Consider the following 71,200-nt stretch of genomic DNA (forward strand, 5'->3'; position numbering starts at 1 on the left):
GAAAATGCTTAACCCAAAGCGTATTCATCCCGAGGTATGACTGTATAGTGGTACCTTGGTTCTCAAATTTAATCCATTCTGGGGGTCCATTCAACCCTAGAAACGGTTCGAAAACCAAGACGCGGCTTCTGATTGGCTGGAGCTTCCTGCACTCAAGCGGAAGCCGCGTCGGACGTTCGGCTTCTGAAAAACGTTTGCAAACCGGAACACTCACTTCCGGGTTTGCGGCATTCTGGAGCCGATTTCTTCACGAGCTAAGCCGTTTGACTATCAAGGTACCACTGTAATGCCCTATGTTGCTGTTGGCATCTGTCTGTCTTGAGAGACAATAGAGTGCACATCCAGGGACAAAGTCAGACCGGTGCAGAATCACAGCGCCTGCTGTGGCTGCAATAACTCATAACTACTGTTTCCCATGTTCATAGAATCATAGAATCATAGAGTTGGAAGAGACCACAAGGGCCATCGAGTCCAACCCCCTGCCAAGCAGGAAACACCACCAGAGCACTCCTGACATATGGTTGTCAAGCCTCTGCTTAAAGACCTCCAAAGAAGGAGACTCCACCACACTCCTTGGCAGCAAATTCCACTGTCCAACAGCTCTTACTGTCAGGAAGTTCTTCCTAATGTTTAGGTGGAATCTTTTTTCTTGTAGTTTGGAACCATTGCTCCGTGTCCGCTTCTCTGGAGCAGCAGAAAACAACCTTTCCCCCTCCTCTATGTGACATCCTTTTATATATTTGAACATGGCTATCATATCACCCCTTAACCTCCTCTTCTCCAGGCTAAACATGCCCAGCTCCCTTAGCCGTTCTTCATAAGGCATCGTTTCCAGGCCTTTGACCATTTTGGTTGCCCTCCTCTGGACACGTTCCAGTTTGTCAGTGTCCTTCTTGAACTGTGGTGCCCAGAACTGGACACAGTACTCCAGGTGAGGTCTGACCAGAGCAGAATACAGTGGCACTATTACTTCCCTTGATCTAGATGCTATACTCCTATTGATGCAGCCCAGAATTGCATTGGCTTTTTTAGCTGCCGCATCACACTGTTGGCTCATGTCAAGTTTGTGGTCAACCAAGACTCCTAGATCCTTTTCACATGTACTGCTCTCAAGCCAGGTGTCACCCATCTTGTATTTGTGCCTCTCATTTTTTTTGCCCAAGTGCAATACTTTACATTTCTCCCTATTAAAATTCATCTTGTTTGTTTTGGCCCAGTTCTCTAATCTGTCAAGGTCGTTTTGAAGTGTGATCCTGTCCTCTGGGGTGTTAGCCACCCCTCCCAGTTTGGTGTCATCTGCAAATTTGATCAGGATGCCCTTGAGTCCATCATCCAAGTCGTTGATAAAGATGTTGAATAAGACGGGGCCCAAGACAGAACCCTGTGGCACCCCACTAGTCACTCTTCTCCAGGATGAAGAGGAATCATTGATGAGCACCCTTTGGGTTCGGTCAGACAGCCAGTTACAAATCCACTGAGTGGTAGCATAGTCAAGTCCGCATTTTACCAGCTTCTTTACAAGAATATCATGGGGCACCTTGTCAAATGCCTTGCTGAAATCAAGGTAGGCTACATCCACTGCGTTCCCTTCATCTACCAGGCTTGTAATTCTGTCAAAAAACGAGATCAGGTTAGTCTGACATGACTTATTTTTCAGAAATCCATGCTGACTATTGGTGATCACAGTATTCCTTTCTAGGTGCTCACAGACTGTTTGCTTAATGATCTACTCCAGAATCTTCCCTGGTATTGATGTCAGACTGACTGGGCGGTAATTATTTGGGTCCTCTCTTTCCCCCTTTTTGAAAATAGGGACAACATTTGCCCTCCTCCAGCCTGCCGGGACTTCGCCTGTTCTCCAGGAATTCTCAAAGATGACTGCCAGTGGTTCTGAGATCACATCTGCCAGTTCTTTTAATACTCTTGGATGCAGTTCATCTGGTCCTGGAGACTTGAATACATCTAAACTAGCCAAGTATTCTTGTACTATCTCCTTAGTTATTCTGGGCTGTGTTTCCTCTGCTGAATCATTTGCTCCAATCATTTGTTGCTTGTGCTGCATTAGCAGCCCTGAAGTGACCTCCCTGGGGCGCAGAGTGTTTGGAGGTCCTGGGCTGCCCAAACGACAATACGCGCCCCCCTCCAGCCTCGCTGATGCAGTCCAAAGGAAAGCAGAGAAATATGTGTGGCACCGGCTTGGCTGCAGGAGTCGCCAGAAGGAGGCATACAAGGCACCATCCAACCGTCTTGAGGTCTCCACTCAGATGTCTATGATATATGATGATATTCATGAATGACTGAATTCAGGGTGTATGAGCAATGGTAGCTCTGGGAAGGGAATAGGGATCTCCTAACAACTATCAGCACCCTTAACAAACCTCAGCTCTCAGGATTACCTGTGGGGAAGGCATGGTATGATATTGACTTAAATATATGGCATGAATGTGGGCCTGTTTACTGAGCGCAAACCCTGTAACAAGTCAAATGGGCCTATGTATTCATAATTATACACTGGTACCTCAGGTTAAATACTTAATTTGCTCCGGAGGTCCATTCTTAACCTGAAACTGTTCTTAACCTGAAGCACCACTTTAGCTAATGGGGCCCCCTGCTGCTGCCATGCCACCGGAGCACGATTTCTGTTCTCATCCTGAAGCAAAGTTCTTAACCCGAGGTACTATTTCTGGGTTAGCAGAGTCTGTAACCTGAAGCGTATGTAACCCGAGGTACCACTGTATACTGTATTTTTCCATGTATAACACAACCTGTTTTTGGGACTCCAAATGAAGAAATCCCCCATATGCACTATCTGTGTATAAGACGACCCCCAATTTTAAACTTGAAAAAAAAACAGGGAAAATATATAGCTTTATACACGGAAAAATACGTTATTTTATTGTAGTAGCCTGACCTGGCACTTTGCAGTAAAGGATAAGGAGTAAAATAAAGTGTATGTGGAAAGAAAAATTGAAGCTCCTTTGTTTTAAAAAGTGGCATAAAAGGCTTAAAAACCCAACATTATTAACTATTATTATTTATTAATAATAATCAATTCAGCTTTTAGAATATGCAGCATAAAGGGATCTCCCCATCTTTAAACTGCACCTTCCCTACTAGGAAATTTCCTTCCCGCAAACCTGAAATCCCTAAATAAAATCCCTCCGACTCACTTTTTAAAAGAGGGAGCTCGTTTAGACAAAACTTTCCCAAATGCCTAGGTATAATCTATGATATAGATTAGTTTCCTTTTATCTGCTTGATTCCTGCCACCGTCACCACGCCTCGCCTGAGGACGGGCGTAAAGGGGGAGGTAAACCGATCTCAACGCCTTTACAAACGCAGCAACAGAACCAGTTTGAGGCCTAGAGGAAAGGCGGGAGCAGCCGACTCTACCGCAGCAGCCCAACCAACGTGCCTACAACGTTTCCCTCCTTCCCCAGCCTTTTATGAATGAACTTTGGGCGCTCTTGTGCTTCTTTTTTTATGAATGGGAGTTCCAGCCGTGAATGAATCTTAGAGCAGCTCGCGCGGATTGGCTCGGGGCGCTCAAGCCACGCCCCTCCCCGGCCGGATAAGGGCGACGCGGAGCCTTGATTGGTCGAGCGTGTCCCCCGCCCGAGGCGGGGGGGATCCCGCCCCTCCCGCTCCTCCATTCACAAAGTCAATGAAACAAAGAGAAACAGAAAAGAGTCTGTTTCTGTGAAAGAGGAAACGACTCCCGGGCTGGAGGCGGGAGCAACCTTACTCGGCGCCGTCCCACGAGAAGTAGCGTAGCTCTGTTATCGAGGATCAGCTGCCCTGCGGTGGGGGCCGACTGCAAAGACCTGGACTGACCCCCCCCGCTACTCTTTTTCCAATCTCAGGTGAGGGCAGTGCTTTTTTTTTGCTAAAAAAATATTAAGGGTTACTCTCATTTTGACTCCAGAAAATCACCATTTTATAGTTCAGATCGGGGAAAATAAATACAGCAAAAGTGCAAAGATTCACCACAGGTTTAGGGGTATGCTCCCCCCTGCGTCCCCCCCCCCAGAAAAAAAGCACTGGGTGAAGGCGCGGGGAAAATAACTTTTTAAGGCAAATTGGGGTGGCGATGTCGCCTCACATCGCAGAAGTTTTTTTTTTTTTTGGTAAATTATACCGGGGAGGAAAAGGACGTGGGAACTAGCTCTGTGGCCTAGTCCGGGAGGGAGCTGATTTTTGGATAGGGTGTCAGAATGTAGGAAAGATCCGGGGAGGGTGAGGGAGGGAGGCGGGTAGCCAAAGGAAAGGGAGACAAATAGAAAAGGGGATTGCGTGACCAGGGGCGGGAGACTTTCCCCACGCGACCCTGATGCGTGTCTACTCGGTCTCGCTGGGTCCTGTGGGGCTTACTCCCAGGTAAGCGGGCACAAGCGTGCAGTCTTAGGCTAAGAAAAGCGAAGGAAGCCGGTTTTGAGGAAAGCTGGGTTTTGAAGTGAGGGGGGCGAGCGGGTGTTGAAGTCAACATGGGGAGGGCGCATAGCAATCCCGCCCCCCCGGGGGTGGGAATAAAAGTCAGTAAAGTAAGCAAAGAGAATAGGCTAGGAAAGGGGTGCGGGGGGGGGGAAGAGATTAGGAAATGCCCATACTCCTCTCTGTTGAGCACCCTCTTCCTCTGAAAGGGGTCTTTCCTCTTCAATTTGTGGAATGTGGGGAGAGGACGTGCCCCACCTGGGTATTTCTGCTTGTAGCAGTAAAGAGAGGGTCACTGGAAGCGGCTGTAATCCCCCCCCCCCTTGTCATCACCACATTCGGAGCAACCACATAATATCACCTGTCTATAGGCAATTCTACGATCCTTGTGTTTTGCTCCGCATCTCCTGACTGCACGATTTTGGTACCTGTTTGTTTCTCCTACATTCAATTCTCCTTGCAGGGTTTGCTGCCGGCCCTCCATGTTGGCGAGGGATTCGCACCCATGACCGATGGGAGGATGAAAGGGTATTTGGACCAGCAGGTGCCTTACACTTCTGCACAGGTGAGCGATGGAGAATCGAACCGCCGGACCTCTTTCCTGGTCGGCCTTGCATTTTATTTTTGCAGCCTGTAGATTGGACTGGAGTTGAGTCCAGCATTGTCTTACGTCGTGTGCGTTGTTTTTCTTCTTCTTCAAATACAGAAACCGTCAGGAAATGGCATCCTGGAAGGCAGAGCTGTGATGGCTGCGCGGAAGAAATCCATGGATCCTGGGATGCCCCATGTCCCAGACCCTGAAGGTGTGTATGTGGGAGATCCTGGAGAGAGATGAATGTGGGTTATTTATGGGGAGCACTTGAATATAGCACCTGTGTGAAGCCTGTTGGCGTTGGAATAAAAGGATCCTGATGCAACATCATGACCTGAAATAATGATATTTTGGTACAGCTTTTGCTCCCGTTTTACAGACTGAGGAACTGAGGCTGAGCAGGAATCCCTTCTCGTGTGACCCCCTTAGCTTGTCATGGGTTGAGTTTTCCATGAGTTTTAATGCTCAGTGTTTGGCTTCTCTCTTTTTTTGACATTTCTGAAGCACTCCTGGTTTATCTTCAGTCAATGTTCTTAGGCTTCCCAATGCTGTCATTGCACAGCCTCTGGAACTGTCTGCAGCCCTGCCTGAGGGGGTTGCCTGATGCAATTGCTACATTCCTCCAACTAACAGCTTTAGGCAGGAGAAGGGAACTTGTAACCTCAGTACCATCTGGAGAGCTACAGCTTCTCCATGTGCCTTCTCCATAAGAGGTCCGGAGGGCAGCAACACAATAATGGGCTTTTTCCGCTCCCTGTTTGCAGAATACTCCCCCCAGGGAGGTTTGGCTGGTGCCTTCATTATACACCTTTAGGTGCCAGGCAAAAATGTTGTTCTGCAACCAGGCCTTTGGCTGATTTACATACGATGGTCTTTTAAATGTGTTGTGGGAGAGGGGATTATCGGTTTGTTTTCATTTCAATTTTCATTATGTCTTTTGCACTTCTTTTATGTTGAGAACTGCCCCTGAGATCAACGGATGAAGAGTGCATACAGATTTAATTGCTGTTTTTGTTTTAACTGTGCTGCATCACTAGTTGGGCCACGAGATCAGAAACTTGGGCTGCTTGGAGAAGTCAAGCAGGGTGCAAGCTTACCTGTAGCTAAGCTCTGCTGAATTCACCTGCGTTCTGGGCTCCTGTCACTTGTGTGCCTGGGAGCCTCGCCGCAAGATGGGTGATAGATAGCTCAGTCAGTAGAGCAGGAGACTCTGAATACCAGGGTTGTGGGTTCGAGCCCCATGTTAGGCAAAAGATTCCTGCCTTGCAGGGGGTGGGCTAGATGACCCTCTTGGTCCCTTCCAACTCTATGATAATATGATGATGGTGGTGATTAATTGAATTTATATACCACCCTATAACCGGGAGTCTCAGGGCGGTTCACAGAATAAAAGCAAGATATAAAACCACAAAATACCTAATGAAAATAAAAACAACAACCCGATAGCCCCTCCCCCCCCAAAGAAAATACATTTTAAAGGGGCATAGGATGTAAAATCGGATCAATCAAAGGCCTGGTTAAAAAGCACCGTTTTTGCCTGGTGCCTAAAGGTGTACAGTGGTACCTCAGGTTACATACACTTCAGGTTACAGAGTCAGCTAACCCAGAAATAGTACCTCGGGTTAAGAACTTTGCTTCAGGATGAGAACAGAAATTGTGCTCCGGTGGCACAGCAGCAGCAGGAGGCCCCATTAGCTAAAGTGGTGCTTCAGGTTAAGAACAGTTTCAGGTTAAGAACAGACCTCCAGAACGAATTAAGTACTTAACCTGAGGTATCACTGTATAATGAAGGTGCCAGGCGAATTTCCCTGGGGAGAGCATTCCAGAGACGGGGCGCCACTGCAGAAAGGGCCCTGTTTTCGTGTTGCCACCCTCTTGAGGAGAAGGCACACGAAGGAGGGCCACAGAAGATGATCTCAGGGTCCAGGTAGGTTTATATGGAAAGAGGCGGTCCTTGAGGCATTGCGGTCCTGAACCATTTAAGGCTTTATTGGTCAAAACCAGGACTTTGAATTGGGCCCGGAAATTAACTGGTAGCCAGGGCAGTTGGACCAGGATCAGTGTAATAGGCTCAAACTGTCTTGCTCCGGTGAGCAACCTGGCTGCTGAATTCTGCACCAGCTGAGGTTTCCGAACCGTCTTCAGAGGCAGTCCTATGTATCACGCATTGCTCTCGTTCTGCTGCAGCCGCTCCATGGCCATCATACCCTGTCCTGTTCTCTTGCAGATCTCTTCCACGACCTGAACCAATTTCAGGAAACCTGGCTGACTGAAGGTAAGGCTGAGCTGTTGGATTCCTTCCACTGGCCAACCCCTTCCTTCCCCTTCATCTTCTTTGGCCACCTCCCCCCTTCTGCTTCTGGAGACTTTTGCATATGTAGCTCAGGCTTGGGTAAACTCGGGAGTATGAATCACACCATTGTGTCCTTATTTGCTTATGAAAGGAACTTGGCAGCCCCCCCCCTCCAAAAAAAACTTCCTTTTCCAGAATGGGCCGGTCTGGGACCTAAGGTTTGTTTGCTTTAAACTTTCTCCTTCGCAGATCTGAAGATCTGCCACCTGCTTTTAAGCTTTTGAATGAGGCACACTTTGGAAAAAAATAAATTAAAGGCTTTGAGTTTCCTTTTCCCCTTGGCTTGTTAGGTTATGATATCTCCACTGTTTCTCTGCTTCTCGACTGACGTCGGCCTGGGAAGGGGAAACCTGTTGATTCCCTGAGAGCCCAATTAATGCTGATAGTAGTTAATTGCAGCTTTGAAGTGAGTTTTTGGCTTCTGTTCTCGGAGACGGTGGATCTAGGGACCTGGCATTTTGAGAAAGGTTAAAAAGGTTAAAAATTGTATTGTTTACTTCACTTGCCGTTGTTCTTGGGTAGTGGATCGACCTGGAACGTGTCTAAGATTAAGTCATAATTGCATACCATCGGCACTGATGACAAATTTTTCAAAAGAAAGAAGAAAGTGTGTGTTGTAAGGGGGAATTCCACCAAGATGACTCACGGATATGTTCATATCGCTGCAGGAGATTTATCAACTGGGTGCTACAGTGTAGCTTGGTGCTTATTTCTCAGATGCCCAATAATTGCAAGGAAAATAATTTCTCAGTGGAATTGAGCATCTTGAAACACGGCTTCTGTTTATAAATACCTAAAAAGCAAGCTACTGTATCTCATGGTTTTAGAGAGAATCTTCTCCAAAACTTTCCCCCTCTCTGCATTGGAATGATTTAGGAAACTATTTTCCAAAGGTTCCAAATTATTTGAGAGTCTGAATCCTAGAAATGAAATAGATTTTGCAAAGTTGGCCCAGTACACGCAGGAACAATCAATCTGCATGGTGTATTCTGCTTCTGGAATTTCACTTTTCATCCTCAATATTGCCTGAAGAATGTGCCAGTCCTATTGGTAGTATGATCCTTGGTGTATGGAATTGTGACACTGTGTTGTCAGCTCTATTGCAATAAACATAAGGACTGGAAGCTTGGGCATTGCATTTTCGCTTCTGCTTTTTTAATTTTTCTTAAAATGCTTAGTATGTCAGAAATTCAGTTCTTGTGCTGGAATTCTATGCTCTTAAGATCTGCTGATTGTGTTGACAGTGGTTTGAGGATATCTGAGAAGAAATGTAGTATCCTTGTTTTGTATTTGTGAAGGGGAGATCTTACAGCTTCGGGGAGGAAGGAAGCACAGAGTCGAAATAAGTTTCATATGGTGGGTCTTTGTCGAACATATATCTGACAAACAACGGGAGAGAGGGAATGGATCTGGGTGCTTTTACGGCAGCGTGTATTCCAAAAGTAGGGCCAAAGTTTCCCCATTCCTGACCTAAGGAATCACTTCCAGAGGATCACTTCCCTCCCTCCTCTTCAGTACTGCCAAAGTTCTCCCGACTCTTAATGTAGTTTACTCTGTATGAGCCTATCCAGCACTTGTTTAAATCAAACGAGGCTATTTTGGTTCCAGATTGACTAGACAGAAGCACATGATTGCCCATAACATTCTAGCAACAGAAGCAGAGCTTTGCAGCACCCAAAACGCCAGGCTGTGCCTTTGCTTGGTATCCTAAGGTCCATGCGTGTACATTTCACACATATGAACCCCATGCTTTTGGAACTGAAACTTCCAGGAATTTGAAAGAGGAAACTCAAACTTTCAAAGAGCTGCAACTCTTTGCAGCTCAGTCACATCAAACTTACAAAAAAAAAAAAAAAAAGCAATTGCCGGAACAAAATAGTGATGCAACAAGACACGTGGATTCATCAGATCTGGGGAAATTGTGCATGTCTCTGGGGAATAGGGACAATTGGAAAATACAGATTCTGGATGGTGGGTTAGGCCCTCAGAGGAGGCCTGCCCTCCCCACCTGGAAGTGGCAAGACATACAGACAGAGAAACCTTTAACCTGATCTTCCTTGATATGCTGTGCAAAGTGGGAGTAACAGCCCTCTACTAATTGTAGATCCTCTGCTAATTGTGGAGGGTAGCTCTTTGGAAGGGACATGGGTGGCGCTGTGGGTTAAACCACAGAGCCTAGGACTTGCCGATCAGAAGGTCGGCAGTTCGAATCCACGCGACAGGGTGAGCTCCCGTTGCTCGGTCCCTGCTCCTGCCAACCTAGCAGTTCGAAAGCACACCTGTGCAAGTAGATAAATAGGTACCACTCCAGCGGGAAAGTAAATGGCGTTTCCATGCGCTGCTCTGGTTCGCCAGAAGCGGCTTAGTCATGCTGGCCACATGACCCGGAAGCTGTACGCCGGCTCCCTCGGCCAGTAAAGCGAGATGAGCGCCGCAACCCCAGAGTCGGCCACGACTGGACCTAATGGTCAGGGGTCCCTTTACCTGTGGCTCTTTAGAAACAACTTGTGGAATGCAGCTGCCATCAATATCAGACTCTACAGGGGACTCAGAGAATCACAGAGTTGGAAGGGATGCTGAGTGCCATTTAGTCTGACCAGTGTTCAAAATTAGCCATGTGCATTTTGCACCTGACTATTAGCCACTTGCCATCAAGTGAAGATGCCTGGGCCACCAAGATGTCCCCTGACATCTCCACCATCTGGAAGTGCATGCCTGGGGATCCTTGGATTCAGACCGTTTTCACACATTAATACTGTAGAATTCTATCCGTGAGATTTTACCTGCGCGATCAGGATGAATTTCAGGAAGCAAAATGCTTCTCCTGTGCAGCCTGAGCAGGGGCAGTGAGCAATGTTACAGTGAATTGTTGCAGCTTCTCTTCACTTGCCCCACCCCACTGCTGTGAAAAATATTCTTAACGTTCTGAGTGGTCTGTGTCACCATTAAGCAAAAGAGGTCGGAACTGGCCAATATATACAGGGCTGGATTTAGGTTTGATGAGGCCTTAAGCTACTGAAGGTAATGGGACCCTTTATATGTTCAGCTGTCCTTTGTCAACAACAAATTGTCGCTGTTTTTTGTGTTGAATATATGCTATATGGAAATGAGCAAACCAGTGATATATTAGGGAGCAGGCTGGCAGACGGGGCCCATTACTTACATCATAGGAGCCTACACAACACAAAACACTGTTGCTGTATGTAGGTTTTATTTTCTTTTTTATCTTATATTTTGGAAATGTGCATCCAGTTTTTTCCCCTTTAATTTTTTGGGGGCCCCCCAAGAGAGTGGGGCCTTAAGCTTGTTTAGCTTATATGTAAATCCAGCACTGAATATATATGTGGACTGTCCCTGGATAAAAGTGACTTTTCTTCTTGAATTTCTCAGGGCTCTTAACCTAGCTCAAGGTTGTCATCTGAACTAGCCAGATATTTAACTGGTAATCCATCCCAGTCAGTCCACCATTTGAAAAATAAGACTTTTGAGTCGTCTTGCTCCAAAATGGCAGCTAGACATTCCCTTTCAGCGACTGCAACCTTGGTTTACGGAGCCATTTGGCCCCTAGCTTATATATCTTGAGTTTCAAACACATGAGTCCAACCCGCTATGATGCAGGAATCTCAATACATGGTCCCCCATCCAATTTGAACCCATACTGGACCTTGCTAAGCTGAGCTCTTTTGCCGCACCCCAGTGAGATTAAGACCCAGCCCAGCAATGTTGTGCCAGAGGACAGGCCCTGAGTCGAGGGCATGGGGAGGGCTGTGGGGCCAAGGCTTCGACCCCCAACCCCAACGCAATGGTTAAATTCTGCAATCTCAGGTTTCTTGATGTACATCGGAACTTCGGGGACAGGCGATGGCTACATCTCTTTTGACAGGCTTTGTTCTGGGATGGTGTCAATACGAGAGGATGCTGGGAGCTGGTTCGGGGAATGCAGCCGATCGAATGTTAGCTGGCGTTTGGCTAGTCTTGAACGTGCCTTTTCCACCTCCCATCTCGGCACACATGCTGAGCTCAGTTGGGGTCGTGTGGTCCAGCCTTACCTCCGTGATGGGCGGGGGAATTTTATCTGGGATCACAATGGCTTACAATCATAAAGGGCATCATCATCACACAGCCGATGTTGTGGTTTTTATTTGAGTGATGTGAGCGTGTTAACAGACTCTGAGAGATCCCTGCATGACAGCCTTGAAAATAACACGGTAACCACAGTCAATGGGACTCCTAAAGTGTACAGGAGCAGTAGCTTTGAAACAAATAACAGTGCAGCGTTTCACAAGAGTAGTACATAAAACACTTGTGAAATAGATATAGTATGTGCAATTTTTTTAAAAAAGTAGCCTGCATTTCCATGCTGGCTGTGGAAGAGGGAAAGCCCTTTCCAACACAGCCAGCAGGTTAGTTAAAAAAGAAAGGCCTTCTGCCAAGTGTACTGGCTGGAGGTGTGTGACAAGACGATCCGTTACGAGTGGCAAGGCTACGTTCAAACCAGCAGTTTTGATTTGTGAGAGATATTTATTGGCTCCTATATTTGTAATCCCAACATTGGTTTCAGGAGCTGTGGGTGGGACAGCGTACGGCACAGCACAGAGTTAACATATGGAACTCACTGCCACAAGGTGTGCCAACGGCTTTCAGAGAGACAAATTTACAGAAATATGCATGTCTGTCCCTCTGCTGCATTTCGACGCTGGTTGTGGAGAAGGGAAGTTCGGCAGTGGAATGGTCTCCCTCCCTCCCTCTCCTTCCTTGGAGGTTTTTAAGCAGAGGTTGGGTGGCCATCTGTCATGGATGGTTTAACTGAGATTCTTGCATTGCTGGGGGTTGGTCTGGATGACCGTCGGGGTCCCTTCCAATGCTATGATTTTCCGCTTGCCTGTGGTTACCAGGCGAGCTGTTAAATAAAGCCACTGTTTGAGAAAGAGGTCTGTTGCCTTATAGTGGGCGGCGGGCAAGATGGAAATGCATGACTATAATAACCTCTTTGTTGGATCAGAGCAAAGACTTGTCTAGTCCTGTGGCCGGTCATAAGCCTCTGGAAGCTTTCTTGCAAGGCAGAATGAGAGAGAATAATCCCCCATTGCTTGCCTCTAGATTTGGTGTTCTGTCTTGGATCATGAAGGTTCTATGTAGGTACTGGGGGCAACAGCCCTTGATTTAGGCTCCATGAATCTCTTTTTATTTATTTATTTATGATTTTCAGTTATATACTCGGTTGCAATTTAGCTGATTGTGTGTGTGTGTGTGTGTGTATACATGGGGCCAATTCTTCAGTGACCCCCCAGCTCAAAGGGAGCCTCAGACTGAGAAACTGGTTCTTTTTTGCCATTTCATTTCACAACTTGTGTGTGTGTGTGTGCCTTGGACCAAAATGCGTTGGCCTGTTTGAAAGCAGCTGCTTGCTTTTTTGAAACAAACCCTCTCCCTGCTTCTTAGGCAATGTAGTCTCTGCTTCTTGGGTATCCTGCTAATTTTTAGCCTGTTTCAGATGTGGATTCTCTCTCCCCCTACCCATCTTTTCCCGATTCATTATTTTGTGTTTTGGAGGTTTGCTGGTATCAAGAACACATCTGACGGAGTCCTATGCAGGGAAGGAACTATGGCTCAACGGTGGACCATTTTCTTTGTGTGCAGAAGGTCCTTTCAGAGCATCCCTAGTTGAGAAAGGGATTGGGTAGCGGGAGAAGGAAGAAGACCTCTGGGTGGAGAACCATTAGCAGCCTTGAAGTGCTTGATGCTGGGCTAAGTAGACAAAATCAGCCTGGCTCTGTATAAGGCAGCTCTCTGTGCTATTAAGGTAGATGTTCCATCTACCTTGGATGAGCTTTCTGGGCTTCTTGGTTCCTTGCCAGTCAACCCCAATGTCTACAAGAGAGGAATAAATTTGCCGTCTCTAGGAGGAAATGTTGAGCTCTCCTACTGTCTGGCCTCGTTCAAATGCTTTGGCCGGGACGAATGAAATCATGGCATGTTAGATTCCAGCTTTGGCTTGAGGATACGCAGAGGAGGTGAGTCCTTTTTTCACAAAACCAATCGATTATCTGTTTTTATGTAAAAGGCGGGCCACTTTGATCTGAAGTTGGGACCATAAGGCTGCAATCCTAGGCATGCTTGTTTTGTTAGTACCCTTGAATCTAGTGGTGTGTTGCTTCTAGGTAAGCGAGCTTGGTATTTCCCCAAAACTCTGGTTTTTAAGGAGAACCATACAGAATATGTGGTTGGGATGTGATTACCTGCTCTGAGACCCCATAGCTGATTCTCCCCTGGCCTCCTCGCTGGCCCAAGTAGGGCTAATTCAGCCAGCGAGCCCTGGTGATTATCTAATGCTTATTAGATGGATTTCCCGTAAATTGATTTCTGAACTTTGAATTTTATTGTTGTTCATGTTTTTACTGTATTTTATGCTGCTTTTACAATTAAGTGTTTTAAATTTGTTGTTAGCTGCCCTGAGCCTGGTTTTTGAACCGGGAAGGGTGGGGTATAAATAAATTTTTTTTATTATTATTATCATCTCCATAGCTCTGCATTTGGAAGGATTCCTATGGTAAATCAGGAAGAACTTTTTGACAGCAAAAGCTGTTTGACAGTGAAGCAGTCTTCCTTGGGGATACAGGGCCGTCTTTACCCCGGGGGTGCAAGGGGTGCGGGGCACCTGGGCGCCGAATTCGGGGGGGGGGCGCCTCTGAAGCCGCCTAAGCTCTTAACTATTTACCAGTTATGAAATAATAAATAGTTTTGATCAAGCTAGAAAAGCAAAATACATATACAGTGGTACCTCAGGTTAAGTACTTAATTCATTTCGGAGGTCTGTTCTTAACCTGAAACTGTTCTTAACCTGAAACACCACTTTAGCTAATGGGGCCTCCTGCTGCTGCCGCGCCGCCAGAGCCCAGTTTCTGTTCTCATCCTGAAGCAAAGTTCTTAACTTGAAGCACTATTTCTGGGTTAGCAGAGTCTGTAACCTGAAGCGTATGTAACCCAAGGTACCACTGTATACCTAGGTGTTACCGAAATGTATACCTACTGTTTCACTAAAGGACTTTCGACTTTGTGCGCTCCTTTACCAAAGACACGCTTGTCATTCGCAACGGCGCCGCACATGCGAAATTAACTCTTACATCAAAATATTATGTTACGTGTTGTATTGAACTGAACTTTCTCCTAAGTTGAATTGAACTTTCTCCTAAGTAGGTGCCTAAACAATACTGATAAGTTGAAGTGTGGTGGTGTTGTATACTTAAGTAGAAGTGCATTGTAAAGAAGTGAGAGAATAAAAAAGTTTGTTTCCTTTTCCTCTCTTTCATAAACAAGAGATTAAGGCGTAAGCGTGGTGTCTGACAAAAGCATAGTAAAAGTAAATTTGGGGGCTAAACTAAATTTGGAGGAGCTGGGCGGATCTTTGCACCCCGGCGGCGTATATGCTAAAGACAGCGCTGTTGGGGCATAGTGGACTTTCCTTCCTTGGAGGTGTTTAAGTAGAGGTTGGATGGCCATCTGTCATGGATGCTTTAGCTGAGATTCCTGCATTGTAGGGGGTTGGACTAGATGACCCTTGGGTCCCTCCCAACCCTTCAGTTCTGTGATTCTATATATTTGTGTCCAATGCTTGGGGGGGGAGGAGGTTCTGCTAATGCAATGGGACTCCCCCTTTTCCTGTGCACCCTCAGAAACTTTTCTGAGGACTCCAGAGGAGGTCAAAGCTCTGTTAAGCATGCCGATATCTGCTGTGCTCATGATGCAGCAATGTTGGGTAAGATGGTAAATATGCAAACTGCCCAAATTGAAAGCCTGTACCAATTTCTTCCAAAAGTTGGGGCCTGCTGAACCCTCCAAATCTCTGCTCTCAGATCCTGACAAATTTGGGTGAACTTTCAATGCCAACCTTCTCCGTTATTTGTTTCTGCCCAAGATTTCTTCCGAAAGCTGATTCCCACAGTGGAAAATATTGCATTCAGAGAAAGGGCCTAGGATTTGGCAGGTGTGTTTTTCCCTAGCTCCCGCTTCTTAAGCATGTCGTTTCAGGAGTCAGTCCTGAGATGTGTTAATTCAGAATCGTCGGTGGTGACAATAATAAACTCTGGGGAACATTATTCTGCAAGTGATCTTACATGGGGGATTTTTAACACCCCGTGTTTTGTAAATGATGTTAAAAATAAGAATGGTTAGAAAGCAGACCCTCAAGCTGAAAAGGGCTCCTTCCCAGAACGCATATTGCTTCTTTGCAACATTCAGGAATGACATACTGGGAGAGAAGGAAGGCATTTGTGAATATTGTAATTTTTTGTGGCGGGGTGGAGTCTTCCTTCAACTCAACTGCTTTGAGTGAGGCAGATTTCGCACCTGGGCCTCCTGTTTCTTTATTTTGTTTATTTAAAACCTTTTTTAAAAAAATAAAAAATCTGCATTTCATCCAAAGGACTTAAAAGTTTTCTGTGCGTTAGCCTAATTCGAATTTTCCGCTCCCATGGAATGGAAACAGGACTATCTCTTCCCATTTCTCCCCCCCCCAAAAAAAAACATCATTCCTTTGAGTTTGATTAGGCTGAGGGTGTGGCCCAAAAGTCAGCTAGTGAGCTTCACTGTGTGCGAAGATTTGAACCTCCCCAAACCAAATCCAGTACTGTGGTACCTCTGGTTGCGTACTTAATTCGTTCTGGAGGTCCATTCTTAACCTGAAACTGTTCTTAACCTGAAGCACCACTTTAGCTAATGGGGCCTCCCACTGCTGCTGTGCCGCCACCGCACGATTTCTGTTCTCATCCTGAAGCAAAGTTCTTAACCCAAAGTACTATTTCTGGGTTAGTGGAGTGTGTAACCTGAAGCGTATGTAACCCGAGGTACCACTGTATTTCAACTCCTCTGCTATGGGAGTCTGCCAGTTCTTACTTTAGATCCTTTCAGGCTTTTGGCTTGTGAAATCTACTGTGTATGTGTCTCTCTCTCTGTGTGTGTGTGTCTGTGTTGACTAGAACCTTGAGATCCACCAATCAGATCTTGATGCAAAATACTTGCACTTAGAATCAAGCTATTCTGATCCCAGGAATCTGCTCGGAGCGCCAGAACTGAACAGAGCTCACAATCCTTCAAATCTACTCCTACTATCATTCCTTGCTTCCTTCACTTCAGTAGTATAATGCGGCATGGGTGGGAATTATTTTGTTGGCGTTAAACATTTGGGAGTCAGAAATCGTTGCTTATCTACTTTAAATTAGCCAGAGATCTACAGCTAGATCAGGGTCTGTCTTCTGCCTCTCCCTGCTATAAGGTACATTCAGAGCTGTGATCTTGCTTCGTTTCTGTGTTTTTCGCTCACACCTGCTTTTTCCGGGAATGGCAGCTTATGCCTTGTATTTCTTTATTTTTAAATCATGCTTGATTGGCATGATACACTCAGTAGACGTCCATATGAAGTTATCACCTTCCATTCAAATAATACTGCTGCAGTTGCCCAAATGTAGCGTTAAAAATAAAAAAAGATAAAAGCTCTGATAATGGAAGATGAGGGGCTGAATAAAGGAGATTGCGGGAGCGGTTTTGCAATTGATTCTACTTCCCAGAAAAGTCCGGGAATGGTAGTTGCTTGAGGAATGGAGGTCCACAGTACAGTGGTACCTCGGGTTACAGATGCTTCAGGTTACAGACGCTTCAGGTTACAGACTCCGTTAACCCAGAAATAGTACCTCGGGTTAAAATCTTTGCTTCAGGATGAGAACAGAAATCCCGCAGCAGTGGCACGGACCTCCAGAACAAATTAAGTTCTTAACTTGAGGTACCACTGTATTACATGGGGGAAACCACGGCTGTGTAAAGTGGTATGATGCCACTTTAAATGTATAGGGTACAGAAACCGCTTAGAAGGGTGCCGTCTCATTTTGCTGTATAACTTTCCTTCTAGTGGGGCTACTGTAAACTGACCCTGTAATCCTCAGATGTAGGGTGGTATACATAAATTGAATAACTTACAATAATAATACCTACTACCAGACCCTTCAAGTGTTCCTGTTTTCCAGGAACAGTCCCGGATTTACAGAAGCCGTCCCGGTTTCTGAGTTGATCCCAGAATCACCACTTTTCCTTAGGACATCCCTATTTTCATCAGAGAAATGTTGGAGGGTATGGAGTTATGTGACCCCTGAGCCAAGTAACTATATAACCTTTAGAAGACATCTCAAGGCAGCCCTGTATAGGGAAGCGGTTGTTTTAATGTTTAATTTTTTTATATACGGGCCTTTTCCTTGTCTTTGGAGAGGCTCTGCCAGCGACTGTGGACAATAACTCTCTGACTTAGGAAAAGGCAGTTTCCTATGTTTGGTATTCCATTTTCAGTTTTCCAGCTTTCCCCCCTTTCCTTTCATTAGTCCAAGCCAGGTCGAAGTAGGGTGTGGAATATCCCTTTAATTCAGTGCCATGTGGAAGGCATTAAAAAGCACCAGCCTCTCAGAGAAGTTCTATTTATACTACGCAAGTGGAAACAAGACATGCATATGAAAGAAACATGAATTGTCCAGGGATGGGGCGGGGGTGGCTCAGGGAATTCAGACTGATGGATTTAAAGTGCAAGTGAAACTGGGCAGTGGATTGCTTATTTTTATCATTTCAGAGATATTACATCATTTTATGTGACATGGTAGCATTTTATAGCTATCCCTGGTAAAATAATAATTTGGTATGACTTGTTCTTGGCTTGCTACCCTAGATCTGCTTTGTTGGCATCTTTCTGCCTTGAGAGACAATGGAGTGCGCTTCTGGGGGTGGCATCAAACTGCTGATGTCCTGCTGCTTCTGGGGTAGTTTGTCACCTGTGAGCCAGTGTGGTGTAGTGGTTAAGAGCGATAGTCTCATAATCTGGGGAACCGGGTTCGCGTCTCCACTCCTCCACATGCAGCTGCTGGGTGACCTTGGGCTAGTCACACTTCTCTGAAGTCTCTCAGCCCCACTCACCTCACAGAGTGTTTGTTGTGGGGGAGGAAGGGAAAGGAGATTGTTAGCTGCTTTGAGACTCCTTCGGGTAGTGATAAAGCAGGATATCAAATCCAAACTCCTCTTCTTCTTCTTCCCCACCCTGGACTCGGCTCTCACCTGTGGCTCCATATCTGTTTACCTGGGTGTCTTCTTCTTTGGCGATCACTCATAGCCGAGTAAGATTGTCTTCCACGAACACGGTTTTAGAAGTGAGTCTGTAAGTGACTGTGGAGGCCAATTCTGGATCCACACTTCCTTCCACAGTGGGGACATAGGTTTCTGGACCAGAGTTGATCATGGTGAGGGTTTGCCAAGTGTGCCTTCCTCTTAGCGCGTTTCTCCCTTTTGTCCCGAGTTTGAGCGTCTTCAAAGCCCATGATACCTTTGGTAAAGGCTGTTCTTCAACTGGAGTGCTCGCAGGCCAGTGTTCCCCAGTTGTCGGTGTTTATACTACATTTTTTAGATTTGCCTTGAGAGAGTCTTTAAACCTCTTTTGTTGACCACCAGCATTGCACTTTCCATTTTTAAGTTCGGAATAGAGTAGTTGCTTTGGAAGACGATAATCAGGCATCCACACAACATCCAACGAAGTTGGTGTTGAAGAGTCATTGCTTCAACACTGGTGATCTTTGCTTCTTCCAGTACACTGGCATTAGTTCACCTGTCTTTCCAAGTGACGTGTAAAATGTTTCGGAGACACCGTTGATGGAATCTTTTGAGGTGTTTGAGACAGTGTTTATAAGTAGTCCATGTTTCACAACCATACAGTAAGGTTGGTAGCACAATAGCTTTGTAAACAAGCATTTTGGTTCCCCTGTAAATGTCCTGGTCCTTACTCACAGAGCTCAGTTTTAGCTGGGAGTAAACCTTGTTGAACTTGATACGGAAGGGGGGGCATGTCTTCTTCACCTTCTTCTTCGCTACAATATATCCATTTACTTCCAATTGTCAATGTCAAAAGGGACTAAAATCTATAAAATTCATAGAAACTCAACGTGCCAATTTGCTCAATTTCTCTAGGACTCCACGACACCTCCCCTGTCCTCCATAATCCCTCAAGCAAGTTGTCAAGACCCTAATCCTGTCAAATCACTCTACCAAGCCTTTCCTCCAGGCAATGCCAGTACATGGACCATTGTCTTCTCATAACCGGTACTCAGGATGTGCTTATCTGCGCATATCTCCAGCTCTGCATATTTCCCCCTCCCTCCTCCATATGTTAATCCTGTGTAACCCAACCTCTTCTTAATGTATTCATGATGTAATCTGTGTAACCCAACCTCTTTTTAATGTATTCATGATGTAACTGGGATGTATTTTGCACTGTATTCTGGGACATGGAGGGAAGTTTCAAAAGTTCATGTCACCCCTTTCTCGCTGTTCAATCTCGCCTTGAACCTGTTGCGCAATAAACTTGGATCTTCTGCAGCTTGCTCCTGTCTCCGGCTGAGCTCATTTTCCTCCGCAGGGACGCGCGGACTTAGTCCGACGAGCTGGGTGGCAGAGCAGCCTCGCACCCAGATTTTACCATAACAAACTCAATATATAAGGACTGTGCTGTCAAATTCCCTAACCTAGACTATTGCTTGGGAAACCTAATGGAAGCCAGAGAGTGATCACAGAACAGATAAAGGCAGGAGATCCCTTTTCACAGAAGCCATTTAGCTTTTAGCATTGACTATGTGTGCAGTCAGCTGCCTTTTTGCAGTGAATAGGCTGCCCATCCCTGGTGCGATATAATCTGCGTTCCTACCAGGGCATGCCACATTTCTTACTCTCATACGACATCCCTTTCCTGGCTTCCTCCCCATTTCGATATCCCCCCAAAACCTTGTCTTTGCATTTAAAAGTTTCCCTTCTCCATCTCTTTGCCATCTTGCAACTGTATATTGCAACCCTGTTCTTGTTCTTAGGAGACCCACTGGCGAAGGAAGGGGGTGTGATGGGTGCAGCATGCCCCGGGTGTCATCCCTGGGGGGGGGGGTGATATTGCTGCCCCTCCCCCCAGGATGCTCGTCGCGGGCAGCGCCCCCCTGGGACACTCACCCCGCCCCTGTGGGTGGCTAGCTCCGCCCCTGGGTGCACTGACCTCATTCCCCTCAGGAAGTTATACAGTGGTACCTCAGTTGTCGAATGTAATTCATTCCGGAAGACTGTTCGACTTCTAAGACGCTCGAGGTGCAGTGGGCGGTTAGCAAAATCAATTGAGAAACGTGCCTCAGAAGCCATTCAACTTCCGCAGCGCGTTCGAAAACAGAAGCATTCACTTCTGGGTTTTCGGCGTTTGAAAACTGAAACATTAGTCTTCCGAGGTGCTTGAAAACTGAGGTACCACTGAAATTCCCTGGAAAGGACTGACTCTTGAACCACTTAGGAAATTGTAGCTCTGCGTGGCGATCTGGGGTCTCTAACAACTGGTGTTTGAAATTAGCCAAACACGTTATGTGTCTAATTGCGACCATGTGGAGATCTCTGGATGCCGGGCTGGCGACTGGGGAAAGCAAAATGTCACCTAGAGAAGGATCTGAAATATTTTCCTCGAAGCTTGAATTCAGTTTCATTCTGCATTGTTTTATTTGGTGTTTTGATGTGTTGTAAACCCCTTTGAGATTTCTCCTTTAAAATATAAAGTGGCGTAGAAATGGCTTGCTGGTTTTTGAATGTCTGAGGTAGATTTTTTTCAATTTCGTTGTTCTGTATGGGACAATGACAATAAGGATTAATGTATAAATGAGCAACAACAGCAAACATCAATGAAAAGAAATGGCACTTAGACAATCTGTGGTGGTGACGGCAGCCTAGGTTTAAGGTACCAAATAAGTTATATACCTGAGTTTCTAATGCTGCTAACAACCCTCAGCACCCTTAACAAACTACAGTTCCCAAGGTTCTCCTCAGCAACTCAGTGAGGCCGAGAGATGGTGAATGCCCCAAGGTCACGCAATAAGCTTATGGCTGAGTAGGGATTTGAACCCCAGTCTCCCAGGTCCTAGGCCAGCACTCTAACCACTATGCCACACTGGCTGCCACAAGCAGCTTGCTCTGGCTTGCCTTATCTCTTGCTGCTTGTACCTTACTGTGGTCTGGATCCCTCGGCTGCATGGCGCTGCTCTTTTGTGGCACCCTGTCTCTTGAGCTGGACCAAGCTAGCCTGGGCTTCTATTGCAGCATCGCCCAAAGCACTAAGAGATCGGCGCTGCACAGTGGGAAAGGAAGCAGAGCACCTGAGTTTCTGAGCCACCGGAGGGAGGAAAACAGCTAGCCGTGCTAATGGGCGAACCTACTGGGGGGAAAAGATTACGTAGAAGTGACTGGAGTCCCAAGGGAGAAACTGGCTCCCGTCTCCTGGCAGTGATCCTTTTCCCATCGTCTCATGTGCAAGCTAGTTCTCCACATCCCTCCCCACTCCCCCCCGCCACAATCCCTGCTGCCTTATTTCTTCTGGAGCCTGGTTTTAATAGAGCGCCGAGTTTGATGCCAAACGTTGCTCTCTCTCCTCTCTTGCCCTTTTGCAGCTCAAGTTCCAGACAGCGATGAGCAATTTGTGCCTGACTTTCATTCAGAAAACTGTAAGTACTCTGGCTGGGGAGATGGCGAGGAGGAGGAGGAGGGGAAGGTAGGGCTTTAGTGGGAGAAACCAGAAGGTGGTGAAAATGTCTGGAACGCCAGCATGGCTGATCCCTTTCGCACAACTGGGATGTGCTGAACTGGGAAGTGGGGAACCTCAGGCCTGCGAGCCAGATGTGGCCCTCAAAATCCCTCTGCCTGACTCTGTCACACCCATCATGCTTTGCAGCCTCCTTGAATGCTTTCCCTCCTGCCCCCACCCCCATCTGCACTCTGACAGTGCTTTTGGCATTGTCCAGGGCAGCTGTCTACCAGCTCCATCTGGTACACAGATTGAGACCCTACCTGCCTACAGACTGTCTCGCCAGAGTGGTGCATGCTCTGGTTATCTCCCGCTTGGACTACTGCGATGCGCTCTACGTGGGGCTACCTTTGAAGGTGACCCGGAAACTACAACTAATCCAGAATGTGGCAGCTAGACGGGTGACTGGGAGTGGCCGCCGAGGCCATATAACACCGGTCCTGAAAGACCTACATTGGCTCCCAATACGTTTCTGAGCACAATTAAAAGTGTTGGTGCTGACCTTTAAAGCCCTAAACGGCCTCAGCCCAGTATATCTGATGGACTGTCTCCACTCCCATCATTCAACCCAGACACTGAGGTCCAGCTCCGAGAGCCTTCTGGTGGTTCCCTCCCTGCGAGAAGTGAGGTTGCAGGGAACCAGGCAGAGGGCCTTCTTGGTAGTGGCGCCCTCCCTGTGGAACGCCCTCCCATCAGATGTCAAGGAAATAAACAACTATCTGACTTTTAGGAGTCATCTGAAGGCTTAGGGAAGTTCTCAATGTTTGATGTTTTATCATGTTTTTAATATTCTGTTGGGAGCCGCCCAGAATGGCTGGGGAAACCCAGCCAGGTGGGTGGGGTAGAAATAATAAATTATTATTATTGTTTGGCTTGCCTGGAATTAGGCTAGAGAGGGAGATGTAGAAGCTAGCCTGCTGTACAAAGGGAAGTAAACCCTACACAAATCCAAAGTAGCACCCCTGAGATGGTTGGATGGTGCCCTATTACGCCGCCTTCTGGCAACTCCTGCAGCCAAGCTGGTGCCAAACGTCTTTCTCTGCTTTCCTTTGGACTGAAGCTGAGAGAGCCCAGGACCTCCATACACACTGCCCAGGCTTGGCCTTCCAAATGTTGGGACTACAACTCCCATGATGGCTGGCCACTGGCCACGCTGGACTGGGGCTGATGGGAGTTGGAGTCCGATAGCTTCTGGAGAACCACGGGCTCCCCAACCCAGTCGCAATGCAGGCTCTTTCCTGTCGGAAGGCTTTGACGCCTCAATTTCCTTTTCCCAGTAGCCCTTCACAGCCCTCCAGCTAAGATCAAGAAGGAGCCTCAGAGCCCATGTTCGGAAGCAGCGGGGTCCTGCCGGCGCAGACAGCCTTACCAGTACCGTAATGGGGAGCAATGCCTTTATGCCAGGTAATGTTTTGGGTGAGTGGGTTCCAACCCATCTCCCCTGATCTGACATTCACCTGAAGCACACCTGTCATTATGAGATGCGTTTCCAGTGTTCCTTGAAAGCGTTAAGAATAGATGTGCTTGCAATCTGTCTGTACGAGGATTCCACTAACTCAACCTTCTTCAAGTGGCTGGCCAGTAAGATATGCCCTTTTCCTCGTCACTCCATCCCACCTCTTTCCCCAAAACAGCCAGCCAGCGTTCCGTGTCCACAGTTCTTATTACGTTGCTTTGGAGATTTCCATCCCATCCATCTCTTCCCCACATTTTAGGACTCCCCTAGCCCAATATTTTTTTACACTGCTGCAAACTTTGAGGTTTTCCCATGTCTGCTGATACCAGTAGGTGGTCAGTAAGTCAGTAAGACTTGATTTAAATCATTTTTTTTACAGAAAGACTGACTCTTGCTGGTATAATCTTAATATTTACAACCAGATGACGGTTTCATTTTTGGAACAATAAATTTTCAGAGTAGTTTTTACAGTTATATATTACTAATTTGGTTATACTATTAGAAATACATGGAATTATTGTGAGATTTAATAACTTAACTGCTTATATTTGGACAACTCTTCTGCTATTCTTTATTGGAAGGAGAAAAATAACCACTTCCTTAATAACAATTTAAAGAATTTACTTAACTAAAACAATAACGTTATAGCACGTGTATCCATGTTTGTTAACTGATGCGGTTAAACATTTTTTTTTTTAAAAAAACTTAGACCGAGTTTTAGCACACATGAAAAACTTAAAACAAATCCTTATTTCCTAATGAATAGCCTTTGGACTATAATGTAACTTAAATACAAAACTATTTTTAGAAAGATTCCCCCCCCCCCAAGCATTTTTTTAAAAAAATAAATTTGATTTAAATAAAAAAACCCATTTTTTTTTAAAAAAAAAATCAGTGCTTTTTATCCACCCTGGCTGATACTCTCCTCTTGTGCATGGGTGGTGCCGTTTTGGCTATGTAACGATCCATACCCAGAGAATGAGGATGCTTAGAAAAATGAGCAACTGTTTGAGAATCGCACCAGTTACCATGTGTCAGGGTTATGCTGGGATAAGTGGAGGAGGTCAGTGGGAGCAAGTAAGATGTATATCCGTCTGCAACTGATGCTTGCGTATTTCTCTAGGCAAGAGTCAAACTTTGTGAGCTCCCACGGCCTACCCCAGGCTGCGCCCGGACGGGCATACCTTATGGAGCACAGGTGAGCCATGGCATTGAGCAGGTATCGTTTCGCAATGCATCCCAACCAATCCTGGAGGCTCAAGCTTGACCTTCCAGCCACCAAATGCCAGGAGTCCTTGAAAGACTTTAATGTTTCTGTAGGGATGGATTTAGACACCAGGAGAGGATATATTGCCCAGTTGTCATCCTTCCTTGCTCACATTAGCAAGATCAGCAGAGTAGCATCCTTTGCAGGTTAACCTTGGAAGCTAAGACAAGGTGGATTTAACCTTCTAGAAACAATAACCCAGGATGCCATAAGGCAGACTGGATTTTCCTGGTATTACCCCTTCCCTTTAAAAAGCAACAATCACACACACATTGTTTTGTGAAGAAATAAAAGTAGTGTTTACTTACATAATCTAGGTCAGTGTTTCCCAACCTTGGGCCTCCAGCTGTTTTTGGACTACAACTCCCATCATCCCTAGCTAGCAAGACCAGTGATCAGGGATGATGGGAATTGTAGTTCAAAAAAAACAGCTGGAGGCCCAAGGTTGGGAAACACTGATCTAGGTATCAGAGCAGCGATTACAGTAGCAATATGAAGGCAGGCTTATAACTACTAAGTTACAAAAGTACAAAATCTCAGTTCAAAAATGATGAGCTCAGACATGCACATGGGGTCAGCTAGGAAGCCCAATGAAGATGGAGGAGGCAGGAAGGAAGTATATAGTGTCACAGCTTCCTGCCAAGGAAGACAAAGGAAGTGATCTCACGGAGTTCTCTCTAGCATATTTTACAGGAGAGCTCTATGAGCCTCAGCCCCTTCATACGCCTCTCTAGCAAAATATGAATTGTTGGTCTGACTGCAATAATATTTCCTCCGACATATGCTAAGGCTAGGGCTCTGGTGGGCCTCTGGGGAAGAGGGTGCTACACATGTGGTCCAGCTGCTTTAAACACTACCAGCTCCTGAGCTAAGTAGTCAACTGGATCACTAGTGGGTAGGGCAAGGAGGGGGAAGCTGGGGTCCTCCGGCTATTGCTGGTCCACAAATGGTCATCAGTGGGCAGACACTATGGGAGTTCTAGTCCAACAACATATGGAGAGCTGCAGGTTGGGCAGGGACCCTACATTGCTTGGGCAGGGTCCCTACATTTTAAATTTTATTTGTTTTTAGTGGCTGGGTTGGCGAAAGAGCCCCCTGAATCTTGACTCTTATTTCAGAAAAGCTTTACTCTACCTTTTGGTTCTAGGGACATGGGTGGCGCTGTGGGTTAAACCACAGAGCCTAGGGCTTGCCGATCAGAAGGTCGGCGGTTCGAATCCCCGCCACGGGGTGAGCTCCCGTTGCTCGGTCCCTGCTCCTGCCAACCTAGCAGTTCGAAAGCACGTCAAAGTGCAAGTAGATAAATAGGTACCACTCTGGCGGGAAGGTAAAGGGTGTTTCCGTGCACTGCTCTGGTTCACCAGAAGCGGCTTAGTCATGTTGGCCACATGACCCAGAAGCTGTACGCCGGCTCCCTCGGCCAATAAAGCGAGATGAGCGCCGCAACCCCAGAGTCGGTCACGACTGGACCTAATGGTCAGGGGTCCCTTTACCTTTTGGTTGTATATCTTTTATTTTTATTTATTATATTTCTGTACCACCTTTTCTTCCAAGGAGCTCAAAGTGGAGCACATGGTTCTCCTCTCCAGATGCTGTTGAAACAAAGTTCCCATCAGGCCTAGGAAGCCTAGCCAACAGCCAGGGATGGTGGGAATTGTAGTTCTGCAACATCTGGAGGGCCAAAGGGTACCCCACATCTGGCGCTGTGGTCTAAACCACTGAGCCTCTTGGGATTGCCGATCAGAAGGTCGGCAGTTCGAATCCCCGCAATGGGGTGAGCTCTCGTTGCTCGGTCCCTGCTCCTGCCAACCTAGCAGTTTGAAAGCACGCCAGTTCAAGTAGATAAATAGGTACCGCTGCAGTGGGAAGGTAAATGGTGTTTTTGTGTATTCTGGTTTCTGTCATGGTGTTCCGTTGCTCCAGAAGCGATTTAGTAATGCTGGCCACATGACCCAGAAAGATGTCTGTGGACAAACTCTGGCTCCCTTGGCCTGAAAGCGAGATGAGCGCTGCAGCCCCATTTGACTGGACTTAACCATCCAGGGGTCCTTTACCTTTACCTTTACCTTTACCTTTACCTTTACCTTTACCTTACATATGTTAGTCTTAGAGGTTTCACAACACACTCTCTCTGTGTGTGACAGGCTAATACATCGCTCCCCAGAATGGTTTAATTTTAGAATTCAAACAAACTTCCAGGAAGCTCCTCTGCCCTATCCCATAATCCAAACCCAGCAAAGAGATAGAGAGACAGACAGAAAGGCAGATGTAGAGATCTTCAGAGCTGAGCATCATGTTCACTTTTCACTTCCAATGCAACACATGCCTGCAGGCTATCTGTGAGTGCCCATTTTTCCGGGGTATGGCTAAACCCCAACTAGTCTCGGCCTGCTCCCGACCAGTTAGCCTATTTGGCGCCTTCCCAACCCGGCATGCCAGAGATCAGAAACTCGGGCTGCTTGGAGATGTTGTGCATGATGCAAGCTTACCTGCAGCTAAGCCCTGCTGAATTCACCTGGCATTCCAGACTCCGGTAGTTTGCGTACCTGGGAGCCTTTGCTGCAAAATGGGCGATAGCTCTGTCGGTGGAGCAGGAGGCTCTGAATCTCAGGGTGTGGGATAGAGCCCCATGTTAGGTAAAAGCTTCCTGCATTACAGGGGGTTGGACTAGATGATCCTTGAGGTCTCTTCCAACAGTTCTACGATTCTACAAAAGGGTGGTGGCTGTACACTCACATTGCTTTGTATGGGGGAGCTGGCCAGCTTGTACGGTCGTATCTTGGTTTTTAAACAGCTTAGTTCTCAAACATTTTGGCTCCTGAACGCCGCAAACCTGGAAGTGACTGTTCCGGTTTGCGAACTATTTTTTGGAAGCCGAACGTCCGACGGGGCTTCCAATTGGCTGCAGGAGCTTCCTGCAGCCAATCATTAGCTGTGCTTTGGTTTCTGAACATTTTGGAATGATGGACTTCCGGAATGGATTCCGTTCGACTTCCAAGGTGCGACTGTAGTGCATTTCTTAAATGTTAGCTTTCGCAGGAGGCCTTTTAAGCAAAATGCCTGTAGTTGCGCCCAGCGCCGGGCAGGGGAGGGTGAGACTAGATGATCACCAGGGTTCCCTCAAAGTCTATAATCCTGTTATTCTATGCCCACTGTCTTTCTGTCCTCATACCAGCTCCTCATACCAGCTGCGTGGCGAGATGGGCCAATCCTTCCCCACCTCTCAAGCCTTGGGATCGGACGCCCCGACGGCTTATCAGCGCCCGCTGTCTGCCCCATGCGTCCCGTACCCCACCCAGGGCTTCAAGCAGGAGTTCCACGACCCAATGTATGACCAGGCAAACCCGCTGGGGGCCAGTGGTAGCTCCCGGTACGCGGCAGGAGTGGTAATCAAACAGGAGCAGATGGACTATGCTTTTGACGCAGGTAGGCAGTGAGAGAGTCGGGCTGAATTGTGGTGTGTGTGTGTGTGTGTGTGTGTGTGTGTGTGTGTGATGAGATGAGATACTCTAGTACATGGGTAGGCAAACTAAGGCCCGGGGGCCGGATCTGGTCCAATCGCCTTCTGAATCCGGCCTGCAAATGATCTGGGAATCAGCCTGTTTTTACATGAGCAGAATGTGTGCTTTTATTTAAAACGCATCTCTGGGTTATTTGTGGGGCCTGCCTGGTGTTTTTACATGAGTAGAATGTGTCCTTTTATTTAAAATGCATTTCTGGGTTATTTGTGGGGCATAGGAATTCATTCATCCCCCCCCAAAAAAATATACAGTGGTTATATACACTTCAGGTTACATACGCTTCAGGTTACAGACTCCGCTAACCCAGAAATAGTGTTTCAGGTTAAGAACTTTGCTTCAGGATGAGAACAGAAATTGTGCAGCGGCAGTAGCGGGAGGCCCAATTAGCTAAAGTGGTGCTTCTGGTAAAGAACAGTTTCAGGTTAAGAACGGACCTCCGGACCGAATTAAGTACTTAACCCGAGGTACCACTGTAGTCTTGCCCCCCCACAAGGTCTGAGGGACAGTGGACCGGCCCCCTCCTGAAAAAGTTTGCTGACCCCTGGTCTAGTATTTTTCTTCAGCACAGCCCTGCAGAGTCGTCTTGGTGGGGCCGCTTGTCTGAAGGGTGGGGTGGGGTTGGGGTGTCATGCACAGAGCTCCCAAAACATGGAAGTGGTCCTTTAAAAATAATACATTTTTTATGCTTTTCAGGTTTATACATTTCACTATTTACAATCATTTTAACATTCAAAACTCGACTTCCTTCCCCCCTCTTTCTGCAGTTCTGTAATGTACCTTAATGCACAATCACACAGCCCGTTTTGTGTGTGTTTTTTAAAAGCCGCTTTTTCTTAAGCTATTGATTATGTTATGGAAATGTACAAGCTTTTCGGGTTCATAGAATTCTTCATCAGCCAACTATCACTTCGATGAATCTCGAAAGCTTGCAGCCTCCCATCTCACACTCAACTGCTTCCCCAAACTCATTGGTCTTAACCGTCTCAGTATTCTTCTACTTTTGGGGCAACAATGACAAAATAAGTCTATAAGATATTTCTTTCTTTCTTTCTTTCTTTCTTTCTTTCTTTCTTTCTTTCTTTCTTTCTTTCTTAAAAGAAAGCCACAGGTCACTTTCAACCAGGCTGCACCTCTCCCCCTCCCTCCCTTTCTTTGACTGAGAGGCAATCTTTTCTTTCTTTACTCATTTCCTTTTACTTCTCAGCCTGGAATGTTTCTGTGCTCAGTTTCATAGCTTGCAAGCTAATGAGCCTGTGAGATGTGATCAAAAGGTGGCGGCTGTTCTTTAGGCAAACCTACCCTCCTCTCGCGCATCTCACTGTGGAGGGATAGCTTACGGACTGCAAGATTTCTGAATAAGTTCTTCCAGGGCCATCTTCAGCTACAAACCTCCTACAAACCTCTCCCCTGCCCTGGATAAATGACACCCACTCCAGTGAGATTGGTCCTCTCATTCAGTTTTTTTCAATAGCCTTCTAAAACCAGAGTGGGAATCACACTGGGCTTGGCATTTATGCATCTATACAAAGGTCCCACTTAATCATACTTTACTTTTTCTTTTCTTTTATATCATTTTTATTACGTTTTCTGTTTTGCAATTTTAAATACAGTGGTACCTCGGGTTACAGATGCTTCAGGTTACATGCGCTTCAGGTTACAGACTCCGCTAACCCAGAAACAGTGGCGTAGCGTGGGGGGTGCAGGGGGGCCCGGCTGCACCGGGCGCAACATCTGGGGGTTAGGGTTAGGGGGCGCAAATCCACGGGTTAGGGGGCGCAAATCCACGGGTTAGGGGGCGCAAATCCACGGGTTAGGGGGCGCAAATCCACGGGTTAGGGGGCGCAAATCCACGGGTTAGGGGGCGCAAATTACTTGCCTTGCCCCGGGTGCTGACAACCCACGCTACGCCACTGCCCAGAAATAGTACCTCGGGTTAAAAACTTTACCTCAGGATGAGAACAGAAATTGTGCGGCGGCAGTGGAAGGCCCCATTAGCTAAAGTGGTACCTCAGGTTAAGAACAGTTTCAGGTTAAGAACATACCTCCAGAACGAATTAAGGTCTTAACTTGAGGTACCACTGTACTTGTTTAAACATCCAGTACACTTCCGAGCACAATTCAAAGTGTTGGTGCTGACCTTTAAGGTCCTAAACGGCCTCAGCCCAAGATACCTGAAGGAGCGTCTCCACCCCCATCGTTCTGCCCGGACACTGAGGTCCAGTGCCGAGGGCCTTCTGGCAGTTCCCTCACTGCGAGAAGTGAAGTTACAGGGAACCAGGCAGAGGGCCTTCTCGGTGGTGCCGCCTGCCCTGTGGAACGCCCTCCCAGCAGATGTCAAGGCAATAAGCAACTCTTTTATTTTTAAAAGAAGGCGGCCCTGTTTAGGAAAGTTTTTAATGTTTGATGCTGTATTGTTTTTAATATTTGGTTGGAAGCTGCCCAGAGTGGCTGGGGAAACCCAGCCAGATTGGCAGGGTATAAATAATAAATTATTATTATTATTATTATTATTATTATTATTATTATTAACAATAACAATGACTTCCCTTCTTCTCTTTCCATGGTTCATTTTGCATGCCATATATCCCTCCATATTTCACATAAACTAAACCATTCAGTATTCTGTTATCACATCCACCAAAACTTATTTACACTGTTGAATTTATCTTACTGCTACCAGCGTTTTTAAATGAACACAATTCTCACCCATATATTCAGTAAACATTTTCCAATCTTCTTTAAATGTATGTTCTTCTTGTTCTCTTATTCTATATGTTAAATCTGCAAGTTGCACATATTCCATCAGTTTTTAAGTTGCCATTCTTCTTTAGTTGGGACCTCACTCATTTTCCATTTTTGGGCTAACAAAACACGGGCTGCAGTGGAATTTCCCTCTGAATTATCCCCAACAAAAAGGACTCTGGGTTGTGGTTTGTGTTTTTTTTTTGAAAGGTATTTTAAAATATTTTTTTCAAGTCATTGTATATCATTTCCCAATACTCTTTTACCCTTTTACAAGTCCACCACTTATGAAGAAAAGTACCCTCAACCTCGTTACATCTCCAGCACTTATCTGATTCAGACTTATACATTTTAGCAAGTCTCCTCATAGTTAGATACCATCTGTAAATCATTTTCAGGTAGTTTATGTAATTATTCAATGGCCCCGCTTAATCATACAGTGGTACTTTGGTTCTCAAACGCCTTGGTACTCAAAACAACTTGGAACCCAAACACTGCAAACCTGGAAGTAAGTGTTCTGGTTTGTGAACCTTTTTTGGAAGCCGAACGTGCTCCGTTTTGAGGGTTACACTTCCAATTTGAGTGCCACACTTCCATTTTGAGGGTTATGCTTACAATCTGAGTGTTACGCTTCCAGTTTGAGTGCCATGCTGAGGTGGATCTGTTTTTGCTATTTATTTTTCATTTCTATTTCTGTGGCTTTTTTGTTTTTGTTTTTGTGACTGTGTGGAACCCAGTTCAGCCACTGATTGATTGATTGTGTGACTGCAGTACATTGTTTATTGCTTTCATTTTATGGATCCATGGTCTCGTTAGATCAGGAGTAGGCAAACTAAGGCCCGTGGGCCGGATGCAGCCCAATCGCCTTCTCACTCCAGCCTGTGGACGATCTGGGAATCAGCGTGTTTTTACATGAGTAGAATGTAGAACGTGTCCTTTTATTTAAAATGCATCTCTGGGTTATTTGTGGGACCTGCCTGGTGTTTTTACATGAGTAGAATGTGTCCTTTTATTTAAAATGCATCTCTGGGTTATTTGTGGGGCATAGGAATTCGTTCATATTTTTTTTCCAAAATATAGTCCGGCCCCCCACATGGTCTGAGGGATGGTAGACCGGCCCACCGCTGAAAAAGGTTGCTGACCCCTGCGTTAGATAGTAAAATTCATATTAAATTGCAGTTTTAGGGGTTGTTTTTCAAAGCCTGGAACGGATTAATCCATTTTGCATTACTTTCTATGGAAAAGCGCGCCTTGGTTTTGGAAACGCTTTGGTTTTGGAACGGACTTCCGGAACGGATTAAGTTTGGGAACGAAGGTACCTTTGTACTTTTCTGTGTACAAAAAGAAACGGGCAACCCTTTCATCTGGCCAGAGACTTTTATCTGGCCTGTGAGGTCGTCGGGATTTCCTTTCCATCCACCCCCTTGCTTAAATTGCACCTTCCCTTTTCAGCTTATCAAACCCCGAGGGCACGCAGTTATTCCGCACTGGGGTGGCGTGACATTTTGTGACCTTCAAATACAAGCAGGGAGGGAGAGAAGAGGCGCTGCTGTGCTTCTTCTGAAGGCCTGGCATTGCGTTGCATTGCATAACCTTGAGCCGCCTCCCCCGCCTGCCTCTGCTTCCTGGCAAGGAGCCCTCCTGTTGCTGAATGGAGCAGAAAGGAATTTCATTCACAAAATGGAGGCACAGGAACTGGGGTCTGGGCTGGCGGGGTGTCGGATTACAGCAAGGCTGCTCTCCTTATGGGCAGCTGACATCAGCACACAGGCTGGTAACCGGAGCCAAATCTTGCTTGGCTCGAAGCCCAGAGGGAAGAAAGTCTGGGCATGTAACTTCGGACTCCCCGAGGCGTCGAAATGCCTGGGTAGAACAGGGGCTTCTTTGGCTGCCAGAGAAGCCGGAAAAAAAACCAGCCCCCTCTTTCCGGCAGCCCTTAATTTTCTCCATGGGCAGCCTTTAAAGGCTTTTCCTGGGCTGCCCCATCCTCTCTGCTGAACCTTGCAAAACCGCAGGCTGCTTTGGGGAGAGTAGCCCCTCTTACCAATGTTATAAGAAAAAACTGGTCCTTTTCCATTAGAGCCCTTATAGAGTCCTTATGTAGGTTCTCTATCGGTAGGAGAAAAATAACAGAGGCCAACCAGAGAAAGTTGAGAAGCAAAGCAGCTAGTAAGCCTGCTCTTTATTAAACTGTTGCAACAGGGTACTCAACCCCCCCATAAGACCTTGTTGTTGTTGTTTAGTCGTGTCCAACTCTTTGTGACCCCATGGACCAGAGCACACCAGGCACTCCTGTCTTCCACTGCCTCCCGCAGTTTGGTCAAACTCATGCTGGTAGCTTCGAGAACACTGTCCAACCATCTCGTTCTCTGTCGTTCCCTTCTCCTTGTGCCCTCCATCTTTCCCAAATGAGGGTCTTTTCCAGGGAGTCTTCTCTTCTCATGAGGTGGCCAAAGTATTGGAGCCTCAGCTTCACGATCTGTCCTTCCAGTGAGCACTCAGGGCTGATTTCCTTCAGAATGGATAGGTTTCATCTTCTTGCAGTCCATGGGACTCTCAAGAGTCTCCTCCAGCACCATAATTCAAAAGCATCAGTTCTTCAGCGATCAGCCTTCTTTATGGTCCAGCTCTCACTTCCGTATCCCACTACTGGGAAAACCATGGCTTTAACTATACGGAACTTTGTTGGCACCATAAGACCTTAGAATTCCTATAACACCAACTTTTAAACATTTAACCCATGCATTTGAAATGCACTGTTTGGAGCTGTGTTTCAGTGTTGGGTTTTAATGCTGGGGGGGGGGGGGGCAGGCTTGTGGGGCAAAAAGAGCTTTAGTTGAGCTCAAAACATTAAAGCAATTTAGTGTAATAATCCGAAGAATCAAACCTCTCCACCTGCCATACTGTAAAATCAATCGTAAATATTACAGTGTGTTAATGAAGTGTTAGTAAAGGTGAAGGTAAAGGGATCCCTGACCATTAGGTCCATTCGCAGACAACTGTGGGGTTGCGATGCTCAACTCGCTTTATTGGCCGAGGGAGCCACCGTACAGCTTCTGGGTCATGTGGCCAGCATGACTAAGCCGCTTCTGGCGAACCAGAGCAGCGCACGGAAATGCCATTTCCCTTCCCGCCGGAGCGGTACCTATTTATCTACTTGCACTTTGATGTGCTTTCGAACTGCTAGGTTGGCAGGAGCTGGGACCGAGCACCGGAGCTCACCCCGTCGTGGGGATTCGAACCGCTGACCTTCTGATTGGCAAGTCCTAGGCTCTGTGGTTTAACCCACAGCACCACCCTTTAGTAGAGTCTGTCTAATATGGGAGTGGGCTGCCTGGCTGGCTGATTTTCTCCAGAGAGAGTATTCCACAAATATGAAGCCACCACTTTTAGGATTTGCACCTCTGGAGGGTGGAAGCCAAATCCTGCCTACTCAACCCAGCAATTTGTGTCTGTCTGTCTGTTGTTTAATAATAATAATAATAATAATAATAATAATAATAATAATAATAATTTGGTTTTTCAAATTAAAATTTTGCAGAGATATATCAAACATGAATCATAAAAACAAGATCCAGAGGAATCTCTTGGACTTCCATCCTCCCCTTTGTGGATCCTATTATTAATCATTTCCTCCTGCATCTTTTACAATGATCCAAATCTTTTACATCTCTATTTGTGTCCAGCTGTGGGTAAAACCTCAGTGCCTAGGACTTGCCGATCGTATGGTCAGCAGTTCGAATCCCCGTGGCGGGGTGAGCTCCCGTCTTTCGGTCCCAGCTCCTGCCCACCTAGCAGTTCAAAAGCACCCCTAAGTGCAAGTAGATAAATAGGTACCGCTTTATAGCGGGAAGGTAAACGGCGTTTCTGTGTGCTGTGCTGGTGCTGGCTCGCCAGAGCAGCTTCGTCACGCTGGCCATGTGACCCGGAAGTGTCTGCGGACAGCGCTGGCTCCCGGCCTCTTAAGTGAGATGAGCGCACAACCCTAGAGTTGGACACGACTGGCCCGCACGGACAGGGGTACCTTTACCTTTTTTTATTCAGCCTTAAACTACAAGTGATATTCCAATCCTACCAAAAGTTTTAACTGTTTACAATGGTCTTTAAGATAAGTTTTTTTTTTCATTCCCCATTCCTTAAAATTTTGGTCTTCCTGCTTTTTTATTCTTCCGGTCATTTTAGCCATTTTGGCATAATCCGTCAACTTGATCTGCCATTCTTCTCTGGTCGGGACTCTATCTTCTTTCCATCTCTGAGCCAATAACATCTGCACAGTCATGGTCGCATACATAAATAGTCTTTTCTGCTCCCTTGGGATGTCGGCACTTAGAATTCCTAAAAGGAAGGCTTCAGGTTTTTTTTAGCAAAGGTTATATTTAAAGCTTTTTTCCCCCAACTCATTATATATCATTTCCCAAAATCCTTTTACTACCTTACAATTCCACCACATATGATAGAAGGTGCCTTCTTTTTCCTTACATTTCCAGCATACATTTGAGCATGTTTTATACATTTTTGACAACGTGCTGTGAACCTTAAATTCCATAACTTCTCCCAAACTGTAAGTTGTATATTATACCCAAAGTCTCTCGCCCAATGTGATTTGACCTGTTTGTCTTTTGTATCTTTGTGTCTGTCTCATAGATGTCCCAAGCTGCCATTCGATGTATATGAATGTGGAACCCTTCCCAGGACATTCCAATGCTGACGGAACACTCGGTGAGGCATTTTCCATGAAGGCCTTTTCTTGTCCGCAAGCCTATTAGCTGGGCTGTTAGCCGTTTCTCAGTCTACACACATGACCAGGCTGACTAGTAAAAGGCAGGATTGTACACTCAGGCAAGGATCTGTCCTTTGTTTTCTGTACACCTCGGGTTACAGACGCTTCAGGTAACAGACGCTTCAGGTTACAGACTCCGCTAACCCAGAAATAGTACCTCGAGTTAAGAACTTTGCTTCAGAATGAGAACAGAAATAGTGCGGCGGCAGCGGGGGGCCACCTTAGGTAAATTGGTGCTTCAGGTTAAGAACAGTTTCAGGTTAAGAACAGACCTCCAGAACGAATTAAGTTCTTAACCCAAGGTACCACTGTATTTTGAGTTCAGCTGCAGTACATATGGGCCAATAAGAAAAGCAAGTTCTTTCTGAGCATTGCAGAGTTTCCATGTCACACAACCCTGGTTGGGCGACACCATGGGAATGCGTGTGGTGTTAGAAGCTTTTATAGGGGCGAGCGGTTGTCATGTGATCACTCCCAGCCAACCTGGAGCATTGCGAGGAGCACTGGGACACGTGACCTGTCCCAGCCAATCCGGGAGCACTGGAAAGCTAACCCTGGTTGAAGATTCAGTCAATCATCCCCCAAACGGGAACGTTCAAGACTCCTACCGCAAGCCAGATCTTTTTCTACGCAGTTATTCACCAAGCAGAACTAAATTATGTTCATTTAGCCAAGCTATCTTTTCGAATCCATGTGAAAAGTTTTTAGTACCCCTCATTTTTGGAATGTCAAAGTTGAAAAAAATCAGCAGGCCCTGCTGATGTGTTCTTTTTTTCACAGGGTACAGTTATGAGAAACAGGTGCGACCGTTCGCCGATGACGTCTGCGTCGTCCCTGAGAAGTTTGAAGGTCAGATACGCAATTGCCCTGGGCTATATGAGCTGTACCACTGGGCATCCACCATCTTTTCAAAGGCTGCCTGATTGAGCAAAGGAAACATTTTGCGTGAATTCAGTATTCTCTAAAACAAACAATTTAAAGAAATCTGAACCAGAATGTCCCAACTATGAGCCACAGATCATAATCCCTCCCTGCATATGAAGAAAAGCCCAAGTCTTTACAGCCTTGGAGATTTGTGTCATTAAAATGTAGGGCCTTTTGTCATGTGCATGGTTCTGGTAAGGAAGCAAATCAAACCTTCTCATCAGAACCGGAGCAATGATCTACATCGTCTTGCCCAAAGCTGAAATCTGCCTTCCTCTCTGAAACTTCAGGTGGAACTAGAACTGGAAAAACTAAATTTGAAATCCAGATTATAATAGAGGGGTGTGTGTGTGTGTGTGTGTGTGTGTGTGTGTGTGTGTGTGTGTTGGAGCAGGGGGCTAGGCCATTGTGTCTTACCTCGTTGATGAGTAAAAAGGGGGTGGGCATCTGGGGAAAAGGACTTTGGCAATTCCACCCGCCAAAGGAGCCCAATGTGTTTTGAAAATACAGTGGTACCTCCAGTTGCGAACGAGATCCGTTTCGGAGGTCTGTCCGCATTCTGAGGAATTCACAACTGGAGGGCCGCTTTTGCGCATGCGCACGGCACATAGAACGCTTCTGCGCTTGTGCGTGCTGCGAAATCAGAAAAATACTTCCAGGTTTGCTGCGTTCGCATCCTGAAGTTTCCATATCCAGAGGGATAAGTAAGTGGAGGTACGACTATGTAATTTTGGCTTTAGGAACCACCCCCAGAACGTAACTCCGGCATAAGTTGAGAGTTGCCTATAGACTTTGTGCTGGAGTTATTTTTTATAAGGTAAAATTCTTACTCTCTTCCAGGGCTTAATTTGAAGCAAGTCTTAGCTCGGGAATCTGCCTTATGGCCAGACTCTTATCTGCCCTGCAATATATGAAGTAACACGGAAAACCTGCAACAAAATGTTGCAGTGTATCTCCATCTTCTAATGGGAGCGCTCCTATTCCGGGTACCAGCTAACCACACTGGTTTCCAATATGCTCCCTCTGTTGTCTCTTCCACCCAGCCACAAATTTATAGTTTTTTCCCCCAATGGACATTCAGGGCTCCATGCTACTGAGTCCCTCTAGGGCTGTTTTGGAGGTCTTTTGCAAATACAGTGGTACCTCAGGTTACAAACACTTCAGGTCACATACGCTTCAGGTTACACACTCCGCTAACCCAAAAATAGTGCTTCAGGTTAAGAACTTTGCTTCAGGATAAGAACAGAAATCGTGCTCTGGCGGCGCGGCAGCAGCAGGAGGCCCCATTAGCTAAAGTGGTGCTTCAGGTTAAGAACAGTTTCAGGTTAAGAATGGACCTCCGGAACGAATTAAGTACTTAACCCGAGGTACCACTGTATTTATATATATCTGCAAAACCTGGGGTTCCACCAAGCATACTGACGCCTGCCTCTTTGTTTGCTACTGGTCTTATTTTGGCTACTTAGCCCTTGGCACTCACCACCTGAGTTTGATAATAGAGGGAGCGATGAACTTTGGGCCAACGTTTGAAATTCGCCAGGTGCCTTTTGCACCCGGCTACCGTCCACTTGCGACCAAGTGCCTGGGTGCCAGGATGGCGCCTGATGTCTCCACCATCTGGAGGTGCCATGCTTGAGGATCCTTGGATCTGGACTGCTTTCGTATACTAGCAACACATCCTGTAGAATTCTATCCATTATATTTTATCTGTACAATCGGAATGGATTTCAGGAACCAAAAAGGCGCATTGAAAAATACAGCTTTCAAGCCACCTAGCCCCCCAAATAGCAATTAGGCATTTTGTTTTGGCGACTGTAACCCTGGTTCAAGGAACCATTTGGCGCCTGGCTTATACAGTCGTACCTTGGTTAACGAACGACTTGCGAGTCGAATGTTTTGGCTCCCGAACGCCGCAAACCCAGAAGTGAGTGTTCCGGTTTGCGGATGTTCTTTTGGAATCCAAACGTCCGGCGCGGCTTCTGATTGGCTGCAGGCTGCAGCCAATCGGAAGCTGTGCCTTGGTTTCTGAACGTTTTGGAAGTCGAACGGACTTCAGGAACGACTTCCATTCAGCTTCCAAGGTACCACTGTATATCTGAGTTTCTAACACTGCTTTGAGTATATATATATATACCCCGTTGTTGTTTTTTAAAATCATTTTTATTGATTTTCCAATAAAAACAGCCAATCAACATATCCACATCATAATCCAATTAAAAACAATCAGCTAAAATTTTTAAAATAACCAAATTACAGTCCAAATTGTTAATTATTAATTTTTCCGCGATCCCCAGAGTCTGGACCTCTGAAGAATGTATCCAATATCTTCGTTCCTGCCTCTTCTCGTTGTTTTCATATTTTCCACCTCTGATCTTAATGCTTTAAAGTTCTCCGTCCCTGGCTATGCGATTCTCAGTCATGTCCAAAATCATATATCCTTTCATCCATCGAATACAGCTTCATTAATATATATATATATATATATATATACTCTCAACTGTCTGTCTGTTTACCAACGCAGCTTTTCCTGACTTCATTCCAATCCGGGCTGTTGTCCAAATTTGTCGTTTGAAGTTTAACGACGCATCAACTCCCAAGTTGTTAAATCATTCCAATCCAGGCTGTTGTCCAAGCCTTCCTTTTGAGATTTAATGACGCAGTACCTTCCACGTTGGGACGCAGGTGGCGCTGTGGGTTAAAGCCTCAGCGCCTAGGGCTTGCCGATCGAAAGGTCGGCGGTTCGAATCCCTGCGGCGGGGTGCGCTCCCGCTGCTCGGTCCCAGCGCCTGCCAACCTAGCAGTTCGAAAGCACCTCCGGGTGCAAGTAGATAAATAGGGACCGCTTACCAGCGGGAAGGTAAACGGTGTTTCCGTGTGCGGCTCTGGCTCGCCAGAGCAGCGATGTCACGCTGGCCACATGACCCGGAAGTGTCTCCGGACAGCGCTGGCCCCTGGCCTCTTAAGTGAGATGGGCGCACAACCCCAGAGTCTGTCAAGACTGGCCCGTACGGGCAGGGGTACCTTTACCTTTTACCTTTACCTTCCACGTTGTTAAGTTGTTACTATAGATTGTTGAGCATACTGTCTGCAGTGTTGCAGTGTAAATGAACTGTATCCCACAGATATAAGTCATTTGGTGATCGATCAACCTTCCTGGAGACCATACAATCCCCGCCTCTGGGCCCTAGAAGCCCCCCCCTCCCCAGTTGTAACTGAGTTGCAACTCACACAAGCCCCAGCAGGCATGGCCAGTGGGAGTTGCAGTTCTGCAGCGCCTGGTGAGCTAAAAGTGCCCCACACATAATGCCCAGAGCCTGCCTCTCCCCTACTACCGAGAGGGAAATGAAAAATTGGAGTTATAGGCAGAGATTGATGCCAACACCTCCTTTCTTATTGGTTAAAATAAATAGAGTTAATATTCAGGGTGCTTATTGTATGTATGTATGTATGTATGTACGTACAAGGGACGCAGGTGGCGCTGTGGGTTAAAGCCTCAGCGCCTAGGGCTTGCTGATCGAAAGGTCGGCGGTTCGAATCCCTGCGGCGGGGTGCGCTCCCGCTGCTCAGTCCCAGCGCCTGCCAACCTAGCAGTTCGAAAGCACCTCCGGGTGCAAGTAGATAAATAGGGACCGCTTACCAGCAGGAAGGTAAACGGCGTTTCCGTGTGCGACTCTGGCTCGCCAGAGCAGCGATGTCACGCTGGCCACGTGACCCGGAAGTGTCTCCGGACAGTGCTGGCCCCTGGCCTCTTGAGTGAGATGGGCGCACAACCCCAGAGTCTGTCAAGACTGGCCCGTACGGGCAGGGGTACCTTTATATTTATTTATTTATTTATTTATTTATTTATTTATTTATTTATTTATTTATTTATTTATTTATTTTTGGGAGTTTTATTTACAACATAACATAACCCCCCACCCCCCAAAACAGAAATCCACCCTCATTAAACGTGAACATAACATACAATAAGCATAACATACAACAATACAAACAACCAAATAAAAGACTTCCTTTATCCTGCATCTGGCCTCCTTATTTACTACTTATAAGCTGTTCCCTTTATGAATAGTTATTAAGATTTTTCTAATTATAACTAAAATATCCACAAAGTCTCCTGCAGACAAGTCCAGATATGTATTTTAGGGCACTGTTTTGCGAAGTATTCTCTGCATTTCCTCCATGCTTTTTGAAACTCTTGTCTAGTGTGATCTCTAATTGCCTCTGTTAATTCAATATACTCTAACAGTTTGTCTTGCCATTCCTTTTTTGTTGGCACAGTTTCTTTTCTTGTTTTCATTATGTTGGCTGTGCTTGGCAGGGGACATCAAGCAAGAAGGGGGTGGGTACCGTGAGGGCCCCCCTTATCAACGGCGAGGGTCTCTACAGCTTTGGCAGTTCCTGGTAGCTTTGCTGGACGACCCAAGCAACTCCCATTTCATTGCCTGGACAGGCCGAGGGATGGAATTCAAACTCATTGAACCAGAAGAGGTGGGTCTTGTTTAAGGGTGAATTAATTTTTATACTTCCCACCAAGTTTTGATTCCGGTGCAATTTACAGCGTACTGTTATCTCCTCCCTTTCTCCTCCTCCAAATAAACTCCGATATATGTGTCAGTGGCCACTGCTGGATAGGGAAGAGCACTCTGCGTGCACTCAGAGGCCACCTTCTCATCAGCCCAGCTAGCTAGTTTGTAACCCCAAATAAACCAGGCGTCGATGTTCAAACGTGGTTATTATTTTTTTTGAAGTTCCTTGACATGGTCTGTTTCACATTATTGTTATTTATTTAATTTATATACTGCTCTACAGTGGTACCTCAGGTTACAGACGCTTCAGGTTACAGACTCCACTAACCCAGAAATAGTACCTTGGGTTAAGAACTTTGCTTCAGGATGAGAACAGAAATTGTGCTCCGGCGGCACAGCGGCAGCAGGAGGCCCCATTAGCTAAAGTGGTATCTCAGGTTAAGAACAGTTTGAGGTTAAGAACGGACCTCCAGAGCGAATTAAGTTCTTAACCCGAGGTACCACTGTATATCCGCAGGTCTCAGGGTGGTTCACAGGATAAAATCAGAATATAAAACCACAATGTAAATAATAATAATAATAATAAATAAAAATTAATTATACCCTGCCCATCTGGCTGTGTTTACCCAGCCACTCTGGGCAACTCCTCACAGGATATTAAAACACGCTGAAACATCAAACATTAAAAACTTCCCTCAACGGGGCTGCCTTCAGATGGCTCCTAAAAGCCAGAGAGTTGTTTATTTCCTTGACATCTGTGTCTGGTTTCCTGTAACCTCACTTCTTGTGGTGAGGGAACTGCCAAAAGGCCCTCTGAGCTGGACCTCAGTGTCCAGGCAGAACGATGGGGATGGAGACGCTCCTTCAGGTGTACTGAATAATCAAAATAAAAACAACAACAACCTACCCCCCCTGAAAAAACCTCCACATTTTTAAAGGGCATAGAATTAAACCTAGCATTGTTTTTTTCTCTGCTCCCCACCTTCGATGGGCACGGCTGCAGGTGGCGCGGCTTTGGGGCATCCAGAAGAATCGCCCAGCCATGAACTACGACAAGCTGAGCCGCTCTCTTCGCTACTATTACGAAAAGGGCATTATGCAAAAGGTTGGTTTTGCGTCTGGAGGGGAGGGCGGTTGTCCAGAGTTGAAGTTGGGTTGCGCTTGGGTGTAGTTTTGTCCCCACTCCTGACTTCTGCAAAGTCAAACTTGTGACTAAGGATAGAGAGGATGACAGCGAGAGTCTCCTCAGAGACTGGTTGTGAGATGGCCGGCAGGTTGGGGGCTGAATGAGGGCAGACTGAGGTTGGTGGGGCAGTGCCTCTCTCCCCCCCCCACAATAAATTCGGCCTGTGCAGTTTGAGTTTAGGAGGGGTGTGGAGCATGTGCATTAATAGAAATTATTTTAAAAAAACAGCTATGTAAAAGGGAAAAGAGAGAAAGAAGCAGGAAGAAGAAAGGAATCAGAGAAAGGGATAGAAACAAAAAAGAAAGGGGGAATGAAGCAATAAAGATGCTGCTCAGAATGTTGGGTTCATACACACACACACACACACACACACACACACACACATTTTTATTAGTTTTTTTAAGATATCATTTCCAACAATCATATAACATAACTTCTTATCTTATACAATATTTTAGACTTCCGTCAACACCTCTGATGATTTCCCGTTCTTTATCACTTACTCTGCATTTCTTAATTTCTCTATTACTCTTGATTATCATTAACTAATAATTCTCCTCATAGTCTTTCTTGCAATATATCAAATAGTTCTCCTTACAGAACTTCTTGCAGTTCTACTAGCGCAATCTGTTCTTTACACAGAATGTTTGGTTCTATAGTTACTTGACATCTGGTGGGAGGGCGTTCCACAGGGCGGGCGCCACCACCGAGAAGGCCCTCTGCCTGGTTCCCTGCAACCTCACATCTTGCAGGGAGGGAACTACCAGAAGGCCCTTGGAGCTGGACCTCAGTGAACGATGGAGCTGAACGATGGAGGCGGAGACGCTCCTTCAGGTATACTGGGCCAAGGCCGTTTAGGGCTTTAAAGGTCAGCACCAACACTTTGAATTGTGCTCGGAAATGTACTGGGAGCCAATGTAGGTCGTTCAGGACCGGTGTTATAAGGTGCTGGCGACCACTCCCAGTCAACAGCCACATTCTGGATTAGTTGTAGTTTCTGGGTCACCTTCAAAGGTAGCCCCGCGTAGAGCGTATTGCTGTACTCCAAGCAGGAGATAAGTAGAGCATGTACCACTCTGGCCAGACAGGGTCCAGGCAGGTAGGATCTCAGCCTACGTACCAGAAGCTGGTAGACAGCTGCCCTAGCACAAAGAATGCACCCAACCTCTGTTCTGGGGTGATCCATGTGGGGTTATTGGCAAGAACCGTTTGCTGCAGTACTCTCTTTCGACTCCATTCTCCTCTCTGTCTTACAGGTGGCTGGTGAGCGTTATGTGTACAAGTTTGTGTGCGAACCAGAAGCCCTCTTCTCCCTTGCTTTCCCCGACAATCAGCGCCCGTCCCTGAAGGCCGAATTTGAGTGGCACGTCAGCGAGGAGGACACTGTTCCTCTGTCCCACCTGGACGAGGGCGTAGCCTATATGCAAGATCTCGGGGGGCAGCCGCCGTATGGGAAAGGCTACACCTATTAACTGCCAGCCGAAGAGACGGGTCAGATAATGGCCGAGTTGTACATATATGAAGACGTTTGTCGGTAATCACCAATGTAGAGTATTGCCTCGGCTTTCCTGACGCCGAACCCGGACTGTACAGTGGGCTGCCTTTTCGAGGGGAGGGCAGTACGGTTGCCCAGTATCCAGATCTGGATTCAAATCCTGCCTTAGCCGTGGACTCGCTGGGTGAACTTTGGGCAAACTGCTTTCATTCCAGCCTCCGTTCCTGAGGACGAGCTTCCTACCTTGCAGGGATGTTGTGAGGGCAGGGTCAAATAAAGATTGTAAAGTGCTTTGTACATTGTTTTTTGAAAATGCTATCCTGGTTGATTAACTGTAAGTGTACACAGCTTGAACGTGGGAGTGGCAAAATCTGCCTGATGAAATGAGAAGCAACCAAGCTAGGGGCTTTGAATGCGCAGACTCCAAATTCGAAGTGTAGCCTTATGAGGCTTTGCCCTCGGGTGGGAAAAATATTGCGTCCGGGAAAGGGAAAATGGGAGTCAACAGACACTCAAGGAATAGTTTCGGAGAAAAAGCTTTATTTCTACCATCCATGAACTGGTAGAAGGAGCAAGTGTGATAATTCACAAACAAGCACGAGTTCACAGTCATGTGCACAGAGTATACATTCCCCTTCCAGTTCCCTCCCCTTTCTCCTCCCTCAGGAGTCCTGCCCCATGAGTTCCTCTGAGCATGAACAGAAAGCTCCTGTGTTGGGACTCTTTTGGGACTCTTGGTGCCCTTCCCAGGAAAAGGGGAATGAGAGCGGTTCAGCATGTCCAAAGATGTTGCAACTGAATGAGATAAAAGTCAGTTCTCAGGCCTGCTTTGAACAGAGCCTATTCATTAGCTTTTTGAAGCCTTCATGTGCTGATAAAAAGTAACAGTTTTGCCTTGCAACAGCAGAGCAAATGAGCAGATGCTTAGCTGCTGAGAAAATGATTTTGAGAAGCTTTGAGCCTGCTTTCGGGGGGGGGGGGTGACTTCGGGCCTAGGTGGGGTCACCTGTCCTCACCTTCCTTCAGAAGCAGCTTCTCTGCGACTGAACGGGTATCTGTGCATGGTTCGCAGACTCTTTGAAGCTGTGGCGACTGGGAGAAAATTTGTGTGGCCTGGTTTTCTCCCTATCCACCCTTGCGAATAAACATTGGGCACCTAAACACTGCAATTTTATTAATATTTAAGGGTCTTACCTTATTCCAGAAGGGGTCCTTGCTCTCAGTTTCATGCCACAATAACTACATTACTCAGGAGTAAGCCCTACTGAATTTCATGGGGATTCCTCCCTAATCAGTAAACACATGATTGCAGCTTGAAGTGGCTATTTTGATGGTTACACAGAGGGCTGTTAAGAAGGGACCCTATAAATTTCTGGACCTGTGGGGAAAATATTATTCATCTCTCCCAGTTTATTCATGTCGACATCTTTTTATTTGCAGAATATGGATGGAAGTGGAGGGATATTGAGCGAGCTTAGGATATGGGAGGCCACGGCTGAAATCAGCCATGGAACTCAATTGCGCGTCCTTGGGCCACTTACGGTCTCCCAGTCTAAGCCTACCACACAGGGTTGTTGTGAGGAAAATATGAGGGGAAGGAGATCCAGGAATGCTGCCTTCAGCTCCTTGGAGGAATAGATAACATTATAATACAGTTTATATTAATAAACATCATAATAAATAAATATTATAATGAATAATAAAAGCCTTTCTCCAGCGTGTCTGCCCCCAATTCTAAATGTGGGGAGAGGGGGCAGTTTTCAAGTAATGAAAAAAGCCTGATCTAAAGCCACAAGAAACAAAAGAATCTTGGATACATCCAGGCCTACAAACACTGGACTTATAAATAGGTTCTTGTGGGTGTCTGCTGGGCTGGGTGTGCAAGCAGGGCGCAATCACATCTGCTTAAAAACCTCCAAGAAAGGAGAATCCACGCTCCTATATTTCATACAGGGATGTGGGTGGCGCTGTGGGTTAAACCACAGAGCCTAGGACTTGCCGATCAGAAGGTCGTTGGTTCGAATCCCCGCGACGGGGTGAGCTCCCGTTGCTTGGTCCCTGCTCCTGCCAACCTAGCAGTTCGAAAGCACGTCAAAGTGCAAGTAGATAAATAGGTACCGCTCCGGCGGGAAGGTAAACGGCGTTTCCGTGCGCTGCTCTGGTTCGCCAGAAGCGGCTTAGTCATGCTGGCCACATGACCCGGAAGCTGTATGCCGGCTCCCTCGGCCAATAAAGCGAGATGAGTGCCGCAACCCCAGAGTCGGTCACGGCTGGACCTAACGGTCGGGGGTCCCTTTACCTTTTATATTACATACCTTTTATATTACATATTACATATTACATACACACAAAAGCTCTCCTCTGCAGCACCTTGCTTTGTAACGGAAGTTTGCAAAGTGTCCAACAGTTGTCTTCTCCTTACAAGGAGACCCTAGTGCCTTTTAAAGTAAAACAACAAAAAGGACAGTGCTAGCACCCTAAGGACTTGACCAATTACGGTGTGAGCAGAGTTTGCTTCACCAGATGCCTCGTTCTTGGTAATCCACAAAAGACTTGTGCAATAATACAGTGGTGCCTCGCAAGACGAAAATAATCCGTTCCGCGAGTCTCTTCGTCTGGCGGTTTTTTCGTCTTGCGAAGCATCCCTATTAGCGGATTAGCGGATTAGCGCTATTAGTGGCTTAGCGGCTTAGAAAAAGGGGGGAGGGAAAAAACTCGCAAGACTCACAAGACGTTTTCGTCTTGCGAAGCAAGCCCATAGGGAAATTCGTCTTGCGAAGCGCCTCAAAAAACGGAAAACCCTTTCGTCTAGCGGGTTTTTCGTCTTGCGAGGCATTCGTCTTGCGGGGCACCACTGTATATTCGCTAGCTTTTAAAGTGCTACTGGGCTTAGGGCTGCAGGTAAGACGCCTCTGCTGTCCAAAATTTTCCTGCTCACCTTGATGCTTCCTAGGGAGTTTCCTCCCTCTCCATCAGGGCCAGATTTAGGTATGATGAGGCCCTAAGCTACTGAAGGTAACAGGGCCCTTTATATGTCCAGCTGTCCTTTGTCAACAACAAATTGATGCTGTTTTTTGTGTTGAATATCTGCTAGATGGTAATTTATGGACCTAATGGTAATTTATGGACCTAATGGTAATTTATGGACCTAATGGTAATTTATGGACCTTCCTCCTGATCCGGGGTGTTTATTTGTCTTTTGGTTAGTCAGTTGCTCATCCCACACACTTTTCCCATCCTTTTCCAAACCACAAAAGTCTGATGATGATTATTTTTAGTGGCTTTGTTGCTTTAGGGTGACAGAGCCCTTGAAGCCATTCCAAATGCACAAACTTAAATTTCTGGTATGTGCTAAAATTCCACCTGTCCCCGCCCCCCCAAACAAGCAAGCAAGCAGAAACCACTGAGAGCTTTTAGATCACCTGGGTCTTGTCAGTGCTTAGATGGATGACCCTGGAAACCACATCTAGGGTGCTTTGGGTTCCATGATGGGAGAAAGATCAACATCCTATCCAGCGGTTCTCAACCTGTGGGTCCCCAGATGATGTTGAACTACAACTCCCATCACCCCTAGCTAGCAAGGTCAGAGCTAAGGGATGATGGGAGTTGTAGTCCAACAACATCTGGGGACCCACAGGTTGAGAACCGGACCTATGCCCATTTAAAATGTGGCTCTTTTGGGGGCAGGTGTATTATTGGTTTATTGTTTTTATTTTTATTTTATATATTGTGATCTTGATCTTTTTTGTGAACCGCCCTGAGACCTCTGGGTACAGGGCGGTATATAAATTCAACAAACAAACAAAACAAAGATGGGATACAAATGTAAAGGAATGAAAGGTGTGTGTGTGTGGGAATAAATGCACAAATAACTTTACAGCTGCACGACTTGTGCAAATTCAGCTGGTGTGCAATTGACCGGCTGCATATGGATGCTTCACCTGATGAATTTCTGCCTGTCCTGGGTGTTGGAAGAAACAGGTGGCAACCTGAAACTTTTTTTGGGGTGGGAAGGGAACGCTTTTGTTGCTTCCCGCTGTGACAAGAAGCCGGGGCTACCGATGTGCTGCAGCCAATGCCGGATTTACGTATAAGCTAAACAAGCTATAACTTAGGGCCCCACTCTCTTGGGGGCCCCCAAAAAATTGAAAGGAAAAAAATAATAACTGGATGTACATTTCCAAAATATAAGAGGAAAAAACAAATCAAATAAAACCTACATACAGCGACAGTGTTTTGTGTTTAGGCTCCTATGATGTAAGTCATGGGCCCCGCCTGCTAGCCTGCTCCCTAAAATATCACTGGTTTGCTCATTTCTATATATAGGGTGCCTACATTCTGCATGGACTGGTTGCCCATTTCATCCATGAATTACCATATAGCACATATTCAACACACAAAAAAGCGACAATTTGTTGTTGACAAAGGACAGCTGGACATATAAAGGGCCCCATTACCTTCAGTAGCTTAGGGCCTCTTCAAACCTACACCCGGCCCTGGCTGCAGCGCTGCCCAGGTGCGAGGAGGAGAAGGCAGGAACCTTCCATCCCGCGTGTCAGTTCCAGGCCGGAAGACTTTGGGAAACAGGCGTCGACGGGAGCGAAGCCTCGACGGACCACGGCGTCGGGCAGGGAAGCCCGCCCGCGTTGCCCGTACTTCCGCCCTGCAGCAAGATGGCGGCGGGCAGCGGGGGTTCCGGGCACCGTCGGCGGCGCGGGGCGCTGCGGCTGCTGATGCGGGTGGGCTCGGTGCTTCTCACGCGCTTCCCGTTCTGGCACTGCCTCAGCGGCCTCCTCCTCAACGCCGAGCGCGCCGACGCCCGCCGGTGAGCCCGCGCGGCCGGGAAAGCGGTGGCGGTGGCGGCGTCGAGGGCGCTTCTGAGCATGTGCAGAGGGCCTCCTGCGCCTTGACTCCCCGGCGGGTTGTGGGGTCGGGGAAGGAATCCAGTATTTGCTTTTAGGAGGTCGTGAGCTAAGGGGGCTTGTGGGGTGGGGAAAGGAGAAGGGTGGGGAGCTCTCCAGGGTCTTCATAGAGTGGGGTGCGGTGGGGGAAGAACCACAGAATTGTAAAGTTGGAATTAATTATTATTATTATTAATATTATTCTGTGAACCGTCCTGAGCCCTCCCGCTATAAGACGATTTATAAATTCTATTATTATTATTATTATTATTATTATTATTATTATTATTTGAACCACCCTTATTCTGTGAACCGTCCTGAGACCTCCCAGTATAGGGTGGTACAGTGGATGCTCGGGTTGCGAACGTGATCCGTGCAGGAGGCACATTCGCAACCCGCAGCGTTCACAACCCGCAGTGCCGCGTCTGCTCGCGGGCGGGTTGCGATTTGCCGCTTCTGCACATGTACAAAGCGCGATTTAGCGCTTCTACGCATGTGTGACCGCCGAAACCTGGAAGTAACCCGTTCCGCGTCCATAACCCAAAAAAAAACGCAACCTGAAGCATCTGTAACCCGAGATATGATTGTATATAAATTCAATAAATATTATTATTTTATTATTGCTATTAGTAGTAGTAGTAGTAGTACCCTGCCCAGCTGAGCGGCTTCCAGCATAATGTTACAGAACTGTGTGTGTCCTCCTAAGCACCAAAATTAACAAATGCCAGAGTTTGGGGCTATTTGTGATAGGAAAGGAGAATATAAGCGGCAAAGGAATTTCTGGCCAGGGCCATTGTGGGTCGTTATGATAGCGTAATAACATAATAAACCATTAAAGATTAAGAAGCTTCTGTATGCAGGGCTAAAGGTTATGTGGTTATTCCCAGGGGTACTTTCATCTAACTAACCCATTGCAATGCAGGAATCTCCATTGAAGCATCTATTCTGCCTTGGTTGGATCACACCTAGAATACTTGTGCCCAGTTCTGGGCAATTTAAAAAGGGTGTTGACAAGATGATACAGGGTCTGGAAAGCAAGACTTATGGGGAACGGTTGAGGAAGCTGAGTATGTCCAAAAAAGAGATAAAGGAGATTTGATAGCCATCTTCAAATATCTAAAGGGCTGTCAGATGGAGGACAGAGCAAGCTTGTTTTCTCCTGCTCTGGAAGCTAGGACTGAATGCTTCAGAGATTGCAGGTTGCCTGGAGATGAGTCATAGTTGCCACAGGCGACCATGCCAGTGGCTGTTTACAAGCCTGCAGGATGGATACCTGAACTTAGCTTCCCCAGTGTATTGGCAAATGCATGTGTTTCTTGTCATGCCTGCAGATGGGAAGAGAGATGGTGGAAAACTCTGGGAAAAGGAAGTAAAAGAACATGGATGTTTATATGGCTAACTATAATTGGGGTAGAAACCTAAAGCTGCTGCTAGTATAGATAAAGGTAAAGGGACCCCTGACCATTAGGTCCAGTTGTGGCCGACTCTGGGGTTGTGGCGCTCATCTCACTTTATTGGCCGAGGGAGCCGGTGTGCAGCTTCCAGGTCATGTGGCCAGCATGACTAAGCCGCTTCTGGCGAACCAGAGCAGCGCACGGAAATGCCGTTTCCCTTCCTGCCGGAGTGGTACCTATTTATCTACTTGCACTTTGACGTACTTTCGAACTGCTGGGTTGGCAGGAGCAGGGACCGAGCAACGGGAGCTCACCCCGTCGCGGGGATTCAAACTGCCGACCTTCCGATCGATCGGCAAGTCCTAGGCTCTGCGGTTTAACCCACAGCGCCACCCGCATCCCGTGCTGCTAGTATACTGACTTACTAAAACACACACACACACACACACACACACACATATCCCCCCAAGTCCAGACTTTCAAAATAACATATCATGGCAATGAGTTCCATAGCACTTCTAACAGTCTGTACTTGAAATTGAATTCCCCGTGGTTTCAAAATGTTGCATTTAGTGACGCTAATTAAATCTGCATAGCTTTGCAGCAGTTCTTACGTCACGAAAAAACTTTCCATAGCTGGGTCTGTTTCGGGGTGGAATGATTCCTCCTTGGGGATTTAGTTCTTTTTTAAAAAAAAAAACAACATAGCCCTATTTTTCTCTTTCCTTTCTCCTTGTGCTGTATTTGTTTCTTCTGGGTGCCTTTGATGACTAATGTTCTACATTTTATTTCCTTGCCCAGAAAACCAGACATCCCTGTTCCATTTCTCTACTTCGACATGGGCATGGCGGTGCTGTGTGCCAGCTTCATGTCCTTTGGGGTGAAACGCAGGTGGTTTGCCCTGGGGGCTGCCCTTCAGTTGGCTATCAGCACATATGCGGCGTACATTGGAGGCTACGCGCACTATGGAGACTGGCTGAAGGTGAGAGAGAGGAGAGAGAGAGTATTTGGCTCACTGGCATTCTCAAAAGCTGCAGTTGGAGTGTACTAGATTGCAGCTGAGTAGAAGAGCGCTTGCTCTCCGTACAAAACGTTCTCAGGTTCGGCCCGCAGCTTGGGAACCACCAAGGGAAGAAGGCTCAGAGCCTGGGGGGTAGTGGTGGGACAGTGAAGAGGGAGAAGACTGGGAGGAGGAGGTGTCAGAAGCCTGAAGAGGTAACAAGGTTTAGTGAGCAGGAAGAATCTGTGGCAGAGAGAAGTCCAGAATCAGAGGGAGAAGCTGAAGCAGAAAAGTGGGATGAGGGAGGCAGAGATGAGTCAGGCTAGTGAAGAGTCACAAGTGTCCCCCTCTTGCTGTGACAAGCTCCCCTCCTCTCTGGTCTCCCAGAACCAGAAGAGGCATGAAGAGGGTGGCGCAAAGACACACATGCAGGTGCAGTCTCTGATTGCTTAGGCAGCGGTTCTCAACCTGTGGGTCTCCAGATGTTGTTGCACTACAACTCCCATCATCCCTGAGCTCTGGCTTTGCTAGCTAGGGGTGATGGGAGTTGTAGTTCAACAACATCTGGGGACCACAGGTTGAGAAAGGCTGGCTTAGAGCATCGTCTCCAATAGCTTATGAGGAAGGGAACCAAACCCTGGTGTTTGCCCTGAGCGTCAAGTGGTCAGAGGCATACAGCCAAACCTCAGTTGTCGAACGTAATCTGTTCTGGAAGATCATTCAACTTCCAAAACGTTCAACAACTGAGGCATGGCTTCTGATTGGTTGCAAGAGCTGCTTGCGCTCAAGCGGAAGCCGTGTCGGATGTTCGGGTTCCAAAAAACGTTCAAAAACTGGAGCATTTCCTTCCGAGTTTTTGGTGTTCGGGAGCCGAAATGTTCGAAACGGAGCTGTTCGAGAACTGAAGTTTGACTGTAGTTTGTCTATATATGGACCTGCCCTGCATGTGTGTATAATCCTTTATATGCTATTGAAGCTATCCTGCATAAATCCCAGATATTGTTTATGCATTTATATCAACTGCCCACTTTTTAAAAATCCCCAACTCTTAAATGTTTGGAGCAAAAGTGATCCCCGCTGCTTGCTTTCTACACTCATGTTGCTCTTTGGTCACCTCCCTTTCCAGCCTTAACACCCCCTCCCCCCAAAAAAAAATTGCTTAAAGCTTTCTTTGCAATAAAGGACAGTGATGAGATTGGATGTGTCCAGAGGGCTCCTCTTTGCTTCCTGAAGGACATCAAAGCAGTCGGCGGATAGATGGTTTCTCTGTTGACTGGATTTAACATATTTTTTGCCCTATAGGACACACTTTTCCCCCTCCAGAAATGAAGGGGAAATCTGTGTGCGTCCTATGGGGCGAATGCAGGCTTTCGCTGAAGTTTGGAGAGTGAGAGGGGTCTGTGCGCACCGACCCCTCTCGCTCTCCAGGCTTCAGGAAGCTATCAGCAAGCCTGGGGAGCCTGCGGGAGTTCCTGCAGGGCTCCCTAGGCTGCGGATAGCAGCCTGATGCCCGGAGCGTGGGGCGCGCTGAAACCGCGGCTGGGGGGGAATATATTTTTTTTCTTTATTCCCCCCCCAAAAAAACCCCTAGGTGCATCCTATGGGCCGGTGCGTCCTATAGGGCGAAAAACACGGTAGCTTGCAGGCTGATAGTTGCCTCCCGGCGTAAGGCTGTGGTGCTGAGCTTTCCTCTGAACAGATCTTCAGGTTTGCCTGAGACTGAGGATATTCCAGAGGTGAGCAATGTGAGATGCTTTAGTTTGTGCCCATAAGTGCTGAGGGATGAAGAATGGTTGTCTTCTAAAGTGCTTTTAGAGTAAGTACAGGGTTAATTTTTTATGCTGGTGTTACTCTACAGGGTATCTGCTCTGAGCCTGTGCGGATTAGGCGTTGGTTGTGAATCTAAGCAAGATAGCAAATTGGACAATGGCACCTTTAATTTTCACCCCATTTCTGCTTTCTGTCTAGCCCTTCAGGTCTCAGACCCTGGCCCACTTCAGAAGTACAGACCTTGGCTTAATACACCAACATATTCACAAACCTTGGGCCTGCCTGCTTTTTCCTCACCTTTCCCTTCAAGATCAACGTAGGAAGTCTTCCATTAACCCACATTTCCTGTTAATGTACAAACCATTGTTTAAGATCATGGCTCATTCTAAACCCGGCAACCATAGTTTTGTGGTTTGTGGATGTATCAGAAAACTAATGGAAGACTTCCTGGATTAGTCTCAGCAGTGCTGGGGCCTGCGTAAGGCTGGAATGCACATATGCAACAATCCTGCATGTTTATTAAGCTGGGATTTGTAGGTCTGAACAAGGCCTTTAACTGTAATCTTCCTAAAATGGTCTGTGCTAGACCAGAGTAGAAGAATGCTCTCTCCTTGCAAAAATAGCAGCGTGGCTGCTTGGGAATTTGGGTCCACAGGATGCTGTGCCAGGAGGCAAATGTTTGCAGTTCATATGATACAGTAAACCAGCGTATCTCTGGTTATTGTGGATCCAAGGTGTTTGGTTTGCTTTCCGTTAACTTGCCTGCCTTGTCTTTTGGTGCAGGTGAGGATGTATTCACGAACGATAGCCATCATTGGTGGTCTCTTGGTTTTGGCAAGCGGGGCCGGCGAGATCTACCGGCAGAAACCACGGAACAGGTCCCTGCAGTCCACGGGGCAGGTTTTCATCGGCATCTACCTCATCTGCGTGGTACGTATGCTGTCAAATCCCAAAATGGTCAAATCCCAAATGTTTGGGACCCTAGATGTTGCTGGACTGCACCTCTCATCACCCTCACTTTCTTTGCTTGTCTCCCTTTCCTCTTCCAGGCCTACTCTCTCCAGCACAGCAAGGAAGACCGCCTTGCCTATCTCAGTGGCGTCCCAGGTGGAGAAATTGCCTTACAGCTCCTCTTTGTCCTCTATGGGGTGCTGGCCTTGTCCTTCCTGTCTGGCTACTACATCACCGCAGCCGCTCAGATCTTGTCGGTCATCCTCCCTCTGGTCATTCTCTTCATTGACGGCAACTTGGGTTACTGGCACGATTCCCGCCGGGTCGAATTTTGGAATCAAATGAAGCTGGTTGGGCAGAACGTTGGGATCTTCGGGGCTGCCATAATTTTGGCCACAGATGGCTGACATTAGACTCTGTGAGACATTGAAGCACGGTGCTTTGAAGTGGGAGTGGGGTGCATTTTTGCAGAGGACGGAGACTCTCCCTCTTTTTTATTATTATTTATTTTTTTATCATTTTACTGCATCTTAAAAGAACACACCCCATTCCTTGCTATTGGCAGCTAAATGAACGAGCGGGTGGTTGTTTTCATAATCCAGAGCCATTCCTACATTGTTATTTTCATTTCAAAGGACACCTTAGCAGCTTCCCCCTCCACATGTTGTAGTAATTGCAAGAGACTCTAGTGGGCTCAGGGCTGCATCAGAGAAGCTTTCGGGTTGTCATCTCATTTCAGCGGGGAAGGGGTGAATCTTTGCTTCCATGCTGGCCAATAGGTTAATGATAACTTTGCAAAGGTCGCTGTGACCTTGGATGCGCCAGTTCTGGATCCCAACCCTGGGGTTTGGGTAGCCAAAGACACAGAGATCATTCGACTCATCTTTGCTCTGTATGCAGATGGCAGAGGCTGTTGTGGAACATGCATTTCCTACTAACAAGCAGGTCAGGGCTTTTGAAAGGTTTTCAGAAGTTCGTGCGAACCACGGACTCCTGCTGAGATGGGCTGGCTTCCTCTTTGCCTGTACCGAAGCTTTTACAAGGCTCCCTGGGCACGTTTGAAGTGCCACCTACAACCAGTTAGGCAAAAACTGTTCCATTTGGAATGTAGCAACTCAGAGAAATATCTCCCTGCCGCCATTCTTGCATGGTACAGAGTGGATACAGCTTTCATGCACACAGGGCGCTGCTATTTAAACGGGATGGCAAACTTTTGGTGTCATCCTTGCACGATGGGAAAAGAAGAGCTAATCCAGCGCTACCTTTTACCTAACTCGGGAGTCTTGGAGGCTGCTCTCAAAATCCTTGGTGGATGGGATTGGGTTGGTGGGGAAGAGCAGACTGAAGCTCATTGCCACTCAGCCTTGGAAGGGGCAAGCTCAGACTTGACAATATTGGACTAGGTGGGCTGCCTAATGACCCAAGGCAGCTTTCAAGAGCACAGAAACTCCTGCTACTTCCGTCCCCCAGCATTGAGCAGGTTTTGTCCTGGAATAATTTATTCCAGGGCTGGCTGGGGAGGCTGAGGCTCTCCAGATTTTGCTGGACCACAACACCCATCGTCCTTGACCATTGGACACGCTTGCCAGGGCCAATGGCAGTTGGGTTTCATCTGGAGGGCACTCCAGCATAACTTGGGAAAGGCAGAGAACGGTTCTCTCACCATGAGGAAGTGGGGTACCTTAATTTCCCAGCTGGCTGTGTACAAGCACGAGCTCTTTCTATAGCTGCAAGATCATGCTTGGCGCATTTTATTTATTACTTCCGAACTCAAAGGCAACACTGAAAACTGAATCATTGCTCCATAATATTGGCGTCTCTCCAGATTCCCAAGTTTGTTTTCTCTTTTGAAAAGAATGAGGGGGTGGGGAAGGGGATTCTCAGCATGTTCATAAATCTTTAAAACCTAGCATAATCAGCTGAAACGGCACGTGCGCTGAAACCCATTGAATTGCGCTGTTATAGGGGCGGGAAGCTGCTTTTGGGGAGTGGAGGCGACCTACTGCCAGAACACGCATTTAATCTCCCCCTGTACCTGATCAGGTTTCTCTTTGTTGACCCCAGTGCGCAAGCTTTCTGCGGTTTAATCTGCATACATGCCGCCTTGCGTTTCTACAATGGGGATTGTACTTCAGGGAGGAGTGTGCATGAAGAGGAAACAAGAAAACCCTTGTCGGGATTGAACATCCCCTTGGAATTTGGTGTGTATGTTGAGGAGGGTGGGATGTTTGCGTTTGGCTAGGGCTAGTCGGGGGTTTAAAATGCTGCCCAGGAATCACTCCTGGAGAACAGCAGCCACACCATCTATTTGGATGCAGTGGTGTGTGTTTGCTTTTTTAAAAGTGTGTACTTCCATTTCGGTCGTACCCAAAGCACTCCTGTGGAGGCACTTTGGAGCTGATTGGGCTCTCTGTTCTAGGCTCAAAGGCCACTGAAACACGGTTGACCATACACTGCATTCCCCCTTTCCCTTATCAGCAGATATCGCTGCTGGCTGCGTCTTCCTTTTGGCTTTTTCTAAACCACACTGTGTTTATGGAGGATCAAGAAGAAAATAAAACACTTTTTCCAGTCTCCCATTTTTTATCTTTCTGTGCCTGTCCTTTCCGCTGCTTCCAAACACTCGTCGGTCTTTGAACTTCCAAACAACCCAAGTTTTAGCAGGGCTGCGTGGACCACGGAGGTTTCGGTTATGCAATGCTTGGCATCCCAGGCAGAAACTGGCAGCTGTACAAAGCTCAGCATTTGTGCGTCGTCATGTCATGCCAGCATCTTAGGCATTTAAGGTAAAGGTAAAGGGACCCCTGACCATTAGGTCCATTAGGTCCGACTCTGGGGTTGCGGCGCTCATCTCGCTTTATTGGCCGAGGGAGCCGGCGTACAGCTTCCGGGTCATGTGGCCAGCATGACTAAGCTGCTTCTGGCGAACCAGAGCAGCGCATGGAAATGCTGTTTCCCTTCCCTATTTATCTACTTGCACTTTGACATGCTTTCGAACTGCTAGGTTGGCAGGAGCTGGGACTGAGCAACGGGAGCTCACCCTGTCACGGGGATTCGAACTGCCGACCTTCTGATCGGCAAGCCCTAGGCTCTGTGGTTTAACCCACAGCACCACCCATGTCCCTTAGGCATTTAGGAAGCTGCCTTATATCAAGTCAGATCATTGTTCGCTCTAGCTCAGTATCACCTGCACTGACTGGCAGCAGCTCGCCAGGGTTTCTGGCAGGGCATCTTCTCCAGCAGCCTGCTAAAGGTAAAGGTAAAGGTACCCCTGCCCGTACGGGCCAGTCCTGCCAGACTCTAGGGTTGTGCGCTCATCTCACTCTAGAGGCCGGGAGCCAGCGCTGTCCGCAGACACTTCCGGGTCATGTGGCCAGCGTGACAAACTGCATCTGGCAAGCCAGCACAGCACACGGAACGCCGTTTACCTTCCCGCTGGCAAGCGGTCCCTATTTATCTACTTGCACCCGGGGGTGCTTTCAAACTGCTAGGTTGGCAGGCGCTGGGACCGAACGACGGGAGCGCACCCCGCCGCGGGGATTCGAACTGCCGACCATACGATCGGCAAGTCCTAGGTGCTGAGGTTTTACCCACAGCGCCACCCACGTCCCTATCCAGCAGCCTGCTACTGGTGCCCTAAAGGTGTATAATGAAGGTGCCAGGCAAACCTCCCTGGGGAAAGCAATAAAACAAACATTAAAAACTTCCCTGAACAGTTCCATAAGGAACTGGCAGAAAGAATTCCATGATATTTATTTGTTATTTCTCTACCGCCCTTCATCAAAAGATCCCAGGGCATATGATGGAATAAAACAAGATAAAATGCAAGTACAGTGGTACCTCGGGTTAAGTACTTAATTCATTCCCGAGGTCCGTTCTTAACCTGAAGCTGTTCTTAACCTGAAGCACCACTTTAGCTAATGGGGCCTCCCGCTGCCGCTGCGCCGCCACAGCACAATTTCTGTTCTCATCCTGAAGCAAAGTTCTTAACCTGAAGCACTATTTCTGGGTTAGCGGAGTCTGTAACCTGAAGCGTATGTGACCTGAGGTACCACTGTAAATAATTAAACCATAATAATAACCCCTCTTCCCACAGCCTGATGGTATGTCTTTAGGTGTTTCGACTAAAAATGCATTTCTGGCTGCTTGGTCGGTCTTGAAATACAAGTGTGGTGACCAGGAATTGGCACTAGGTGGTCCCCTCTACTAATCTATGGCAGATTTTTATTTTTGCAGCTCTGGGTGTGCACGCAAAGGGGAAGATTGCATTGAATGCATGCCCAGTTCAGTTCAATGAAGTGCTCCCACTGCTAAATGCAGTATTTCCACTGCTTATCCTTTCTAAACATTTTTTTAAAATGTAGAAGTTCTAATATCAGAATATATAAGCATTTAAAATGAAATAAGAGGATCCAAATATTCCTCGAAGTCCGATACTACTATGACTCCAGAATACCAGTAATTTCCTAGCCTGTACTTGTGCTTGTCTAGTATTCTGCATCTCTTCAGAGGCAACGCAGCTTCACATCTTTGCTGGACCGAGCAAACCAAATATTGGGGAAAAGAAGACTTCTGCTGGGGCGAAGCCAAGGAAGGCTGGGAAAGAGCCCTGCTTTTTGCCACCATGACTTCTCTGCTCAGTTTCTCCAGGGAGCAACAAGCAGTCATGAAAATACTGAGCTAGATAATGGTCTGACTCTGCATAAAGGACCTTCCTATGGCACATATTGGTACAAGACTCCTGTATCAGGCCATTTCTCAGGGACTGAAGAATGTGTATCTATATCCTAAGCTCGTTTCTCCACATTGTCACATTGGTTTGTAGAGTTTTTGTTATAGAGTCCTCATGAAAATTCATTGGCATTTCAGCAGAATTTTCTTCTTATTTTTGCATGCAATTATTTTTTTTTTGCAAAACAATGTTCCCTAACGTAATGCATTTTCATAGGTTTTAATTAATACAAGTTGTTTTTAATTAATATATCCACTTTACTGCACTATATGCTCCCCCCCCCTTTAGTATACATCACTGGGCTGGAAAACTGCATTGCAAAATTCAGAGAAGTGTGGTTTTCAAAGGGTGGCTATGTTTCAATTCACTTACTTTGTTTTTGAAAGTGTGAATTAGGTTTGCTTTGAAATGTGAATGGAAATAAAGGTCTTCCTCACCCCTATTTGCTGCGTTCCCATCCCAGTTAAATGCATCCAAATGAACGTTGTGAAATTGAGACATTGGCTACTACAAACCAAAGCAATTTATGGTATAGCATTGTCCTCTGGCTCCTTAATGCCCATTATGGCACACAGGCTTTTATGATATCCACATCTTCACATTGCTCTAAATGGTTCTTCTCTTAGTTTTCCAGAGCTTTGTCAAGATGTAATAACTGAGCTGCCTGGTGCAGCCAGGGCTGGGAGAATAGGGGAGTGTGGACTGGCTTTTCGTTTCTGTCAGTTACAGGATAAATTGATGGCGTTAACCAGCATGGAAACAATGACTAATCCAGGATAAAAACCAAAGGCAGTGTGTCCTCTTTGTCCTGAACAAAGCAACCTGTTTCAAACATGCGTCGTGAGGTAAGCATCGAACAATGGCTTCTGTGGCATTCTGGGTAACACAGTCTTGTCCCGTTGTTCATTTTTGACAGGTCCCTTTCACTGTTTTGCGTGGTGGGGCTTTGTTTGTTTTTGTCACAGTGTTCCTTGCATCAATATGCTGGGTGGAAAACGGACAGAACTGGGTTGCGTTTTTTTTTTAACGGGTGTGAAAAGGAGTATGGCTGATGGCGACTATATAGAGTAAGCATAGTCGGAGCAATTGAGTGCTTCATTTTTAAGACTACCAAAAGAATTTGGAGAAGTGCTACAACCGTGGTTTCTAGACCTTCCTTCAGTCTGTGGAAAGAGCAAGAGAAATACTGTAATGGCCCAATTTGCCCAGTTATTTGACTATCCAAATGTTTCTGAACTACAACTCCCATCAGGCCTAGCAAGCATCTTGTTTGGCAATCACTTCTTTGGCAATCACTCGTAGCGAGTAAGATTGTCTTCCATAAATACCGTTTTAAAAGTGAGTCCGTAAGTGACTGGAGGTCAATTTGGATCCACACGTCCTTCCACAGTGGGGACATAGGTTTCCGAGCAGGAGTTGATCACGGTGAGGGTTTGCCAAGGCAGCCTTTCTCTTAGCACGTTTCTCCCTTTCGTCCTGAGTTTTAGCATCTTCAAAACCCATGACACCTTTTGTAAAGGCTGTTCTCCAATTGGCGCGCTCGCAGGCCAGTGTTTCCCAGTTGTCAATGTCTATACTACATTTTTAAAGATTTGCCTTGAGAGAGTCTTTAAACCTCTTTTGTTGACCACCAGCATTATGCTTTCCATTTTTAAATTCGGAATAGAGTAGTTGCTTTGGAAGATGATATAATCAGGCATCCGCACAACATGACCAGTCCAACAAAATTCATTGCTTTGAAACTAGTGATCTTTGCTTTTTCCAGTACACTGGCATTAGTTCGCCTGTCTTCCCAGGTGATGAGTAAAATTTTCTGGAGACACCATTGATGGAATCTTTTGAGGAGTTGGAGATGGCATTTGTCCATCTTTCACAAGCATACAGTAAGGTTGGTAGCCAATGTCCTGCCAGTAAAATTCAACTGCCATTCTAGTCAGTTGCTCTTCAAGGAAACAGGTGTTTGTGTGTGTGTCTTTTGTCTTGTGCAGCAAGATGTCTGGGGCCGGCCCTGAGTTGAGTCAGCTTCCTGCTGCCTGAAGGCAAGGCCATTGGCCTTATGTGTGGAATCTTTAGTCTTCCAAATGTTGCTGGACTCCAACTCCCATCAGCCCCAGAAAACATGGCCAATAGCCAGGCATGATGGGAGCCATGGTTCAGCACCATCTGGAGGGCCAGAAGAAGAAGAAGAAGAAGAAGAAGAAGAGTTTGGATTTGACATCCCGCTTTATCACTACCCGAAGGAGTCTCAAAGCAGCTAACATTCTCCTTTCCCTTCCTCCTCCACAACAAACACTCTGTGAGGCGAGCAAGGCTGAGAGACTTCAGAGAAGTGTGACTAGCCCAAGGTCACCCAGCAGCTGCATGTGGAGGAGCGGGGAAGTGAACCCGGTTCACCAGATTACGAGTCTATCGCTCTTAACCACTACGTGCTTACCTGAGAGAAGGTTCGCCACACCTTGCCTCATGCCTCAGCCCACCAGAAATGCCACGTAATATGTGTGCCCTATACGAACGATGCGAAATGGGATATGCAGAGATAGCTCAGGTAAGCGAAATAAACCTCGTTTATGTATTTGAGTCCATTGCTCTCTATTATTATTATTATTATTATTATTATTATAACATTTCTCGAAGTGAGTTCTCGCGAACAATTGCGAACACTTTCTACCCCCCCCCCAAAAAAAATTATTTTTATTTCGTTTTACAAGTATAAATAAATAAATAAATAAATAAATAAATAAATAAATCCCTGCCCATCTGGCTGGGTTTCCCCAGCCACTCTGGGCAGCTTCCAACAAAAGATTAAAAATACATTAAGACATCAGTCATTAAAAGCTTTCCTTCATTTGGAAATAAACTTCTGATAGGATATCTGCAGGAAGCCCTCTCCAGCAGGGTGCCGTGACTGACTGGGAATTTAAGGGGCGAGGCAATCTTTTAGGTATCCTGATCCCAAGCAATATAGGACCTTGTAGACCAACACTAAGAACCTGAATTTTACTAGGTTTCCTGTTGCGGGAGGAAGGAAATGTTGAATTCTGCTCCATAGTGGGGAGAATCATAGGCTGTTCTGCTTCGATTTTTAAGGGCAGGGGAAATCAGTGTGTTCTTACTGGGTCAAAGAGAAGGTACAATGTTATTTTTGACTCAAAGTGGCCTCTTTTATTTCTCTTTCTCCCCGAAATAATCCAAGCAGATGTTCCTAGGAGACTGCTCGCCTCTGCTTTGTGTTCCAAACGCAGTCAGGTAGAGATTCGAAACAGACGATAAAGTTTCCAAAGCCATCATGGCAGGCGCCTTCCACTCAATGATTTGCTTTTAAGGACATCATCAATTCCAACTTTGGTGATAATGGGACAGCTGGGACTCTGCTAATCAATCTTTCAAGCACTGTAATTTTATTTATATGCTCTCCGAAGCATCTGCTGCTTCCCTTTTCTGATCTGGAAATGGAAGGTGACTTTGCTATCTTACAGACGCTCTTCCCTCTTTCTCTTTTAAAATAAAAAATAAACCCACAAAACCCCCCTAACTTACACATGCCACATACCCTCCAACACGTCGAGGTGGAAACCAGGCTGCCATTTCCTGGGGCCACGCTTTCTGCACAAGTCACGTGACCTGTGCAAGATCACAGTGCGCAAAATGGCCGACATGCTCTCACGTGAAAAAAAGGGATGTCCCAGTTTTCCTGGGACAGTTGAAGTGTAGGTGAAATCTATGGATCCCCTAATTAGCGATGCTGTTTAACCAATCCCTTGAGAGAGTGAAAGAGTTTTGGATGTAGGAAAACATTTTGCCCACCCTCTATTTTAATTTGTTCCTATTGTAAACAAAATCTGCCCTTTTCCCCTTATGGGGTATTCAAGAGCCCTTATAGAGTCCTTACGTGGGTTCCCTATTGGTAGGAGAAAATAACAGAGGCCAACCAGAGAATATTGAGAAGCAAAGCAGCTAATAAGCCTGATCTTTATTGATCTGTTGCAACAGGGTGCTCTCCTCGCATGCAGGAAAGGAGGAGGACCCAGAACCAAGGTGTGCCTGCCCTTATATAGACATTTTAAATTCCCTGCCCTGGAGCTCAAGACCACCCCTCCATACATCATACATACATCACAGAAGGGGTGTAACCCAAGACCACCCCCCACAAACATCATACCTACACCACAGAAAAGGTGGTCCACAACAGAAATTTGAATGTTGTTGTTTTTCCTGTCTGCCAGGTTATCTGATAATGCCTTATCTGATTGCCTTTTCTGGTAGTCTGTCACCCTTTGAAATGGTGATTACTTATTGCAGATGACCTAGTATTGACTTTACAGGAGCCAGAGCCCAGCACCAAAAGGGTACTACAATTGATTTATGAGTTTGGTCGGGTGGCGGGATTTAAACTTAACAAGCAAAAAACTAAGGTTTTGGAAAAAGATATGACCCCTTCAGAATCAGAAAGGTTTCAGAAAGAGACAGAATTAAATGTGGTTAAAAAAGTTAAATACCTAGGGGTAAGCATAACAGACAAAAACAGGAACTTATTCAAAGATAATTATGAAAAATGTTGGTCTGAAATTAAAAGGGATCTAGAATTCTGGTCAAGATTGAAACTTTCCTTGTCGGGACGTATTGCTACTATTAAGATGAATGTATTGCCAAGAATGTTGTTTTTGTTTCAAACTCTACAGATTGTGGACAAAATGGGGTGTTTTGAGAAGTGGCAGAGAGATATTTCTAAATTTGTCTGGCAGGGCAAAAAGCCCAGAATTAAGTTTAAGATATTAACTGATGCTAAAGAAAGAGGGGGCTTTGCCCTGCCAGACTTAAGGTTGTACTATGAATCAGCAGCTTTCTGCTGGTTGAAGGACTGGCTACTTCTTGAAAACACGGATGTTTTAGATCTGGAAGGATTCAACAATGCTTTTGGATGGCATGCATATTTGTGGTATGACAAGGTTAAAATACATAAGGCTTTTAAGAACCATGTTGTCAGAAAAGCAGAATTCAATGTCTGGATAAAATATAAAGACTTACTGGAAAACAAAACCCCAAGGTGGCTATCACCAATGGAGGCTAAGGCCCCGAAAAGACTCAGTATGGAGGCCAAATGGCCGAAATATTGGGAAATAATAGAAAAAGACGGAGATAATTGGAGGTTGCAGAGTATGGAGAAAATAAAAGATAAAGTGCGAGATTGGCTACATTATGCTCAGATTAAAGAAGTTTTTAAGTTGGATAAAAAGATAGGATTCCAGGTGGAAAAATCAAAGTTAGAAACAGAACTGTTAGAACCCAGCTCTAAGATACTCTCAAGAATGTATAACTTGCTGTTAAAATGGAATACACAGGATGAAACGGTCAAATCAGCTATGATAAAATGGGCACAGGACATAGGGCACAACATTATGTTTGCTGACCGGGAAAAGTTATGGACTACAGGTCTGAGATTTACCGCATGTAACACCTTGAAGGAAAATATTTTGAAAATGATATATAGGTGGTACATGACCCCAGTCAAGCTTGCAAAGATATACCATTTGCCTGATAATAAATGTTGGAAGTGTAAAGAAGCTGAAGGAACATTCTTTCACCGAACCTTTTTTATGTATGCCACAACAGCAGCAAGGATACTCATCGCTAAAAGCTGGAAAACTCAAGATTTGCCCACATTGGAAGAATGGCAGATGCAACTGATGGACTATATGGAATTGGCAAAGATGACTGGCAGAATCCGAGACCAGGGAGAAGAATTGGTGGAGGAGGATTGGAAGAATTTTAAGGACTATCTACAAAAATATTGTAAACTGTATGAATGTTAAGAAAGATGTAAGATCCGCAATAAGATGGTTCCAACAAATTAGTTACAAAGAATATAAATTTAAATTGAAAGAAAAGATAAATTTTGGATGAACAATATGTTGGAACTAGAGTGTTTTAAACTATAAGATTTGAGATTTAATATTGGATAACTAAATGATATAAATTGAATTAAGTGAATAATTTGCTAGAAAAATCTATGTGTTTAGAAAGCAGGAACAAGAGATGTGAGGAAGTCCAAAGATGTGAATGAAACATGGTTAATGAGAAAGATCTTGTTGCTATCTATGTGGATTTTTGTTTTATAAAATTAATAAATATTATTATTAAAAAAAAATGAAATGGTGATTACTTAATTCCTGAGACAATGGGAAGGCTCCCATTGCAGAGAAAAGTTTCTGGGTTTTTTTTAAACAAAAGTTATTTTAAACATCTTTCATTATAAATCATTTCCAAATATTTCTTAAGAATTTTGCAATCCCACCACATATGAAAAAAGTCCCTTCTATTGTTTTACATTTCCAACACTTCCTTTCTTTATTTTGTACATTTTTGCTAATTTAACAGGAGTTAGATACCATCTACACATCATTTTCATGTAATTTTCTTTAATTGCCACACATGCTGTAAATTTTATCTCTTTCTTCCATAGCTTTTCCCATTCCTCCATCCGAATATTGTGTCCCACATCTTGTGCCCATTTAATCATAACTGATTCAACCTCTTCATCTTTCATCTCCCATTCCAGCAACAGATTGTACATTTTTGATATTAATTTCTTATCATTTTCTATTATTTCTCTCTGAAAGGTTGAAATTTCATTCTGAATTTTTTTGGGGCCCCCAAGAGAGTGGGGCCCTAAGCTATAGCTTGTTTAGCTTATACGTAAATCCGGCACTAAAGGTCCGTATAGTTAAAGCTATGGTTTTCCCCGTAGTGATGTATGGAAGTGAGGGCTGGACCATAAAGAAGGCTGATCGATGAAGAATTGATGCTTTTGAATTCTGGTGCTGGAGGAGACTCTTAAGAGTCCCATGGACTACAAGAAGATCAAACCTCTCCATTCCTAAGGAAATCAGCTCACTGGAAGGACAGATCCTGAAGCTGAGGCTCCAATACTTTGGCCACCTCATGAGAAGAGAAGACTCCCTGGAAAAGACCCTGATGCTGGGAAAGATGGAGGGCACAAGGAGAAGGGGACGACAGAGGGTGAGATGGTTGGGCTGTGTTCTTGAAGCTACAAACATGAGTCTGACCAAACTGTGGGAGGCAGTGGAAGACAGGAGTGCCTGGTGTGCTCTGGTCCATGGGGTCATGAAGAGTCGGACACGACTAAACAACTAAACAACAACAAAATTTGGCACTGGCTTGCTAAGCACTTCCCAGAGTAGCCCATGTGCCAAATATTTCCCCGCTAGCCATCCTCTCTGGTGCTAAGTGGCTCCGTCTTTGCCACTACGTGCCAGGAGAATTATGAACTGAATCCAAGGAGCACCGAATGCCAGAACCTGATGATGCCAGGCTCCCTCCCTCCCCGCCCGACTGCAGCTGCTTCCTGGACATAAACGGGAACTTGAGATCTCCCTGTGGCATTTGGGAGCTAATCGCTGTTGCCTTGGGAGTGAGGAGCCACCTGCAGCAGGCAGAGCTTCGCTTACGCTTGCGTCCCCAGGAGCCTCTCACCTTTGCCACTCTGCGCAGCAGCACCTGTTGGGCCATTACAGGAGATTCAATAAAAATGAGAAGAAGAGGTGTCTGTTTCAGGCTTGATCTGGTTCCCAGGACAAGGGATGCAGGTGTCTCTTGCAAATTATATGCCTGGGGGGCCAAAAGAGATCCGGAAAACACAGTGCATGATGGGAAGTGGGATTCCCAGCACAGGTCTGGGTGTGTTTAGGAAGGCAATTTATATTTATATTTATATTTATATTTATATTTATATTTATATTTATATTTATATTTATATTTATATTTATATTTATATTTATATTTATATTTATATTTATATTTATATTTATATTTATATTTATATTTATATTTATATTTTTATATTTATATTTATATTTATATTTATATGTGTTTGTGTATAATCAATCATATGTATCTAAACAATCGTATTCACACACATAGTGCTCCCCCCCCTAAAAGGAGGATACTCTCATTTAGATTCAAGAAAATTACCATTTCATAGTTCAATTCGAGGGAAATAAATACAGTGAATGGACAAAAGTACAAAGATTCACAAAATGTTTAGGGGTATGAATCCCCCTGTGCCCCCCCTCCAGAAAAAAACCCACTGTGTGTGTATGTATTTGATTTTCCAATATTGTTCCAATGGAAGCCTCATTGTAACAATACCAATTTTATCTAATTAATACAATCATTACTGCCAATTATTCAAATGTCAAATTATACAATTTCATTAAACCGTGCCCCCCCCCGCATGCTAGAGTTGATGAGCTCATTCTTCTACATTTTTTTCCTGCATTCCAAAATTTTAATAATCTCCATTGCATTCCATTCAGATATAATAATCCCTTACAGAACAGCTACAATCTTGTGATTTCTATTTGTGTTGGTCTGTTAGGTAATTTAATATTAACCTTTAGATATTTAGTGTGAAGGGCTGTAGGCTCAGTGGAAGAGCATCGGCTCTGAGATGTCAGTTTGCGTATTGGCTCAGGAAGCACAAAACAGATTTAAAAAAATAAAAATTGGCAAACCAAAATGAACTTCTCCTCCAGCTCTGCTCCAAGAAACTCAGTGCCAAGCAATTACAACCCAGGGGTCAGCAAACTTTTTCAGAAGGGGGCCGGTCCACTGTCCCTCAGACCTTGGGGGGACGGGGGACTATATTTTGAAAAATAATAATGAACAATTCCTATGTCCCACTGTTATGTACTGAAGTTCTCACTCTGGGCCAGCAGGGGGATACTGTAGATAGTTTTTACTCAGGACCACATATGCAAATAAGGGATTGAAAGTGATGTTCAGTGATTGGATAGTTACAGAAAGTTGTTACAGTTACGTTGTACTGGAGCTCTATTAAAGCAGGCTGACTGAACCCTTCAGTTCAGTTCTGTTCTGGCCTGTGAATAAACAAGAGCTGTTTGAAGAATCGCTGTGTCGTCTGATATGTTCACTCACAACTTAACACCCACAAATAACACAGAGATTCATTTTTTAAAAAGCACACATTCTACTCATGTAAAAACACCAGGCAGGCCGCACAAATAACCCAGAGATGCATTTTAAATAAAAGGACACAGTCTACTCATGTAAAAACACACTGATTCTCAGACCGTCTGCAGGCCGGATTGAGAAGGCGATTAGGCCGCATCTAGCCCACGGGCTTTAGGTTGCCTACCCATGCAACACACCTTCCATATTCCCTAGAAATGACAGAAAAACTGGGTGTAGACAGCATTGGCAACAGCCTTTTCTCTCCTTCCGACGGGCAGGCTCACTTAACATGGGTGCCAAACCAATGGTATGCTGGAGATGGAAGGGGAGGCTGGTCTGTTTTTTCACCTTCCCCGAAACCGTTCCCAGAGACACCTGAAAGGAACATGGAACTAACCGTGGCCTTGTCCTGGATGAAAGTGTCGCTTACGTGCCAATATCTGAATTACCCCTGGAAATGAAATGCTGAAAAAGTAAGAAACAAAAAGCAAAACAAAACCCCAGCAAACAACAGTTTATGAAAAGGAATTCTCTAGACTGTGTGCGGTAGTTTGGGAGCTGAAGAATAAATGGTTCATTATTTATACTCGGTAGGATTTAGGAGGGTTATCATACAATATATGGTTGCAGGTGACAATGGAGGAACACCTGCTGCTAATGATGGAGACTGATTAATCATATTTGTTCTACTTGTTCTTTTGTGTGTTGGGGCAGAACTGAATGTTAGCTTGGCAAATGCTTAACCTCTTTCCCTTCTCTCCTGCAAAGGTCTCACTGCACTCCACCCCACACCCAGCCTCCTCTGTTTCTCAGTGAAATTGTAAACTGCCTGGGGAGAGTGGAGATAGGCACATTTGTCCATTTCACTTTCTCATTTTCCAGTCCAGGTCTCCATGTTTCCCTATTGGTTTGCATGCTAAGCAAGAGGATGTCTACCTTAACAGGAATGGGATATTACCTACCATCATTTGCCCTCTCAATTATTTAGGGGAAAAACAATGCTGTCCAGGGTTGTAAAGACTGCGGAGAGTATAATTGGGTGCACTCTTCCCACCTTGGATCAAATCTATGTTTCCAGGTGCCATAAGAAAGCGGCAGAGATAGCGCAGGATAGTGCACACCCCGGAAATGATCTCTTTCAGCTTCTGCCTTCTGGAAGAAGGTACAGGGTTATAAAGACTAGAACTAGCTGCCAGAGAAACAGTTTCTACCCAAATGCGATTTTGGTTTTAGTGTAAGGAGTCTCTATGGGAGTATATTGTATTTTAAAAATGGGGTATCAGAGTTTTTAGGGGGTTAGCCAGGTTGTGATAGCTGGGATAGCAGGCTTGTTGGTTTTGAATGTCTTATGTAGATTCCCCCCTCCCCCAATTCCGTTGTTCTGTATGGGACAATGACAATAAAGTTTATCGTATCGTATTTGCAAACTGCTTGATCATTTCCCCCCCCCTCCTGCAAGCGGGTTTTCCAGTGAAATCAAAGAGAAAACATGGCTGAAATAGAAGAAGAAGAAGAAGAAGAGGAGGAGGAGGAGGAGGAGGAGTAGTAGTAGTAGTTTGGATTTGATATCCCACTTTATCACTACCTTAAGGAGTCTCAAAGCGGCTAACATTCTCCTTTCCCTTCTTCCCCAACAACAAACACCCTGTGAGGTGAGTGGGGCTGAGAGACTTCAGAGAAGTGTGACTGGCCCAAGGTCACCCAGAAGCTGCATGTGGAGGAGCGGAGACGCGAACCCGGTTCACCAGATTACGAGACTACCGCTCTTAACCAGTACACCACAATGTGACAAAGCAGCCGATCTTGGTGGCATCATGGAGCTTCAGAAGATGTTCCTTCCGTCCATGCCACCTCTGGGCCTCGGCCAAGAAGTGTTTCCTTTGCACCGGAGACCTGTCTCGTGGCGCTTTGGGGAGGGAAATGGCTCTTGATTGCTTTCCTAGTAAATGGGATGGAAAACTGGCCTTTTGCTCATCTCAGGGATAGTTCCAGAAAACTAGATGGACACCCCCTGGGCCGTTCCGCAAGCTGTTCCGACAGCATTTTGACATTTGCAGGTTGTTCTAAATGACAGGGCCAGGCTGTGTGCATTAAGAGGAGCAGTGACTAAATGGCCCCTTTTAGCCTCTTCTGTTTGCACACTCTCTTCCTTCAGATTGCTCCGCATTTCGCTGTGTAAACAGCTCCCCCCCTCCTCTTTCCCCCTCCTAAATGGAAGAACAGAAGGCAGGGAACATGTCACAGGCACAGCAGGGTGAGACAGAGACCACATTGGCACCATTCATTTACAGAACCATGACACCACTTTAAACCAGTTGTTTTTCAGACTACAACTCCCATCATCCCTAGCTAGCGGGACCAGTGGTTAAGGATGATGGGGACTGTAGTCCAAAAACAGCTGGAGAACCAATTTTGCATTAAACACTCATGGCTTCCCTCACAGAATTCGAGGAGCTTGTTGAGAGTTCTGAGATTTGTTAGGAGACCACCCCAAATTTCCCTCACAGAGGTACGATTCCCAGAATTCCCTATGAAGAGAGATTTGTTGTTTAACCACTCAGGGAATCCTAGCTCTCGGGCTATTTGTATGTGCATTGCCTTTCAAATCACACTGCCACTGGGCCAGGTTTGAATTGTTTTTCTGTTTAAATACCTTTAATAAAGACATTTTTGGGTGGGGTGCAGCCCTTCTCTGAATTTCACGATGAGGTCCTCCACAATAAGGTGCACCAAATATGCATATATTAAAGCAAAACACAGGTAGAAGAAATACAGGTATTTAGGAAAATAATATACAAAATTCATTATATTTGGCAATGGGACGTGTTGGAAGGAATGCAATATGCCTTGTTCTGCCCTAGCCTGGCTATGACAATGCTTCTATTAACGGGGGGGGGGGGGGGACACTACACGGCAGCCTCTTCTCCTTTCTCAAGCAAGGCTTGCTCTTCAAGCAGAGCCGATAACTCGGTCTCCAACTGTTTCTCCCACCCTGGAGGGGGTGAAGCCCAGGCAAAGGTTGTCAGATGCAGCCCCTTCCTTCTCAGCCAGGAGCCCTGGAAGCGAAGCCCACCCTGGGAGATCTTCCTGAGTCACCGGGAGGAAGAGGAGGGCAGAGCCAGCAGGGAGCTCTTGGCGGAGGGCGGCTGGATACAGGCCATCACTTCCAATTAAAGCAGAGGCACTCGGAGCCGTCTGCAAAGAGCTCTGTCCTCTGCTTTTCACTGGCATGTTAAAAGTACCTTGGATCTCAAACTGAATCCGTTCCGGAAGTCCGTTCCAAAACCAAAGTGTTCCAAAACCAAGGCATGCTTTCCCACAGAAAGTACCGTATTTTTCACTCCATAAGAAGACACACCTAGTTATTAGAGGAGGAAAACAAGAAAAAAATATATTCTGAACGAAACAGTGGATGTATGATTTTTGTGGTGCCTGCTGTAGCCACAGACATGTGATTTGACAGTGAGTTTGGGGTAGCCCAGTGCAAAAATCCTGAGGATCCATGTGGATCCGTGCTTTGTAACCATGTTTTTGCACCATTGCAGCCCCACGAAACAGTGGATGCGTGATT

The 71,200-nt window shown here is 46.0% G+C and overlaps 2 protein-coding genes across 4 annotated transcripts; both read left to right on the forward strand.

The window, feature by feature from the left end:
- Positions 1–4,896: 4,896 nt before the first annotated feature.
- Positions 4,897–44,187, forward strand: ETV4 (ETS variant transcription factor 4). Of its 3 annotated transcripts, none has more exons than XM_079949810.1 (12): positions 4,897–4,996; positions 5,138–5,234; positions 7,251–7,298; positions 21,860–21,913; positions 23,271–23,397; positions 24,573–24,647; positions 27,892–28,142; positions 35,624–35,698; positions 36,540–36,608; positions 41,002–41,171; positions 42,213–42,314; positions 43,652–44,187. In XM_079949810.1, exons 1-12 carry the CDS (start codon positions 4,937–4,939, stop codon positions 43,865–43,867), a joined length of 1,344 nt encoding a protein of 447 aa, XP_079805936.1. In that variant the 5' UTR covers positions 4,897–4,936; the 3' UTR covers positions 43,868–44,187. The 3 variants fall into 3 exon arrangements, with proteins under 3 accessions (XP_079805936.1, XP_079805937.1, XP_079805938.1); XM_079949811.1 differs by having other exon boundaries at positions 23,274–23,397; XM_079949812.1 differs by lacking the exons at positions 4,897–4,996; positions 5,138–5,234; positions 7,251–7,298 and adding an exon at positions 12,409–12,511.
- Positions 44,188–48,561: 4,374 nt separating this feature from the next.
- Positions 48,562–56,480, forward strand: TMEM101 (transmembrane protein 101). The gene is made up of 4 exons (XM_079950060.1): positions 48,562–48,715; positions 50,987–51,167; positions 53,739–53,885; positions 54,005–56,480. Exons 1-4 carry the CDS (start codon positions 48,564–48,566, stop codon positions 54,311–54,313), a joined length of 789 nt encoding a protein of 262 aa, XP_079806186.1. The 5' UTR covers positions 48,562–48,563; the 3' UTR covers positions 54,314–56,480.
- Positions 56,481–71,200: the final 14,720 nt, after the last annotated feature.

Source organism: Podarcis cretensis (genome assembly GCF_951804945.1).
Source record: "Podarcis cretensis genome assembly, chromosome: 13".
Taxonomy (NCBI): domain Eukaryota; kingdom Metazoa; phylum Chordata; class Lepidosauria; order Squamata; family Lacertidae; genus Podarcis; species Podarcis cretensis.

Coding starts and splice junctions, on each gene's coding strand:
- ETV4 (XM_079949810.1), top strand. CDS start 4,937: ATGACCGATGGGAGGATGAAAGGGTATTTGGACCAGCAGGTGCCTTAC. Junction 5,235..7,250: donor CCATGTCCCAGACCCTGAAG/GTGTGTATGTGG, acceptor GTTCTCTTGCAG/ATCTCTTCCACGACCTGAAC. Junction 41,172..42,212: donor AACTCATTGAACCAGAAGAG/GTGGGTCTTGTT, acceptor GCACGGCTGCAG/GTGGCGCGGCTTTGGGGCAT.
- TMEM101 (XM_079950060.1), top strand. CDS start 48,564: ATGGCGGCGGGCAGCGGGGGTTCCGGGCACCGTCGGCGGCGCGGGGCG. Junction 51,168..53,738: donor ACTATGGAGACTGGCTGAAG/GTGAGAGAGAGG, acceptor CTTTTGGTGCAG/GTGAGGATGTATTCACGAAC. Junction 53,886..54,004: donor GCATCTACCTCATCTGCGTG/GTACGTATGCTG, acceptor TTCCTCTTCCAG/GCCTACTCTCTCCAGCACAG.